At 34.4% G+C, this 72,089-nt stretch overlaps 1 protein-coding gene across 1 annotated transcript; it reads left to right on the top strand.

Annotated features, from left to right (window-relative positions):
• Positions 1 to 30,026: 30,026 nt before the first annotated feature.
• LOC133324216 (sorting nexin-27) lies at positions 30,027 to 42,736 on the top strand. Its single transcript, XM_061533063.1, has 6 exons — positions 30,027 to 30,123; positions 37,301 to 37,403; positions 39,278 to 39,360; positions 39,421 to 40,256; positions 40,579 to 40,757; positions 42,595 to 42,736. The coding sequence occupies exons 1-6, from the start codon at positions 30,041 to 30,043 to the stop codon at positions 42,661 to 42,663; spliced, it is 1,353 nt and encodes a 450-aa protein (XP_061389047.1). The 5' UTR covers positions 30,027 to 30,040; the 3' UTR covers positions 42,664 to 42,736.
• Positions 42,737 to 72,089: the final 29,353 nt, after the last annotated feature.

A 72,089-nucleotide genomic window follows, 5' to 3' on the forward strand; every position in this document is an offset into this window, starting at 1 on the left:
TCAGAGTTTGGCCGCTCTTCAGTTTTCATGATGTTTTTTTGTTTGGTTTCTTTTTCATTTTTTTTTGCAAAGCCATTGCACAGGAAGTAATTGTAAAGTGGTACCTTGTGTGGGGAGAACAATGGCAGACACAACAACAACTAACACACACAAACAAAACTACGCACAAATATTAAAAACAGAAAAAAACTTGCGAGATAAGAAATAAAGGAAAACAAACAGCTGGCTGTTTTATTTTTTTCTTATTCTCCACGAAAATGAAAGAGGCAACAAAATACTTTAATTTTATTGTTGTAAAACTTAAAACAAATAATCTGAGAGAGTAGGTGAGGAGAATATAACCACTTGCTAAATAAATAAACGGAAAAAAGCCGCTTATAAAATAAAGAACTTTTGTTGTTCTTTTTTTGGGCTTTGTTTTGTTTTGCCAGCAAATACATCACTTGTTTTTTTACAATTTCCGACAGCGTTTTATGTTTTTTTCTTCTCTTCTGTTTTGTTATTCTGCCATTGCCCCCAAACAAAAAAACCATCTTGTTGCTATTTTGTTGCCTCCACATTCACGCTCATCTCAAACGACACACCAAATGCAGAGCTGCTGCAGGGAAACGAGATGTGATGGAATTTCTTTGAATGTGGATGGTTGGTTGGATGATGGGGGCGACGAACGACAAACATTTAATACTACTGGCCGACTTATCTTTTTGTTGTTGGCTGCAGCACTCCAGTCAAAGGCGAGTGCATTCAAATGTTTGAAATTTTCGGCGAGATTTCGCCCAAAATGATACCGAGTAAAAAAATCCAATTGGATAAAATAGCACAAAAACAAACACACTTGTTTAAAGTTCTTTCTGATTGGAAAACCATTTTAATCTTATTAAAAATCACAAAACACCAAAAAATAATGTCAGCAGCCAAGTAATATCATCATCAAAATCACTGCACCGCACCTTACAAACAGTTCATCATTTTTTTGCATCAACAAATGACACTTGCACAATTTTGTTTTATTATTGCAACAAACAATAACACAACAACAGTCCATTTTAAAGGAGTTTACTCCTCCAGCTACTTTTGCACAGAAAGTGTATATAGTCCATATCTTTTTGCATATCAATTGTTTAATTTTTTTTGTATTTATTTTTTTAAATATTTTTTTTTGTTCACTTACAAATTGAATTTCATCCGACGCCATTTTGAACGTGTCTTTCTGATTCTGGTTTTTTACTACTCACTACACTACACTCTTCTTCTTTTCCATGCAAAGAATTATATTTATTTGGCTAGCTGACTGGCTGGCTGACTGCCTCGCGCTGCCGTACACCGTTGTAGTAGTAAACGTTGTATTTGTAGTAGGGACATGTAGATGGTCTTTCGACCCTATCGATTGTTTTTAGTAGCGATAACGTGAAATGTTGTGAAAATCGATTGTGCTGTCATCGATTTTTTTCATATAATCATCCTAAAAGTAGGCAATGTTTTTAACCCTTAATCATGAGATGGGGGAGTATTATTTGGCGCCAACGTTTTTTGAGAGGAATACAAACTGTAATTATTAGAAAACAACCGTTATTTCAGTGAATATCCGCACGAAAAATGATATGTAACATAATTTGAAATTATTTTCGTTGAATTGAAATATTTTTGTATTTTTTACGAGGGTAGTTTGGAAACATCTTAGCCTATCAATGAAAGGAAATAGTTAATTTTGCAAAAAAATTTTTATTTTTCAATATAATCTCCGGAAACTTCAATGCACTTAGTCCAACGCTGTTCTAGCAATTAAATAATTTTAAAATAATGTTCCTCGAGTTCTTCAAAATAGGAAAATAGCATGCCTGCAAGGAATTTTTAGACTTAGATAAAGTTCGAAGATAGAGGATAAAGATAAAGTTCGGTCGAATCCTTCTGGTACTCCCCATAAAATGGTCAACATTTTTTTTTTGTCGTCTTTACTCCTCCTCCAACTAGTCCTCTTTCTATTTAGTATAGAAGTTATAGGGCCATATATCATGCGTAGACAAAGACTAAAAATCTTTAAAAAAAAATCGAGTTCAGCTTCATTTAGTTGATATTTTGTGCAGGCCCGCTAAGACATGATAGGTTATTCATATTCGACGAATTCCGTCTAATTTGATAAACATTATGAAAGCAATTGACACATTCCTGTCTTTGGCATCACTTTCACCTACAGCATCGATATTTTTAACGAGACGAGGATGTACAGGCCCTGCAGACTCCAGTCTCTTCAAATTTCTTCACAATTTTGCCAATTGCTTGCGAAGCACGACAGAATTAATATTTTGTAGTAGGTACTGATATTTTTATGCGTTGTGAGATAATTATACGATCCATTTTCGTCAATTTCATGCCTTTAACTGAAAAAAAAAATACTTCGTTTAACAACTTAGTTTGACAGAAGTCGAATTCCTGTCCCTTAATTTTGAAATCACGAAAGGTATTAACACTTTATATACCTTCGACAGATACAATTGACAAAATCGCTAACAAATTGCTTAAGAAACTCTTCACAAAAACTGAAACACCAATGAATGCTACGATTATTTTCCATTGAAATTATTTGCACAAAGGCGGATTCAAAAAGAAGCTCGATGTTTGGGTGCCACACCAACTAACAGAAAAAAATAGGATGGATCGAATTTCCATCTTGCGAAGCCTTGGCCAAACGGAAAAAGATAGATAGATTTCTTAAACGGATGGTGACTGGAGATAAGAAATGGATCGCATACAATAACCCTGTACCAAAACGATTGTGGTCAAAGAGTGCCAAAACAATCGTGGTCAAAGAGCGGTGAAGCATCCCAAGCGGTGGCCAAACCTAACGGTCAGGAAGGTTCTGCTATGCATTAAGGGAGGACTGGAAGAGAATTATTTATTATGAGTTTCTTCCATATGGCCAAACGGTACATTATGATCTCTACTGCCAACAACTGCCAGAATAGGCCAACAGGAGAGGTGTCTTATTTCACCAGGACAACGCTAGGCCACACACATCTCGCCAGAAACATCGGGAGCTTGGTCCGGACTTGGTACTAAGCGATTATCATATTTTTTTTGCATTGCAAAATTTTTTAAATGATAAAAAATTGGTATCTAGGGACGATTCCATTTTTTTAAATAGAGAACAGGACATCTATGAGAGAGGCATTATGCAATTAGCTTTAAAATGGTAACAAATCATATAACAAATCGGACATTCCGAAGAATGTAAAATAAAGTCCTATAGTTCATATAAAAATAATGGATTTCTTTTTCCCCAACCCAATATTATATGAAATATATCAGATATATTTTGACCGATTATAGGTCAAGAGCTCAACTTTCTATTCCTGGCAATTTTCCAAATCTTGTTTTCCCGAGCTGAATATTTACGCCATAAAATAAAAATGTGGTCACTGTAGGTCTTGTTTGTTTTGACCCTCGGAATATTGACCGATCATTATCTTAACAGCCGTACTAAGTATTTGATCAGATCCCACTCACCTTGTAAAATATGTAATTAAAGAGAGGCCATTATATCCAGAAAAGCTCAATGTTTGGTGGGCTCTTTGGTCCGGAGGTATGATTGGACCTTACGTCTTCGCAAACGATAATGAAACAACTGTCGCTATAAAGTCACATTGCACACATTTTCTGGGTGCGTAATTTATTATTGTGGCAATATCAACTGTCCACCATGATCGTGTGAATTGATATCATTAGAATTTTGTTATGGGGCTATGTGAAAAACCGATTTTATACAGATAACTCTTCGTTAGGTAAGGGATGTACGGTTGTTAGTAACAACCGTCCACTCGGAGACTATTGTCCATTGTGATCATCCTTTATACCTTAAAAGAAAACGGGAAAAGAAGAGGGAGTGAAAGATGGAAGAAAATAGTGGGAGAAAAAGAGCCTTGAGATGGTTGTTTTAGCCATGCCAGGTTTTTGACAAAGCTAAGGATAAGGATCTGGTAGGGGTCTATTTTAGAGAAGAAAGCTAGATTATCAATTTCGCATCTTTCAAACTGTTTATGTTTTCTGCCACTCAAGGATGGACATCTACAGAGGATAAGTTCAATTGTTTCTAGCTCTGATTCGTCCTTACATAGCCGACAGTAATCCTCTCCGCTGCAGTGACCTGTTATGACATAATGTCAACGTTCACTGAACATTAACATTCTGCCGATTTATATTTCGTTCCCGGGGTGAACGCCATAAATTGTTATTTTACACACAAAAGTCTGAATTCTTTTGACCCACTAAATATTGACCGATTTTATTAAGATTATGATATTCGGTTTATAATTGTGGCCTTAAGAGCGACAAGAAAACCAAAAATATATATGTTTGCGGTCGATTTCATCCCCTAAATAGCATCAAATCATCACCGAAAATTATAGACGTCATCCTTGACCATAACAGGAAATAACAGGAAACGTGTGAAATTTCAAAAATTCCCACGAGACATTTCTACCAACTATTATGGTAATGATAAAACAATATCGGAATAGGTAGACCGCTGTAAATATTTACATAGTACACTCCTATCCGAGTACTTACATCAGTATAATTGGCTTCGATTTAAAGGTCAATCACTCCTCTGTCTTCTTTGGTCCGAACCGAACCTACATGGAAAATTCGTGACGATTGGTACATAACAGTGGCCTATATCGTGTTTACAAATTATAATGGACAGACGGACTCAGTTAGTCGAGATATGACAATTGGTATACTAAAAGTTGGGTCTAGAAAAAATATTTCGCGGCTTTACAAACTCTTGGGCCACACAAACCTATAATACCCTGACAACATAGTTGTGAAGGGTATAACCATTCCACAATGAATAGGTAGTCCATTTAGAGCAGCTGATGTCTTGATTAACAGTCAAAGTGCGTAATTTCTACTTAAATTCGATGTACAATGTTGTCAACCATGTGAAATATTATAAGGAAAAAATTGACAGATGGTCAAGACAAAAACAAAGTTCTTTGTTTTGATACATAACCTTATTATTGCATTATGGGTATACCAAGATATTTCATGAAAAAATATTCAAAACAAACCGACAAAATGAATTCTGATTGAGCAAAGTGAACTAGGCGAACTAAAGGAACTAAATCTAAATGTTTGACCTACAAGTCGTTCCGATCGCTCATTTCACAAAGTCGTCGTTCATTTGAACTAGTTATGCTTCACACTCATTCGTAAACTTTTGATAATTGTCTTCCATTTCCATTTCACCGTGGTCTTTATCGGCTATTCTCTTTTCTCTACCCTATTCGGGCAGCGTTCGAAACGTTTTTCGATTAGGTTGGACAGTTATTTTGCATCTAGTTTATTGTACTACGAAAAAAGCAGCGAAATAGACGTCGTCGTCTCGTTTTGCGGAAGATAAAAATTCATTGAATTCAAACAAAAAACGAACAAGAAGAAGAAAAAAAGAATAGCAAAAGTGTTAGAGCAGTTTGCTAATTAAATAAAACAAAAAGAAGAAAAAATCCAACCCATACAAAGCATTCCAAATCGAATCGGTGAAGAATAACAAGAAAATGGCAATTCCAAAGCAAAGAGCAAGTGATTTTTGAAATTGAAAGTCCAAGAAGAAGTAGAAAACGAAAAAAAGTCTGCAAATATTGGAATTCCTTTGGCAATAAAGAAGATTGGTCGGTTGTAACAGGCGGAACGGGAAAGATAACAAGAAATTCAGGAAAAAATTGCAAAAAGTGGTTGCCTGTTGGGTCGTCGTCGCCGTTGTTGCCTTGGCAAGTGTATGTGCTGTAAGAAGTTTGCGGCTGGCTGGGCTTTTGTACAGCGGCAGCAGTGGTGAATGGTGGTGTTCAAAGTGCTGGGAACAAGCAACGACAAGAAGAATCAAGTCGTGAGAAGTTACGCAAATTCTCTAAGCCAAGAAAAAAAATTGCAAGCATTGTTTGTAAAAAAGTGAAGTGAATAGTAAAGAAGAAACGAAACGTCTGAAAAAAGAGAGAGAAAAAACAAAAGTCGTTTGTGTAATCCAAAACCTGCGACACCAAACCAATTCATCTAGTGGCCATACAACTCCAAGAGTATTTTGTAATTTGCACAGACCCAAAAAGAAAAAAACGTCGCGTGCCTGCTGCCTTTTTATTCCGAAAAGCCAGTTCTAATTGTGATTGTGTGTCGCGTGTGTTTTCCGTCTGTTTGTTGGTTTAGTGGCTAGTGTGGGAATTACATACAACGCGAGCCATGAGCGATTCATCAGTGGTTAACAACAGTGCTGGACCCCGGGTCGTTACGATTTATAAAACTGAAACGGGCTTCGGTTTTAATGTACGCGGTCAAGTTTCTGAAGGCGGTCAGCTGCGTTCCATAAATGGCGAACTATACGCCCCATTACAACATGTCAGTGCTGTTCTGGAAAATGGTGCAGCCGAAAAAGCGGGCATTAAAAAAGGCGATCGCATATTAGAAGTGTAAGTACAATGAAAACAAAATAGAAAAAAAAACAATTTTTGTTTTTGCCTCTTTTTAAATTCGTTGAAATGTGGGTGGATTTCATTGTTATGATGACCATTCCTTTGAAGAAACAATAACCTACGTCATAGGAAAATTGTTCTATTGCTGTTGTTGTTTTTCTTCTTCTTCCTCCAATGTTTGTGTCACCCGGCCCTTTATTTGTATTGTGAACAGTCAGCCAAACAGCCAGCTCTATTTGCTATAGCTCCAATTACAATTGTTCCCAGCCAAACATGTCAGCCACTGCTGTTGTGTCAAGCAGTGACCTGCTTTTTTGTGTCCAACACTACGAACCACCACCACCCAACAATTGCTCCCAAATTGTCTTCTGGGGGGATGGCTGGATATCTGGGTTGGGTTGGCTGTAGAATACAACAACAATAATACCGCTCCATTTTATATGGAACAATTTCAACCCCTCTCGTCGTACAACAAACGCCGTAACAACAAACACGAATTTCAAAGTCCCAAAAATGCCTAATGGTTTTTTTTTCAATTCGAATCTAAAGATATGATCCAAATTCTGTTGTCTTTATTCCCTTTGGAGAATTTCTTTCCCCAAATTGAATAGACAATTGTCTATGTTTTGTATGAAATTGCTGGTGGCAATGACAGTAGACTGGTGCGCGTCATTACATCCTCATGCGCTTATCAATTAATTTTCTTCTCCATAATACGAATGATATAAACGTATGGGAGGAGGGGTTGCCATTTGGGCAATATTTTTGCTTTGATTGCAGATTTTTTTTCTTGCGAGATTTTTCTATACTGAGGACATTTCTGGAAAGACGTCAATATAAAGAAGATAATGAGATAGCTTGCTCGAGGGGGGCTCACAATCGTCGAATCTTCCGATTGAGAGATCGGTGAAACCACCCATTGGCTATTTCATTGGGAGAGAACCTGGTTGCAGAATCTCAAAATCCATTCTCTTTGCAGGTAAAAAAAGGATGATCACAATGGACATTATTCTCCGAGTGGACGGTTGTTACTAACACCCGTACATCCCTAACCTAACATAAAGAAGGCCCATTGCATGTCTTCAACAAACAAAACTAATCTGAACTTTAGAAATCTAAATAAAAAATCTCTGCATTTTGGTTCTCAGCCCATCGCGAAAATGTTTGATTTTTTTTTTGGAATGTTTCCACTTCTGAGATAGTGGCCTCAGAAATCACAACTTCATCTGCCAAAATCTGCCAGATACCTTCTGTCCATAGATGATCCTTTCAAGGTCTTCTCTATATGGAAAACATTTCCAATATAATAATTGTATATATCCGGGGATGACTTTATTTACACAAAAGGCCACAAGAAGGTTTTTTAGAAATACTTTTTCCAATATGACCATTTTCGGAAGGTATTTTATATAGATAATGGCTCTGGAAATGTATTCTGAAAACGGAAGAATATTGGAAAATCTTCTATAATTAAAACATCACTGAACTATATTCCCTGGATTATGGACGGAAAACTATGGAAATTCTTTTATAGACAGAAAACATCTGCAAATATGCTTATAGTTAGAAGACCTTTTTTTTGCTAGGTAAAACTCCTTGTACATTAGAACTTTTTACCGGGTTAACCTACTTTATGAGGATTTATTTGACATATATGCAAAGAAAATGGCAATTGAAACCCACTGGGTTAACGAAATCCGGTAAAATGTAAACGTACTGTAAGTCACTCTAAAGACAGAAGACCACTATAAGTAATTGTGCAGATAGAAGACCTTTGGAAGGTCATTTATAGAAAGAAGATCTTTTAAAGGTCGAATATAGGTAGAATACCTTTGGAAGGATAGGATAGTGTTGGCCAATATATGCTACTATGGTCTGAGTAAACCACTCAAAGCCACCTCCCGGCAGACCAAATTCACACTCTACAAGACGCTGATACTACCCGGGCAAGCAGATGAGGCAGTTCTTGGAGTGTTTGAGAGAAAAATTCTCCGAAAGATCGATGGGTCGATCTGCGTTGACTGTGAATATCGCCGCCGAATGAACCATGAGCTGTATCAGCTATTTTCGGTCATCGGTATTGTTAGACGTATTGAGCTGCAACGACTACGTTGGCTAGCTCATGTTGCGAGAATGGATGAAGGTGTCCCAGACCAAAAGGCATATAAAAGCTGATGGTTCACGCAGAAGGGGGAGGCCACGAAAAAGATGGATTGATCTTTCAAACTGGAAATCTTTCTTAAGCTCGGCTTATGGAACGAAAGTTCTGCTACAAACCAGCTAAGTAAGTAAGACCTTTGGAAGGTCATTTATAGATTGAAGGCAAGCCTAGAATATCTCTTGAGAGCAACCACAATATGAATTTTAAAGACTTTCGACGGTCCGCTAAAGAAAATAAATTTATTTCTAGATGTACCTATCAACCATTTTCTAACAAGAGTTGTATGTTTGACTTGATTGGAATTTCGGGAACTAACACTCTTGAAACTTTTTCTACAACATTACTAAAAATGCTGAGAAAATGATCCGTCGATTTCATCGCCAAACCATAACTAAAACCACATTATACTGATGAGGTGAAATTCCAACTCGTTGGCTACGCCAGAATTCAAATTTGCCGCTTTTGGAGTTTGATGGGATTACGCTGAACAAAATTTAGGGTTAAAACACAAGCAACAACACTTTTTCTCCTTTACTTGAAAAATTTACAAATCGTGTTATCACAATTTGCCAACGAAATGTGTTATTTAATACCTACTATGCGATCTTTTTCTTTTGGGTCTATGTGAAAGCTAAGACGATTTAAGATCTTTAATATATAATTCAAGAGGCTATCAGGGACATAAGTCAGGTCCGTCTGTCTGTTGAGGTATATCCCCCATAAACTGTTACTCTTCATTATTCGGTATTTGGAGATTTTAAAATACGCTTTCAACCGCTGTTGCTCTAATTCTCAATATAGGTCCTCGTTTTGGTATAGCCCCCATATAACTGCATAGCAAAATTCAAGATTTTAGATATGTTTTAAATCGAATTGGATATAATTCCATGACTGCAAATATGTTTTCTATTCTGATTTCGTCGAAATTTTTTCTTGCCGAAAATGTGCACCATATAATGGTTCTCCATTTTTTTCATTATTTTGATGATTTTAGATATTTTTTAAACGAAATAGACTCAATTTTGATATTTTCAGCTCCCATTTGTGGCAACTCTTTCTACAAAATATTATAAATATCGGTGAATTGTTGATTAAAGCCCCATTGAATGGTCCAATCACATTATATATATTTACAGGGTCCACATGTATTTTCCAACTGAGATAATGTTATGTGCTTATAGGTATTTCCTTCTAGGCCACATCTCAAAAAACATCCCTCTACCATAGGAAAAAATATTTATCTTTAAATACTAATATAGTATCATTTGTTATCTTTAAAATACGTCTTGAGGTCCTTAAAACACTACTTTATTGCTCATTCATCGAACATTGTTGGCAACCCTATGCTATTTTACTGTGTGTAAAACATTATCACAACCTTCTTTTTTTCGTTCTTTTGATTCACAGTCATTCTTGTTCGTGCATATTCCTTTGTCAGCAATTATTTTATGTTTTATGCTGTTGTGATTCATAATAGCAGTGGGGCTTTATTGTTGTTATAGCTACTGTTGTTTTTGTTGTTGCTTGCTATTTGCATGGTGATGGCGGTGGTATGGTGTAACTCACTCATTGTCCATTCATATGGGGACGTTGAGGCGACTACATATATAGTCGTCTCAAAATGATAAAACCTCGTTTGGGAACAGTTTTGTTGTTGTTTGTTTTTATTTTTTCCTGGCTTATCTGCAACAGCAACCAGGTTAACATGACTGGTTGTGTTTGTTTGATTTTAACAGCAGTTGTGTCTCTCGCTCTCAATGTTGTTTTTTATGGGGGTCATTTTACGGTGAGCACAAACTGTACTCACTGTTAACATAACATAACACCAAAAACAGCTGTTTATTGGGTGTGAGCAAATAGGTGGGTTGATTGCTGCTAACAGTTATCGTTGTTATTGTTGTTTTTCTTTTTTTATACCATCAACAATATAAATATGTACAAGGAGTAGAGTGGTGTCCCGTTCCTTTAGCAAGTGTCATAGACAAACAAAACGAGAGAGAGCGAGACTGGATTGTATGCATGTTGTAATTTACAACTTATTTGACTTTTATTTTCATAAATTACATTGCCATCACCTCTCTTGCTGAGTAGCAGCACTCTTTCTCCCACTGTCTCGGTGTTTTGCTTGTTACACCTCTGTTGTTATGAGAATTTGTAGTTGTTTATATATTTTTCCCCCTTGTTCCGTTGCTAATAATTTAGACATGACAGCAATGTTGTGGTGGTATGGTGTATGGCATAATAACACTTGCATTTCTTCCTTTCTTCCTACTTTCTATTCCATTTGTTATGGAATAATACCATTGTTTGCATGACAATCCTCCTGCTCGCATAACAACATTATATGGAAGCACTACTAATGCTTTTGATGACCATCGACCATTTGTACACATGAATGAATGATGTCATAAGGATCCATTAAAATGTATTTAGTTAGGGATGTTTGTCTATCGGTATTTCGTCATAATTCTCTGTGATGTAGTTATGTTTGAAAAATTTAATTTATATTTCACCCACCGTAAGGAATCGTGTCCGCTAACATATACCCTGGGAAGAAATCTCAGCCATTGTGCTGAAACAGGAAACTCATTCAGCTCAGGAAAGTGACCAGGCGACTATACAACAGGGCGCATAAATAAAAACTCGATATTGACTGGAACTCCTATAAAGCTAGTTTAAACATATACAAGAGTGAGATTAAGCCTGGCAAGAAAAAAATCTTGGATAAATTTCTTTGAGTCGATAGAAGAAGTCAAAGACGCTGCTACATTTCGAAAATTACTATCCAAAGATCCGAAATCCATCGAGAGTATCAAGAAACAAGATACAGCGTGGATGGACTCTGGTTTTGAGACTCTAAAGCTCCTAGCAGAATAATACCATTGTTTGCATGACAATCCTCCTGCTCGCATAACAACATTATATGGAAGCACTACTAATGCTTTTGATGACCATCGACCATTTGTACACATGAATGAATGATGTCATAAGGATCCATTAAAATGTATTTAGTTAGGGATGTTTGTCTATCGGTATTTCGTCATAATTCTCTGTGATGTAGTTATGTTTGAAAAATTTAATTTATATTTCACCCACCGTAAGGAATCGTGTCCGCTAACATATACCCTGGGAAGAAATCTCAGCCATTGTGCTGAAACAGGAAACTCATTCAGCTCAGGAAAGTGACCAGGCGACTATACAACAGGGCGCATAAATAAAAACTCGATATTGACTGGAACTCCTATAAAGCTAGTTTAAACATATACAAGAGTGAGATTAAGCCTGGCAAGAAAAAAATCTTGGATAAATTTCTTTGAGTCGATAGAAGAAGTCAAAGACGCTGCTACATTTCGAAAATTACTATCCAAAGATCCGAAATCCATCGAGAGTATCAAGAAACAAGATACAGCGTGGATGGACTCTGGTTTTGAGACTCTAAAGCTCCTAGCAGAGATCCATATCTCAAGATGTGGATGCCATCAACATTGCTACTATAGATTTGGATTTCATTGGCAAGGTGGTTAGCAGAAACAAGATACGCTGAGCCGTCAACACATTCAAATCATATAAATCACCAGGACTAGATGGTATCACACCGGCGATGCTTCAATTTGCCTTGCCAATTATATATCTGATCTTTGAGAAGATCTATACGGCGTGCTTGTTTCTCTCGTTCGTTCCGGATCTATTCCCAAAGCTGGTAAACTAAGCCACTCTGCACCAAAGGACTATAGACCCATTAGCCTATCATCCTTCGTCTCAAGACTCTCGAAAGACTGATCAACCTGGAGATTAAGAGTCGTGTAGACACCACCTCTCTTAACAAATTCGCAGCACGCATGTATAAAAGACAAGTCTGTGGAATCTGCACTGCATGAGGTGGTAAGTTATATTGAGAGGAATATGGATAACTCGAACATTTTACATTTGCCGCTTTCTTAGATATAGAAGGAGCCTTCAACAACGTTAAGCTTACCTACAAGCTGGATAGGAACTGTAGTGTTTTCCAAGCTGAAATCTTCGCTATTTGGAAGGCAATGGAATTGATAAAAAGTCTGAATGCAGAGATCATTGAAGCGGTGACAATCTTTGGGGATAGTCAGGCGGCTCTTAAAGACATCAAATCCTGGAATATGAAATCTGAGGTCGTCCTCGAGTGTAGAGCAGTTTTGGAAACACTTACTTACAGCTATCGGCTGTTCTTTTGTACCTGTACACCGTGACATGATGGTTGATGAAAAATCGGACGAATTAGCTAGACGAGGATCTTAATCTACATGTCTAGCAATCAATGGTTCAATCAAACCACCCATCTGTCATATTTTTCGGAACTTTGAGGCGTTCTTCGACGAACAAGCCAATGAACTCTGTCACAACGAACCTAGATGCAATGTGTCAAGATCTATCTCACCGACTTTGTCAACCACGGGAACACTGTTGAACCTGAGTAAAGCTGAAATTAGAGTGATGACCGGAGTCATTACTGGTCATTGCAATATCAGGACCTTTACAAGTAAATGGGACCATGATGTTACTGATTACTACAGACTCTTTGTTGACGAAGAGGAGACGGAGACAATTGAGAATCTCCTGACAGACTAGTGGGTGCTCACTTTTCACCGTGTCTAAGCTGCTTTTCAACTATGGAACCTACTTTAATCTACAACATCATTAGAAACCTAAAGTGGTTGGGAAAGTGGAACCATAGCACGTAATATGTTTTATGTCCAATTTCTGTAGCCATCAAAACTATTTCCCACCTATCTTCTAGAATTTTTTGTTAGCTTCTTATCTTTTCTATACCCCTTTCTCCTTACAGATCCCTCCATAGCTTTCATGGTCACAATGATCACAATGGACCAGACGGTCTCAGAGTGCTGCAGGCACATTCGTGACTGTCCATCCCTAAATCTAACCTAACCTAAGGTCCAAGCTAATTCAATATACCTTTCTACAATGGACCAGACGGTCTCACAATGCTGCAGCCACATTAGTGACTGCACATCCCCAAATCTAACCTAACCTAAAGTCCAAGCTAATTCAATATACCTTTCTACTTTCCTACGAATTCATCGATTGGTCTTTCATAACATTTGCAACTAATAAGATTCGAATGTAAGCTACTCAAAAATTGTTTTAAAAAAATGTGCGACGCATAACCACTACTACTGCGTTTATATTTTTTTGGTTATGTTTTTTGACGTTTGTCTTTTGTGTTGATATTTGTTTGCGGCCGGCTGGCCAACAAACAAAACAAAACTGAAAATGTCATTATGAGTGAATCATATACACCGACTAATGGCATTTATTTAAAATCGTTTATTATTCATTTTTGGTTGTTGTTGTTATACGCATAACGGTAAAGGTAGGTGAGTAGTAGGCACCTCTCTCACACCGCAAAACCCGAAAATCTTATGACATTCTTAAGAAATTCCAACACGTTTCCATGGTCTAGAACATCGTGAATCGTAAGTTGGAATTTAACATTTACAAAAAAAAAAAAAAAAAATTGGTTACATTTTTTGGGGGGTTATCAACCATCATCGCGCTTGGCACGTGTGCACAACCCAACAAATTTTTTTTATGGTTCGTGAGATTTAAATTCTGCACGCTCTCTAGCCTTTTTCTAAATATCAATGAAATGTCTTCTGCTCAATACCCAAATCATTCTTAATATATAGATGAATGAGCTTTCATCTATTTTTAGCATATAAAATCTATTTGTGGACTAACTGCCTGCCTCCTCAACTTTGTTGTGTGCTGCTTTTTTTAAAGAGTTATTTCATGTCTAAAATTCAATTAACATTAATTTAATAAAAAAAAATATTACGTTTGACCTTTTTGTGTGGTTTGGGTCGTAGCAAGAGTGTTCGTCACAAACCTGGTATACCTCTCACCCATCACCTCTCCACATCATAGAAAAAAATAAACAATGCAAACAAAAACAACACCATCATCGTCACATTAAACTTGTTAGTTTAGTCTTCTTCGTTCGCTGTCTTCTTCGGTTTTGTTGTGTCAGTTCTATGACAATGGGAAAAAATAACCCAGCAGCCAACCAGCCACCTTTGAAAACCGCAAATTGAACACATTTTTGTTGTTGTTGTATATTTTAAATTTTTTTCTTCATTCAGCATATTTTTGTTTTCTATGTCATAACAAAAGCCACAAACATCAGTGATAAACATATAAAAATTTGTAACCGTATTGACCCGATTACTATTTATATAGTCCAAATCGCTTATAACAACGGTCAATGGACCGGCGAAACTGCTCGCCAGAACTTTTTGCGGAACATTTTTGAAGAAGTGCACATTTCGGATAAATTCTGACATTCATTCGTTTTATATTGTATCAATATAAAATTTTCAAAATGTTGGCACTTTGTGCGGTAGGTACCCGAAGGAGATGACTGATGGGTCCCATTAATCTAGGTTTGTTAAAAATGTTACGTTTTGCAAAGTTTGTATCAAATCGGACATTCCATCCGCTTGATATTGGATTAACATATTTTATCTTTGTGGAGGAGCTGATTGATCCCATCCTCGGTTTCGATCTAGATTTGTTAAAAATATTACAATTTGCAGAGTCTGGATCAAATAGGAGACTTTCCATTGTCTTTAGATGTACACATATTTAATATTTTGGAACTTTGTTGGGAAGGTAGCAAGAAGAGCGAACGATGAGTACTGTATTTAAATTCGTGTGAAATTCAAAGCATATCTTTCGAATGCCAAATTATATGATTTAAAGATGAAAACGAGTACTTCAAATGTCAAATAGTGGCATTTGAAATTCAAATAATGACATTTAAATACATAATCTTACCATTTGAAATTCACAATGGATGGTTCGAATATTAAATAGTGTTATTTGAAATTCAAATACCAAATATATTCATTTGGAATCAAACATCATTATATGGTATATTAAATTGAACTATTTGAAAATCAAAACGAATATTTGAAACACCAAAAAGTGGAATTTGAAATTAAATATGAATACTTCGAGTACCAAATCAAAACGAATGATTCGAATACCAAAAAGTTTTATTTTAAAGTAAATATGAGTGCCAAATAGTGTCATTTGAAAATACGAAGTAGTGTAATATGAAATTCAAAACGAATGGCTTGAAATCAAATAGTGTCATTTGACATTCAAAACGTATATTTAATTACCAAATTAAACAATTTGAAATTAAATACAAATACCCCGGGTACCAAATAGTGTAATTTGACATTCAAAAGGAATGGTTCGAATATCAGAAAGTGTAATTTGAAATTCGAAACGTCATTTTGTATTCAAAGCAAATCTTTTGAATACCAAAGTAGATTGATTTGGAATCAAAACGATTACTTGGAATATCAAATTGAAAATATATGAAAATCAAAACGTGTCATTTAAAATTAAATATGAATACTGGGAGTACTAAATAGTGTCATTTGAGATTAAATATGAATACTCCGAGTACAACATAGCGTCATTTGGAATTTAAAACGAATGGTTCGAATGCCAATAGTTTCAAAACATTTATTTAGAATATCAAAATAAACTATTTGAAAATCGAAACGAATGCATCGCACAACAAAATGTGTAAATTAAAATTAAATATGAATACTCCGAGCACCAAATAGTGTCATCATTTCAAATATGATATAAATACTCCGAGTAGCAAATAGTATCATTTGAAAATCAAAACGAATGGGTCGAGTACCAAATCGTGTCATTTTAAAGCCTTAACGAATAGTGTCGTTTGAAAATCTAAACGAATGGTTCGAGTACCAAATATTATCATTTGAAACCCAAAAGGAATGATTCGAAAAACAAATTTAAACATTTGAGAATCAAATCAAATGTTTCGAATAATAAATATAAACATTTGAAAATTCGTATGACAAATATAAACATTTGAAAATCAAAACGAATGGTATGAATTTTAAATTGTGCCATTTGAAATTCAAAACCGAGTACAAAATGGTGTCATTTGAATGTAAAAACGATTATTTCGGCTAACAAAAATATCAATTTGAAACTCAGTACGAGTACATGAGTAGTGTCATTTGAAATTCAAAACGAATGGTACGAATATCAAATATTGTAATTTGAAATTCAAAGCGAATGGTACGAATATCAAATATTGTAATTTGAAATTCAAAATGAGTATATCGAGGATCATATAGTGTCCTTTGAAATTCAAATATTGCGACTATCAAATATAGTAAATTGGAATTTGAAAATCAAAACGAGTAATTTGCGTATAAAATAGAGTCATTCAAACGAGTTTTTTTCTTCGAATATTTTTCTAGATCACTTAGTTTTGTGTAAAAAAACATAGTCAAATCAGATATTTTCTAGATATTGCGGAATTTTTAAATACCCCTTTGGAGATATGTTCCCATTTCTTCGCTATAGCATTACTAACCTGCTACTGCGGTATGCAAATTATTATTGCTTTCACTACCTAATTTTATATTCTGCTATTTATTCTAAATTTATTATGATAATGTTTGCTTATCGGGAGCGGAGTGAATCATATTCTCTGTGTGTTGTTCTCTATTTTCATATTAATGCGTATACAATAAAGCTGGAAATTCTAATTGTTCTTATTGTTGTTGTTTTTGTGGTTGTTGCTGTCCAATTCTAGTTCATTAACAATAAAATAATGACAATTGTTTGGATTACAATTGGCGGAGCAACACAGACAAAAAAGAGAAATGTCGGCAAGCGGACAAACAAAACAAAATACAAAGCCATGAATGCCATTCGAAGAACATTCGATCGGCTGCCGTAGTAAATTCTTTGGTGCTGAAGAATAAATAACAACATCCGTTCTAAGTAAATATGTATGTATGTATATTTTTATATAAATAAAAGACAACAACACGAGCCACATCACACTACGACTATTATATGCTGGTGGTCAAACCCTTGGTGGCTTTGTTGACAATTCCCTCCTGCTGCTCTTCAACCATTTAATCATTATTATTGGTTTCCATGCCATTCCCCGGCATCATCGTCACCGTCGTCAAAAGTTATGTCTTTCTTTCTTTTCAAACTGCGGAACCGTTTAGGATTACATGGTATCAACATTTGAAAGCTAAAAATAAACAAAACACAACTTTTCCTTTGTAATGTGTGTACAAAAATAGACGAAATTATCGGTATTAAAATTTATAATCGCATTAAGGTTTGACGACACTATTGTTTTGTTTATTAGGAGAGGTTACGAATTTTTGGTCACACACTCTTTTGATGGATCTTTTGTGTGTGTCGCACATTTTTGAAGATTAAAAAGTTTGTATTTTGTGGATTTATTAGTCTTATCATCATCGCATTGCTATTGGGATTTTTGTTTTTTCTTCACTTAAAATGCAGTTTTCCTTTGGAATAAGAATATGCGTTTTCGACCAGGTCGATTTTTTATCTCCTTGTCAATGTCAATATATATATATGTCAATCTTATAGAGCGTTTCCACACAAATAGCTAAATCGATAGGACCTTTAATGTGGGGGTAGGAAGATTTGGCATCGAATGATGAATACATAATATAAATTGAAGCAAATTAGGTTGGAAAAACCTGTTCAAAATCCTTAAAATTCCAAATAATGGAGGTACGTTAAGTACCTAAAATCGATCGGGACTTTTATATGGACTTTTTCTATGGTAAAATACATGGTATAATAATAGAAGGTAACAGCAAGTGTTGTTGTACAAAAAACGATACAACAACCACATGGAAATTTGTTTTTGTAAGTTTACTAAAATGCCAACTATTGACAGAAAAATGTAAATAAACAAACAAATTATCATCAAATTATTTTTTCCAAATTTTGAAAATGAAATATTTTCGTGGACTTTCCTCAAAATAAAAATTGAAAAACATGAATGAAAATCTATCAAATTTATATTTCTATCTATTCCACATCTTTCCTATAATTGAGCCATTGCCATATATATGTGTAACACATATGAAAATGCTGGGAATAGCGAGTTATTCCTTGAAGAAAGATTTGCTTCCTCAAACTTTCCCAGCAGGCAGATTGAGTAAATTGAATACGGGAGCACATTAATAAAGAACAATTTCAAATTGTATGCGTTCCCAATTTTCCTGTTGGGTGATTTTTAAAAACATAATTTGTCAAATTCATATTGACACTAGTATAACGTTGGAATCAAATCAGCTGGGATTTGCTGTTACCTTTTATAATTGTACCATGGGTAAAATATATCAAATTAGAACAACCGTATACCAATGTGTTCAAAATCCCTAACATTCCCAATTTTTTGAGTGGGGCCTACACCCACTTGACGTTTACCAACATACACTCAGTAGAAAAAGTCTGCGTACAAACTTACGCATTACTCTATAATGCTCGAAAGCACACAAAATTATATTGTAGGTCTGTACACAAAATTATATTGTAGGTCTTCAAAGAAATCGATGGCGTTTAAATAGTGTCTTCGAAGTAACTATTTTAAGAAGTTCTTAAGCTGTTAAAAGCATTCTATAAAAACAAAATAAACGATGCCCTCGAAGGGAAAATAAATAACCCCCGACTAAAGAGAAATTATTGTCAAGCTCTTCAATGATGAAAAAATTGGTCAAATTGTTGGTAGAACATATTCTTCAATACAAAGAGTGGTAAAAAATTCCAATTGAAAGGGGTTTTGTTTCTCGTCCAGCTTCTAACCGACTGCCAGTACTCACATTTCGTGAAATGCGCAAAGTTTGCAACAAGATCCAACTCTTTCAGCTTCGAAAATTGTTGAATTGAATTCGAAAAATCCTGAAAAAAGCTGGATATCGTGGCGGTGTTGCGCGATGAAGGCGCTTTATATATTCAACAAATATAAAGAAACGCATTGCTTGCACCAAGGATTTCTCAGATGAGATTAAGTTTTGTGAATTTGCAATCAAAGGGCGCAGGATGGAATGGCGAAAAAAGAGTACGGCGCTTGATAAGAACAACTTGGTACCGACTGTGAAACATGGCGGCGGCGGTGCAATGATATGGAGATGTATAACTAGTACTGGCTATTAAAGACAATTAAAGTTCATCGAGTCTACTATGGAAAAATATGCGTACCTTAATATTTTAAATGCAAATTTGAAGCGGAGCGAAGAGTAATTGGTTCTGCAGAACGGCTACTACTTCCAGCAGGATAATGACCCCAAGCACACTGCTAACATAGTTATGCTTTGGATACTCTATAATGTTCCTAAACAGTTTAAAACGCCGTCACAGTTTGATTATTTAATGCTTCTGTAGGCATAAGCCCCGTTAGAAAATGGCTCTGGTTGCATCCTTCTGGCATATGTCATTAGAAGCGGCATGGAAAGAGCTTCCAGACCATAAAACATTTTCTATCCAAAATTCCCGATACTGTAATCTCTCTTTTAAAAGGTCCCTCCCCATTTTCGGTATTTTTAAGGTTTGTAATGAAGGTCCACATTTGTGCATAGCTTCGTACAAAGGTCATAATTCCCTGGGTGTTGAATGTCGTAGCCCGAATAAAAGATAAATGCCTCATAGAAGGTTGGAGGGAATAAATGGTTCGTATCGGCCGAATCTAATCACATTTTTATTTGTTTGCTAGTATATTCTCGCTACTTCGTTAGCGAATTTGGGAATTATTTAAAAACCAATACCGACTATAATTAAAATTTTAGTAACATTTAGTACCTACATATGTTCTCTTATATTACGCATTTCTAAAACTACCTCCATATTTCAACACTACACACCGCAATAGAAATCTAGCTCTATACCAAATTTGGTATCATTTAATATACTTATTTGCAAAATAATTAAAATTTCAAATATAGGTTCACTCAAACCCAAATTTAGTACCTTAACAATCGTACGTACAAAACCTCCAGCATATCACAATCTTTATTCCAGCTCTATCGGTTCACCTAAGATTTCCTAAACTTACTGCGTACCTCAATCCTACACCCCAGTAGTGACCATAACTCCAAATTTCAGGATACCAGCTTTATTGGTTCACCTAAAATTCAAATTGTACCAAATTTAGTACACATAATTACGAATTTCCCAAACTAACAACATATCTCAATTCTACAATGTAGTAGTGAACTTATACCGGTTCACCTAAATCTAAATTGTACCAATTATAGTACGGTTTAGTACTTTTCGTACACATAAGTAAAAAAAAAAATCCAAAATTACGTACATATCCCAATCCTATACTTCAACGGTAATGTTAATTTCAAATTTCAGGATTCCAGCTCCATTTGTAACTCCAAATTAAATTTGTACCAAATATAGTACCATATAGTAATTTCCGTACACATGAGTACATGCTTTCAAAACCATCTCCTTATATTGACACTATCTCTCCATCTTAATTCGCATTCCAAATATCAAGTTTTTAGCTCTATCTATTCACATGCTACGAAATTGTAGTAAATTTAGTACATTTTAGTGATTTTCGGATACTTAGGCTGACGTCAGAGTGGAAGCGAGAAGCGATGCGATACTACATGCCATAATAATTCATTACTATAATGCTATAATATGTCAGAGTGAGTGCTACAGAGACAGAGCGTGTTGTTTGTTTACAACGCCTATTTCAGTTGCAAACTGGTGTTTATTGACTCAAGAAGGATTCAGGCGAAGAATTTTTCATATCGCAAAATATTTTCGACGTAATTTTTTAAAAGAAAATTCACGAAATTCACAAATTTTTTTGCATCGATTTCCCTTATATTTTCAAAATTATTTTATTATTATTATTTGATTAAATTTGGACTTGAGTTTACAAAAATTCCGACAGATTGATCGATGCCATTAAAATGCGAAAAGATGCAAAAGAACGATGCCAATAACCGATCAAAAACGGTAAATTAAAATAATAAACAAATAAACTCAAACAGAGACAAAGCAAGTTCTTGCTATAAACCATTGCACAGCACGCTTTATCGTTTGAACGCGCTTCGTCTCGCTTGTAACATAGCATCCACTCTGACAGCTTTTGCGCTATGCCATAAGAAAACTTACGCAGAGGTTTATAGCATCGCTTCTTGCGCTGACGTCAGTCTTATAGTTCAAATGTTCTTTGCTTGTTTTTAAGAATTCTAACTCTACTGGTTCGCCAAATACGAACGGTCCCACATTTAGTACCTTTTTGTAGTTTTGGTACCGTGTTCTGTCACCTTTGGACTAAGAGTGACCCTCACCCAAAATTTCAAGATTCTAACTTCAGCCGTTTCGTCTGGGCGTTGATGAATCGTTAAATCAGCCAGTCAGTCAATTCTAACTATTACTAATTCTCTCCTAAAAGTATGCATCATACATGAACACATAAAAATTATATCAAAGTATATCACGCTTTATCGTTTGAACTTGCTTCGTCTCGCTTGTAGCATAGCATCCACTCTGACAACTTTTGCGCTATGCCATAAGAAAACACACGCAGAGGTTTATAGCATCGCTTCTTGCGCTGACGTCAGCCTTATAGTTCAAATGTCCTTTGCTTGTCCATTTAATTTATGAATTCTACTTGTTCGCCAAATACGAATGGTCCCATATTTAGTACTTTTTAGTAGTTTTGGTAACGTGCTCTGACACCTTTGGACTAAGAGTGACCCTCACCCACAATTTCCAGATTCTAGCTTCAGCCATTTCGTCTGGGCGTTGATGAATCGTTATGTCAGCCTAACTATAACTATTTCTCTCCTAAAAGTATGCATCATACATCAATTTATAGAAATTACATAAAAGTATACAATATCGATGTTTATATTTAATCATCATGGTTATACGTTTTATTGGACAATTAAGTTCTGCCTTAAATATAAATAATTTGTTCAGATGTTCCGTTTATATATAAATTGGTTCATATAACAAATTTACTCCCAAAACTATGCAACAAAAAATCAAAATTATAATTTAATGTCATTAAATTAATATTTTATGTGCTATCATGTTTAAAATATATTTAAAACATAATTTAATCCATAATATAATTATGCCAATAAATATACCATAATTCCTGCTATAGCTGTTACCGCTTCATTGAAATTATTCTATAGTAGAAAAAATGCACCTTAACCTCCTCCCCATGTCATGATTAATGTTAATTATGAAAAATTCAGTTCAGTTGAATTATTAAATTAATGTTTACCAACGAATAACTTTTCAAGTTCTTTTGCTAAGTTCTGTTTTTTTTTTGTTTATTTTTATTTCCCTTTCAAAATCTAGCATTTATATAAGAGAAGCCAATAAATCGTGAGTTGAATTTAGGGGGTGGTGTGGTGGGCGTTTGGCGTGTTAGCTTGAATGGTTGTCAAGCTACATAGCTGGGTTTGAAGGGGGGTTGTTTTGGGGGCTTCAGATGTTGGTGGTGTGTTTCAACTGAACTTGTTAAAATTACCACTCAGATATTAAATGAAACGGTAAATTATTCAAATAACATACATATTTTATTCCTTCATTCATATATTTATATACATACATTCGTACAAGTGTTTAACTCTATATGTGTGGTTAGACATAAATAAATTATTTATAAATAAAAAAACTAAGGCAATGACTGTATGGAAAGTGGGAGACTATACAACCACTTAAGGAACCCAACTAAAGTCGTTCATACATTGACACGAGCCATGCTAACGCAGAGCTTTATTAATAACTTTTGTTAGAGAAATAGTTATCCATTAAAGTTAAGGACCTGCATCATATTCTTATTAGACTTACTTTCTATAGTGTATCAGTACACTCAATAGAAAAAGTCTGCATACAACCTTACGCTTTACCCAATGATGATTGAAAACCAATTTTGTACACAAAATTTTTCATACGCTTTATTGTAGGTCTTCAAAGAAATCGATGCCGTTTAAATAGTTGTAGATCTGGCCACACTGTTTAAATTAATTAGTTTATGAAAATTGTGATTCCCCTCATTATAATTACATTAACTATTGAACAAACGCATTTTCTTCGTTCGATGTTACAGAAGTAACTATTTTAAGAGGTTCTTGAATTTTTAAAAGCTTTCTATAACAATAAAATAAACGATGCCGTCGAAGTGAAATTAAATACCCCCCACCTAAAGAAAAATTATTGTCAAGCTCTTCAATGAAATTGGTCGAATTGTTGGTAGAACACTTTCTTCAATACAAAGAGTGGTAAAAAATTTCCAATTGATCGGGTTTTTGTTTCTCGCCCATGTTCTGCCCGACCGCCAATATTCAGGAGTCGCGCAAAACTTTTTGCAACAAAATCCAACTCTTTTTCAGCTTCACAAATTGCTGTACGCGTAAAATAACAGTTTCACAAGACCATCTGCTCTGACGCAATTCGAAAATCCCGAAAAAGGTGGATATCGTGAATGTGTTGCGCGTAGAAAACCCTTTATATCTTCAATTAATAGAACGCTTTGCTTTCGCCAAGAAGCACTTAAATAAGCTTCGGAAGTTTAAAAAAATACTTTCTCAGATGAGAGGAAGTTTTAACTTTTTGGAATCAAAGGGTTCAAAATGGTATGGCGAAAGAAATAGTACGGAGCTTGATAAGAACTATGAAACATGGCGGTGCAATGATATGGGGATGTATGGCTAGTAGTGGTGTGAGACAATTGAAGTTCATAATTTAAAGGCAAATTTGAAGCAGAGCGCCGAGAAACTGGGTCTGGGGAACGACAGCTACTATCAGAAGGATAATGACTCCAAGCACAGTGCTGACATAGTTAAGATTTGGATACTTTATAATGTCCCTAAACAGATTCAAACAAACAGCGCCCAACCACATAGTGGTACAGGGTATTATGTCTTTGTGCATATATTTGTAACAGGCAAAAGGAATCGAGGTAGACCCATGTGCGATTTTATGTAAATAGAACATCAAACTATCAATATTAGACGGATTGAGACAAAATTCAGCACAGAGTATTCAATTAGGTCTAGATTGATATAAGCCAAGTTTTGATGAAATCGATTCAGATTTAGATAGCTCCCATATCGACGCCTCTGAACCATAGTATGCTAAGTCTGAAAAGTGAGTTTTTCAGTAGAAGCTTTCAAAGTTTGGAAGTTTCTTTAATCGTACGTGCCATGCTAAGTACATTTTTGATTATAACTTTGGTTTGAATTGGCCGATGATTACCAAAATTTCAGTGAATTTAAATTAAGGACCGTAGTATCTAAAAACGTAAAGAACTGTAAAACATGCTAAGTCGACTTAGCATACTATGGTTCGGAGGCGTCGATATATAGTTTTGTCCGATGTTGTGTAAATGTGGTAGTGTCAATATTGGCCCGATTGGGACATAATTTTACAAAGAGTACTGACTTAGGTCCAGATTGATGTATGCGATTTTTTTTGAAATCGGTTCTGATTTAGATATAGCTACCATATACTATATACGATTTCATACAAATGTTACATCAAAAATTCAAGTCTGCCCGATTGACATGCATTTTTTTATAGATTTCAGAATGGCATGTGTATGGGTTTTTATTGGTTCAAATATCTATGTAGATTAATTTGTTTTTTAAACGATTCCATGTCCTTAATGTTTTTTGTGTATATTGGTATCTTGTACGCAGACTTTTTCTACAGAGTGTATATATTTTAAAAGAGTTTATCATAGGGACGGATATTTTACAAGAATTTACCATAGTCGTGGATATTTTAGAGGATTTCACAAAACGCATAGATAATTTTAATGACTTTTCGGGAGACGTGGCTACCTTACAACACTTTTGGATATTTTAAAAATCGTAGATATTTTAAGGGATTTAAAAGTGGCGAGGACAATTTAAAGGACTTTACAAGATGAAGGCCTTCATCAAAATAGTCATGCTAATTCTTTGGCCAGATTCCCTTCTTGGTGTAAAATTTCGTGGTCTTCGGATCATAATTGTGGCCTCTAGAGCATTCTACATTCAAAAGTTCGTGACGATAGGTAACTGTGGCCTGTATCGTGTTTACAAATTATAATGGACAGACGGACGGGCGGACACACATGTCTAGACCGACTCAGCTAGTCGAGCTATGACCTTCGGTGTTGTTCTTAAAGGTGGGTCTAGGACCAATATTTTGCGGCGTTACAAACTCTTGGGGCTGCACAAAGCTATAATACCCCGACAGCATAGTTGTGGGTATACAAATTCACGTCTTTGTCCCCGACAGACCCTTCAAAATATTCTTAACAAATCCAAACTTATGTTTCCTATACGTCTTTAATAGTATTTTTAAAAATCCAAAATTTTGGCTCTGATACGTATATAAAATGTTTAAAAAAAACCCTTTCAAGTCTAAAGCAAGCTTTTCCGTCTGGTAGGTAGGTAGGTAAAAATATTACAAAAAATTTGTCTTATATCTTCAATAGTGTCTTTCCTGGAAAATCCAATATATATCCTTAAAATAGATTTTTTATGATCCAAGCTTATATATCCTTAAAAATTTTACAAAGTTTGTATATCCTCTTGCTTAAAAATTACAATTCAAAAAATGTTATGTGATATGTACTCTCCCAAATTTCACGATTTATATTATCCAGAAGTTTAGTGGCCCTTTTTTATTTAAATATATTTCTTCCACAAATGTTATGTTCTCCTAACCCTTAAAAATGCTTCATTCCGTTGTTTCGATTTCTATTTAGAATTTGAATTTTGTTTCATTATTTTATTTTGTAGATTTGTCTTCATGTGATATAGGAAACGGAAATCAATAGATTTATTTACGTCATTTCCACATGGTAAATATAAGGAAAGACAAGAACAACAACAACAACCACAATCCCTAAAAACGAAAAATCACAGTTGGAAACTTCTTCAATCTGTAGGCTGGAATGAAGTGGAGACACTTTTTTCGGGGTGGGGAATAAGATAAATGGTTTGTGATAACTCAAGCAGGGAGGTTCGAGAATAAACAGCCAATTTCCTTTTCACCATAAACCGAGACAAATATTTACATATAAGGTCAGAGGTCAGTTAGTAGGCCTTATCTAAGTTATTTAAATTTTTGTTGCTGTTTTGCTTTTTCGTTTGTTCTTCCTTTCTTCTTCCCTTTTCGCTGATTGCCATTTAAAGTGGCAATGTTTGTCGCTACTTTTTTTATACTTTTCCTATAGGCATGAATTTGAATGTATATCAGTATGTCTGATGATTGTTTCGTTTTCCACCATTTAATATGGATTTCTTAGAAATATACCACAAATAAATGATGATGAGTGGTGCAATATTGAAATAAATTTTCTCTCTTTTGTTTATATTTATTTTTTATTTACCGAAAAAATGTTTTATATATTTGTATGTAGGTATATAAATATATTTATAATCAGCCTAGAACTCAACAGTGAAAAGATAACCCTGACCTCAGTCGCATTTTTTTTCCTGCATTGAAATATATTTTTATTTATGTATATGTGTGAGTGTGTGTAGGTATGTGCGAATTTATAGATATTCTGCAGCCAACCCCATGGTTCATTCTCCTTTGATAGAGCGAATGATGTTCATGATGATGAATGCATTCGTCATGAATGCAACTGATAAAATAAATAATATTTATTATTGCATGGCCTGTTTATTGTATTCTTCTATTTATAATTTGGATATTTCTTTCATGAGATGAGAGAGATGATTTATTTTTCTCCTCTTTCTATTGTTGATAATTAAAAAAGTCCACGCCTTTGTAGCTGTCATATCTTGATTTTTTTTTTTTTAAAATTACATGTCTATATCCTCAGATAGTCTTTGGAAAAAAATATTCAAAAAAACCGCTCAATATCGCTGAGTTGTGGTGTGGTACTTCCGATAAATTCTACAAATATTATTTTTTCCGATATGTTCTAAAAATATTATTTAAAATGCAAGTCTATCTCCGATGTGTCCCAACAATCGCCTTTCTAAAACACACCGTTATATCTCCGTTATATTTCTGATAGGTCGTTAAAATGTACCCTAAATAGCCACGCTTATATTTCCGATAGGTCGTTAAAAATGTTCATTAAAAATCTACGCTTATATCTCCGATAAGTCCTTAAAAATTTTCATCAAAAATCTACGCTTATATCTCCGATAGGTCCTTAAAAATTTTCATTAAAAATCTACGCTTATATCTCGGGTAGGTCTTTAAAAATATTCCCTAATTATATCTCCTAAAAATCTACTTTAAAAGTCCACGATTATATCTTCTAAAAATCTACTAAATATTAAGTTAAAAATCTAAGCACAATAAATTGACATTCTTGGTCCTTGAAGGGTGAACAAGCCCTCAGGTCCACGATTTTTTTGATATTGTTTTTTTTCCAGTGGTACTGGGACTAATTGCAGTTTTCACTTCCTGAGGTATGTTATAAATATTCTTAAAACGAATGATCGGAGCAGTATATTCGGACGGTGCTGACCATATGCTATTTACCACAACTACCACGAAACTTTAACAGCAACTCTTTGTTACCCTGCCAAATTTTCCGAATTTAGTTTTCTTGAGGTGAACATTTACGCCATAACATGCAATTTTTTTAAGTTTGCACAGGAGGGTCATGGTTTATTTGAACCGCTGAATACTGATCATTATCAAAAAAAAAACCTTTCTAATTAGCTGGCCTGATTCCATTCCCCATGAAAAATTTGTAATGATCGGCTTATAATTGTGGCGTTGAGAGCGACTAGAAAACCAGACAAAAAATGTTCGGTTCATTTCGTCCACGAAATATCAATTGATCATCTTTAAAAATAGTATACATCGCCCTTGGCCATAACCGGAACCTCATGTAAAATTTCCTAGCCTTCAGCGCCACATTTCCGCACCCTAGTTTGGTAATGGTAATACTAAGAAATATAAGAATACGTAGACACCTGTAAGTATTTAAGTACAAATTTATCAATACTTTCATATATACTATCAACATCAGGGTTCTATGTCCTTCAGGAGTAAATATATACGCAATAGAATACAAATTTTGTAATGTTTCACACAAAAGGCCGAGTCCATTAGAACTTTTTATTATTGACCAATCTTCATGAAAACATTCGTTGATCAGAATCCCTTACCCGTGTAAATATTAAGTGGTGTTCGAGACATACAAATATTTAGTGGCGTCCTACATACAAATTTTCGTGGCGATTGACCCATAACTGTGGCCTGCATCGTGTTTACAAATTATAATGGACGGACCCATATGTCTAGATCGACTCAGCTAGTCGAGATATGATGATCGGTATACTAAAGTATGGTTCTAGGACCATTTTTCGTGGTGTTATAAACTCTTGGTCCCGCACATAGCTATAATGTCATTACAACACAGTTAGGTAGGATATAAAAATACAAACTTTTGCCTCCGAAAGATCCTAAGAAATACTCTTAGAATATGCATGTATATATTTCTGATTAGTTCTTATCTTCTATTCTCACCTTCTTCTATTTAGATTTTCTATTTCCATATTCTTCCATAAGCATTTCTTGTAGACCTATGTCTAATACGTTCAATTGTTTATTTCCTAAACGTCGTCGATAGGTCCCGAATTCAAACATAGTGTTGCGTTTATTCTGCTTCAGTCCCGTACTTATTCTCAGAATCATTGGATCTCACTTTTTCGAAAATGAGCTATGCCAATAAGCAAAATTTTTGGATCCGAGTTTTGTAAAACCCAAGAGTTGCTGTTGAGAAGCCTTTCCATTCCCAACGTGTGATTACTTGGTGCATTTTATTGTCCGTCGGACACATATGCCTGTTCTGTTTCGAAAATTGGTTTGAATCTCCAATGGATTACCCTATCGATCGCGATCATGTTTATCTTTTTTATGGCAGCAGTTAAATTGTATTGATCTGGACAGTATTTATTTGCAAAAAGACAAAGCTTTGTGCCACACAAGCAATAAATATCTGAACCTAATGCATTCAATAATTATTTGGAACCAGTATTGTGAATTATATTTTGATTCTCTGATATTCTGGTACTTTACGATTATCAGTATTGCTCTGATTTTATTATTATTTATTATCATTGTTTCTGTTTGTGTCTTTCGAATGAATTAATAAATATTAACAGCAAGTTCTGAGAGCAAAATAAATACTTTAAGCGACCTTTAAGCAATCGAAACAATAACAACAACAACAATATCAACAACATTATTGATCATTTTTGATTTTAAAATGTGTTGTTCCAATGGGCTTTCTCGATCATCACCTCACTTCTTCGTTTGCCAAACGTAGAGCAAAACAGTTCTTCTTTTTTATTTCGTGAAAGTGTTCTTGTTCTTTTTTTATTATTTCGAAAAAAATGTGAAAAAAAATTACAAAAATAAGTGAATTTTGCATTTGAAAATTTTATGCAATTCTTCCATTTACAATTTTCACTGAAGGCCAATAAAACTCCTTAACAAAAAAAAAAAGCATTATCTTCTCCATTTGAGCCTCCTCTCCAGCCAAAAAGAGAAACGAAGAAAAATGCTGCCCTTTAATTATGTTCAGTTCTCGGCTGTGACACAGGGCAAGCACTTTCGTGAATTCGAGCAAAGGTCATTAAGAAGGTAATTGAAGCTCTGTAACTGCTGCCAGTACACTTTGTGCTGCAGTCGGGTGAGTCGGGTGTATCCACTAATGAAGTAAATCTGACCAACTGCAATGTTTGAATGGTGTTGCAGAAGTGTCAAGTTTTTTATTTGTGTTCTTGTGTGTTGGACTGTGGGTGGATTATTGTCGTATTCTTGGAAATTCCGTTTTTACCATGCTTCGTGTTTTAATTGAAATGGAAATTGAAATTCGAGTAGTTTTAAAACAGCTTGTGGATGCAAATGTCCCCTGGTTAACCCTATTTTGTAAAGTCCTTAAAAAGGGGATTGAAAAGAAAAAAATCAGGTTTTCCATTTGAAAATTAAAAGTTTGCTATTAAGAGGGTTAATTGTACTGTGCATGCATTTACATGCTTATAATTATCTGTGTAGTGTCATGACATTAGTGCAAATTAATTTTTATTTGCTAAGGGGAGTATTCAGTTCTATGTACAGTACTTAACACAAATACAAGCTACAGTTGTGCCAACAGGATTAATAATCCTTAAGTCGATGAGTATAATTGAATTAATTAAATATATATATATATATATATAAATTATAAATTGAAAATTTGAACAGCTTAAATTCGATTTTTTAGCGAATAATGACATATCCTTTTGTGCTGCGATGGAGAGGACATTAAAAGGGCTTCAGAAAATGTATCGGGTATGGCCCTAAATATATTAAAAATATCCATATATGGTAAAATGTCGGGCCCACTGTGCGAAAACGGGTGGAAGTGAGTCACTTTTCCATATACCGTTGGAAAGGACATTCAAATGGCTTTCTAAAAATGTATCGGATATGGCACTAAATATAATTAATATACCCATATATCATCCCTTAAGAAATGTATATAGTAAAATGTGAGGGCCCACTGCGAAAACGGGTGGAAGTGAGTCACCAAGTGCTGGGTTATTGATGTCACAGTTTCGAAAGTAAATAGAGTTTTAAACTTGACATTATGCTCGAAACATTGCATCATTTAAATGACCATCACACAACAAGCAAGCATTGCAAGCATTGATTCTATTGACGTAATTTTCGATCATTTTTTGGCACACCATTTTGGGCGGTATCTCAACCAAAACATGACAAATGTTGGGTTTTAAGTGCTCAAGAATTGAAGGTTTATCGGCATAAACATATAGCCCCATAAAAAGTTTAATGGTGTCATGATCTTGGTTTGGTGACCAGTCGATATCGGAACGACGAGAACATACGCGGCTAAGAAATGTATCTTGCAATGAAATCATATTCGCTCGAGTTGTGTGGCATATTCTCCAAGTCGTAGCAGGCAAACAAAGTCGGTTATCATATGATCATAACGCTCCAAATTGACGCTGACAGTCATTCCATTGTTGTTTTCGAAGAAGTAACGCCTAATCACCCCTTCGGACAAAAGAGCGCACCAAACATTGACTTTTTCTGGATGTAACAGGCTCTCTTCAATTACATGAGGTATCTCGGAATATTTTTTTTAACACATCCACCTAGTAGGAAATGTGATTCAGGGCTGAAGAATGTTTTATTCGAGAAATTGCCGTCCAGCGTTTGTTGTGCAAGCACCCATTTCACATATCTACAACGATGTGAATGATCAACTGGTTTCAATTTTTGTGTGAGCTGGACTTTACATGGATGTGTAGGTGGAAAAATGCGTCATAATCTGCGTAAGACAGTTCAAATTCCTAAAAACATCTGGAGGGATGCACAGGACAATGGTGCACAGGCCTTATCATATTTGTAACTGCTCCAGTCTCCAGTTTCTAAAAATTCCTGTCGCTTGCTTTTGAAATCACTAAAGGGTTACTCCCTTTATATAAAATTTGACAAGTATAAAAAATACAATTAATAACCAGTGGGTTAGGCTAGGTTAGAGGATGTCCGCCAGGCGGGTAGCAGCCGCACCACTTAGATATCTATTATCCATTGAAATTAAAAACCAGTAAGCGGAGCTGTATAGTCGAACGGGTCGACCATATGATACCCTATACAACTACAACGAAAATCTAACTTTCTACGTTTTGTACCCTCTTGACCGATTATAGGTAAACAGCTCCACTATTTAACCCTGCCATATTTTCCAAATCTTGTTCTTCCCAAGGTGAATATTTATACAATATAATATAAACTTTGTCACTTTAGGTTTAGGTTGATTTGACCCTCGGAACATTGACCGATCATCAACAGTCATTCTAAGTATTTGGTCAGATCCATTTCACCGTGTAAAACATGTGATGTTCTGCATATAATAATGGCCTCTAGAGTAATTATGAAATCTGACAAAAATAAAGTTTTCACTTCATTGCATTCCCTAAATATCATTTCAACATTACCGAAAATTAAAGGCGACGCCTTCGAGAGAAGCGCGACATTTTCGCCCGCACATACAAACGTTTAAATATTTGCGAAAAGCCATCACATCCGAGTACATACAACTATGTAATTGGTATCAATTTAAAGGTCAACCACTCCTCTTGGATATACCATCAACATCTCGGGTCCTTCAGAAGTATATTTATATACTCTGGGCCCATTTGACCCGATAAATACTGACCGATCTTCATCAAAACAGTCGTGCTTATTCTTTGGTTAGATTCCCTTACTGGTCAGATTCCACCATAAGTCGCAATTGTGGCCAGAAAAACAGACAAAAATAAAGTTTTTGGCCCATTTCATGTCCCAAATATTAACTGATCATTACCAAAAGGGGACCTCTTTGGCCAGAAGCCATCCTACATGCAAAACAGAATGGACAAACGGACGGACGGACACACATGTCTAGATCTAGATCAGATAGACGAGATATCACGATCGGTACAGTTGAAGGTGGGTCTAGGGCCAATATTTCGCGGCGTTACAAACTCTTTGGGCTGCACAATCCTATAATACCCTGACAAAATAGTTGTATAGGGTATAAATATAAAGGAAGAAGGTAGGTGTTAGAGTTGCTAACTCGGCCATGACAAAATTTGGCAAAACTTTTAATCATTCTCGGAGAAAAAATTAGAGTACCCATTTCATGTCAATCAAATACTTGATGTCTTAAGTTTCGAAGCCTGGGGCATCGACAGAGTATGTGTAAAAGTGCCAGCTACCGAAATACTGGGTAACTCAAAATAAGACCTCTCATTTTGAACTATTAAGCTACGACTCACTTTGCCCACATCTGAAATTTCACCAATTAAATATTAATTTAAAAATTGTTGTTCAAATTTGTTTGTTCGGCGAGCCCCCATTGACCGCAAATTACTTTTCCAAAGAAGTGAAGAAAACTCAGCTATACAAAAATGTAAATGTAATAGAAAGGAGAAGAATCATGAAATTACAATAGCAGAGTTGTGGTTCTGCGATGCGATGCAGGCAGTCAGTTGCCATAATAGTACCATGCATACAATGCACCACTCACAGCACTCAAGGCGAGGCAGTCAACCACCCAGCTAACCAAGCAGTAAAATCAGGAAATATCCGTAATTGTTCTATACATTCCCATTCACACAGTCAAGTACCTTTGTGAAGGTTTCTCAATCCTTAAGGGTAACCAAGCAACTTAATTCATTCTAGTCGAGATTTTTTTTTTTTCAAAAACCACTGAGCAGGGGAATCAATGCCACCATGTCAACTAACCAACAAGTCAACCGGGCAAAACCAAACAAAACTTCTGCTGCGCTAGCCTAACGCACAACAATGTACCACGTCCCGCACGCACCCAGCACAATTGCGGCTAATGACGACAACCAGTGATGATGACGATGATGGCCATGATGATGAAGGTGGTATTGGCATAGGGAAACCACAATAACAACCAAACCTAACCACAAAGCCGAAGTCAAGCATATAACAGAAAAATACAAGTCAAAGGATTCAATCTCTATTAATTGCCCTTTCGATATTGATTGCCCTTTCGAAAATCTAAACTTGAACGACTTCCCAAAAGTAGGTTATGTTAGGGATGTACGGTTGTTAGTAACAACCGTCCACTCGGAGACTAGTGTCCATTGTGATCATCCTATTTTACCTGCAAAGAGAAAGAGAAGAGAGAGTGTAAGAGCAAAGAAAAAGATAGTGCAAGAAGGAGAGCGGAGAAATGGTTATTTTAGCCATGTCAGATTTTTGACAAAGCCTAGGATCTGGTTGGGGTCTATTTTAGAGAAGAAGGATCTTCGTCCTCACATAATCCTCACCGCTGGTGTCCCACTTCGAAGTGAGAGATCTGATATTGCAGTGACGATCCCCAATGAGTTTGATCTCTCTCTTAATATGTGCCAGCAGCGAAGATATTCTTTTGGGAGAGAATTCAGGCGTAGAGGTAAGGATCCACTAGTCCAGGATTCCCTACTAGGAAACTCAACTTTGATGTCACTAAAGTCTCTGTGAGAGGGAACATAGTCACTAATATGACGATTTCCCCTCAAGAGGTCACAACCTGTCGTTGTGTTTAGGATACTAGCGTGACCATAGTTCAGCGATTTCCAGGCATCCATTTCCTAGGAAACTCAACTTTGATGTCACTAAAGTCTCTGTGAGAGGGAACATAGTCACTAATATGACGACTTCCCCTCAAGAGGTCACTAACTGTCGTTGTGTTTAGGATACTAGCGTGACCATAGTTCAGCGATTTCCAGGCATCCATTTCCCGGAGCCTCAGAGCACATCTGGCCGCCTGTCTCTGTTGACAGATTTCCTCACGGAACTCTCTCCTAAGGATGAGTTGATAATTCTGCTTTCCAGTATTCTATCAATCCAGTCCGTTAGAAGTGAGGGGATAACTGAGCTTACGAGAGCAGAATGGATGGCTTCTACACAAATTTGGTTATAAAATAAGATAAATTGTTGTGGGTTAATTTTGCTATACTTTCGATTCGGTGCATATTTAGCCCCCAATACTACATTTTGAGGACTTGGTGTCAATGAAAAAAAATGTCTGCATCAAATTTTACTAGAGGTCTCCGAAGACAAGTAAATTGTAGGTGTACTGTATATAAAGGAAAATAGTCCTAACAAATTTGTTATATAACATAATGGATTTTTTGGGGTTTATTTCGTACATTTTTATTCTTTGTTTGTATTTTGAAACCTTAAACTTCATTGTAGGAAAATGATGCTAATAAAGAACATGTTCTACATCAAATTTTAGTATGGGTCTCCGAGCCAAGGAGAACTGTAGCTATAATATTTATCGAAAAATATAGGTCAACAATTTAGTTATAATTAGTAATGACTACTTTGGTGTTATTTTATATTATTTTCTACTTTGTGGCATTTTGAGCGCTTAAATTTTATTTTCGAAGCTCGAATTGAATCGGAATCTAAACTGTACTTAAATCACTTTCAAAATAAACGACTCTCATATAGAAATTGATGCTAATCTTAATCAACCTCTTAGCTATGCATTTTGTAAGATCTGCAACGATAACTAGATGCAATTCGTGTTTCAAAAGTATGGGATTGGAATTCGATATCTATCAAACTAGTTTGTTAAACCTATGTTTTCTTTTCATATCGTGTTTTAAGAGGAGATTATTGCTTAGGGTAAACAATTAATTGAACAGAGGTCATTACATCCAGAAAAAGTCACCATTTGGTGCACTCTTTGGTTCGAAACTGTGATTGGACCTTGCTTCTTTGAAAACGACTATGGAACGACTGCCGAATTCCTCCCTGTGAACTCTCTCCTAAGGTGTCTCTGTTCAGATTTTCTCACGGAACTCTCTCTAAGAATGAGTTGAAAGTTATGCTCACATGATAACCGACATTTTGCCTCATATTGTATAATACGCCTTGGAGAATAGGTGCTTTCAACAATACGACACCACATGTCACACAACTCGAGCGAATATGGCTTTTGTTGCAAGAGACATTTCCCGGCCGCGTAATTTTTCGTCGTGGCGATGTCAAGTGGCCATCAAAGTCATGCGATTTGATACCATCAGACTTATGGTACTACGCGAAAGGACATGCAAATAACATCATACTTAAGGTCAAGTTTGAATCCCTTTTTCAACTGTCTTGTCAAACTGAACATGACTTCTCGTGCTAACTGAACTTTACAAGCTTTAAAAAACAAGTTTTATACAAACACGGTCCATTTCTGGTTTATGGTGTGTGAAGAAGCAAAATGTCCGCAATTGACACGATGAACAACCTAAATAGCTTCAAGTCTCCCATTGGTAGGGTTGTGGGCACATGGATTAATCGGTCCTGTTTTTTCTTTGAAAACGTGAAATTCGTTCGGCCCGTGGTTTCATACATAGCAAATCGTGTATGGTGCCAAATATCATTGATGAAGCGATTTTCTACATACGAACTATTCTAACGCTTAAACCTCATTATTTCTGCTGAATAACCCTACAAACTTTTTCATTTTCATTTAAAATTGATTTTGAAATGTGTTCAGTACTTTTTTCTATCAAAAATTATGAATATATAAGAAAAATCTATCTCTAGCTCTAATTCTACTTTCTCCCACTTTATATGATTCCCAGTCTTTTAGCAAATATTGTGGTTTTATTATTTCTATTTTAAAATGAAATAGAAGGGCATTTCCATTACAAATCACTTGAGAGTTATTCAATTAACTTATTTATTTATTTTCTCTATTATTATTTTTTTACGTCCGTTGTTCTATGGTCGTTCGTTCGTTTGCTCGTTTGTCTTCTGTCTGGGGGGCCACCAACCCAGTATATTTTAATTGAATTGATTTGTGTTTAGCAAATAGATGAAATTTAATTGATTTCTATTAAATCGATTACTATTTTTCCGTTACAATATTTAATAAAACTCACAGGAATAAAAATTTATATTTAGTCGGAGATCTGTGAGAAAAAACATAGATTTGTGGGCGCGAAACCATAATCAAAATCCTTTAAACATATATGCCACAAATGCCTGTTCCATCAAGTGATATAAAGGCAAAGACTTGTTATCCAATCCCACATGTTCGATAGCATGAAACAAATTCAGATTCATTTTTATTAAACCATGATTTTTTTCAGTCACACTTGAAAATAATATTTTTTCATTTTTTTGTTTCAATATGGCCCTGCTCTTGTTTTTTTTGCATTTAATTAACACACTTTTCCGTTAAAAAAGGAAAATTAATTAACAAATATTAACAATATTTTCTCTCTTTCTCTCACTTTCATTACAGAAATGGTATCAGTGTAGAGGGTGCCACACACAAACAAGTTGTTGATCTCATTAAATCTGGCGGTGACTGTTTAACATTGACGGTTATATCAGTAACACAGCAAGTAAGTAGCCCCAGAACAATGTCATCATTAGCATCCAATCATCGATATAATAAACGTGAGATAAAAAGGAGACAACTATGGGTGCTAGGAACACTTCATCTGTCGTTGAATACTCATTCTGGACTAAGTTTTTATACCCTTCACCACACTGTGGTACAGGGTATTACGACTTTGTGCATATGTTTGTAACAGACAAAAATAAACGAAATAGACACATGGTTCCTTTTGAGAATAAGCATAGAATCACTTTTTAAGGCGATTTATGTATGTCCGTCCGTCTGTCTGTCTGTCCGTCCGTCTGTCCATGTTAAATTGTAAACAATGTAAAGGTCGCATTTATGATCCGAATTGGATGAAATTTGGCATAGGTCACTTATTTGGCCCAAGGATGAACCCTATTGAAGTTCGTTCGATTTTATGTAAATGGTGTACCAAAGTCCCTATATATCTTTCGATTTGTACGAAATTTGGTATAGTGTTGTGAATAAGGTCTTGAATGATGTGTGTTAAGTTTCGTGAAAAGCGGTCCATATTTAGATATAGCTCCCATATATATTTTCGACCGATTTTATGTAATTGGTGTACCAAAGTCCCATATATCTTTCGATTTCCACAAAATTTGGTATAATGTAATCAAATAGGTCTAGAATGATGTGTGTTCAGTTTTCTGAAAATCGGTCCAGATTTAGATATAGCTCCCATAAATAATTTCCGGCCGATTTAATGTAAATGGTGTACCAAAGTCCCTATATATCTTTCGATTTTACGAAATTTGGCACAGCGAACTGAATTAGGTCTAGAATGGTGTGTGTTATATTTCCTGAAAATCGGTCCACATTTAGATATAGATCCCATATATATTAATGTAAATGGTGTACCAAAGACCCAAAGTTAGGCCGATTGACACAAAATTTTGCACAACGTACTGAGCGTGTGGATAGTTTTAAAATCGGTTCAGATTTGGATAGAGCTCCTATATATAGTTTCTCCCGATTTTAAGTACATGATGCACTAAGAACACAAAATGTGCCCGATATACACAAAAAACATACTGAAATTAGTATAACTTAACCTGTGACAAGTTCCGATGAAATCGGTTTAGATTTCGATATAGCTTTTATATATTTTTTCGTCCAATTTTTATTAAATGTCGCACCAAACTACTCATGTTTATCCAGTCGGACACCCGGATTGATATTTGCTTTAAATTAATTTACATAATTTTGTCCCATTGTAAGAAGCAGCTCTATATCTGACCAAAAATATATGTAGTATAGGTTGCAGAATGGCATGTGTATGGATCCATTTTCATGTTAATGGTCCTTCAAAAATGCGACGTCTGTTGGGATTCATCTGTTGAATATACCCAAAGTGGTATATTCGGTCCGTCCGACTTTACCACTTCTCTTACTGGTTTTTCTATGCAAAAAATCCTTATTTATGACTGAAAATCCTCAGCCAAAATATTATCGGAAACAATGCCTTAGTCACAGGATTAAGATTATTGTAGAAATCCCCGAGGTGTGATCAAAAAGAACCATTAAGGTCTGACTAAACATACACTTATTCCAGCATTTATACAATCCTCGAAATACCCCTGAAACGCCCCCTGTTTGGATAGACAATAGCTCCTTTTTTCGATTTTCCTTATCTAACCTCCATAGGGGAAATTAAAAAATTTCAAATGGGTCGGCACCTTTATAATGGAACAATATCAAAACTTAGATCTACATTGACGAATACGTTAAGAACCCGGAACGTCTAATTAAAGGAATCAAATCAAATCATGAATCAAACATTTTTATTTATCGTTCATTGTTTCGAAGTCTTTATGAAAAAATAATAATCTCTAATTCTTTCTCATTTATCTCCAGGAAGCCGAAAGACTTGAACCTCAAGAAGACCAGAGTGGTTATTCATATATTGACTATTCCGATAAAAGATCATTGCCAATAAGGTAAGTCAGTGAATTTATATTCGTTATATTACAAATCAAATAACCACCATTTCTTTACAGTATTCCCGATTATAGCATTATAAATCGTAATGGTGAACGTTATATTGTTTTCAATATTCACATGGCCGGACGTCAGCTGTGCTCACGTCGCTATCGTGAATTTGCCAATTTACATTCAATTTTACGCAAAGAATTCACCGGTTTCAATTTTCCCAAATTACCCGGTAAATGGCCATTCCAATTGAGCGAACAACAGCTGGACACGCGACGTCGCGGTCTCGAACAATATCTGGAAAAAGTATGTGCCGTACGGGTGATTGCCGAAAGCGATGCTGTCCAAGATTTTCTCACCGATTCCGAAGATGATATATCTGCCTCACCTGTCGATATTAAAGTTATGCTGCCCGATCATGAAGTCACAACGGTATCGGTGAAAAAATCCGCCAACGCCCATGTGGTGTGGGAAATTTTGGTGCAGCGTGCCAATTTCACATCGTATACTCAACAATATTTCTATTTATTCGAAATTGTCGAATATAATTTCGAACGGAAATTGCAACCCCACGAAATACCCCATCAATTGTATGTTCAAAATTACAGTACAGCTTCCAGTACATGTTTGTGTGTACGACGATGGCTATTCTCGGTGTCACGCGAATTGACATTGCCGCAAGGAGAACAGGCGGCGAAATTTATTTTCTATCAAGCTGTGGATGAAGTGAATCGTGGTAATATCCGAGCCGAGGGGCGACTATATGAACTGAAAGCACTGCAGGATGCTAAAAAGGCATCGGAATATTTGGCATTGGCTCGTACACTGCCCGGTTATGGTGATGTTGTATTTCCCCATTGTGCATGTGACAGTCGAAAGGAAGGTCATGTTGTGCCGGCAGTTGGTAAGTTTGCGTATTGCTAGTTTCTTCTTCTTCTGCTGCTTTTCTTTATTGCCAAAGATAAGGCATAGAAAAAAGAAAATGTCAAGTACTAGTGGTGACATACTCATGGCATTTGCATTGGTCTTGAGAGCAAAAGAATATTGTCAAAGGCACACACACAATTTCCTTTATTATAATATTCTTAATAGATATTTTTGTGGGTTCTTGTTTCAAGTACTTACTTTTGTTCTCATTATTATTACTTGCCATTTACATTACCATGGGTGTGTTTGTTGCCATTCTGTTTTAAATAAATAATTTATTGATTTTTTCTCATTTAAAGGCATGAAGAGTTTTCGTTTACATGCTTGCCGCGAAGATGGCTCCTTGGAAGCTCAAATGGTTGAATTAACATGGGATAGCATAACCCGTTGGGAAAGCGATGAAGAATCAATGTCATTTTGTTTCCAATATAATCGACCCGATAAACCAGCTCGATGGGTTAAAGTTTATACACCTTATGTAAGTTTTGTCTATATTGTGGTGAATTATTTTTACAGAGCTATGGAGGAGGAACACATATTTCATTCTAAGGAATACCTTGTATTTTATCTTTGTAATTCTCTTTAATCGATCGAAGGCCTTGAGGAGGCATTTTTAAAGAGTTTTTTGTCTATGGAAAATTTTACTAGGGCCTTTTGTCAAATGAAGGAACAATGGACGTCATTTGATAAAGCAAACAAATGACAAGTATACCTTCACCATAGGTATACTGACAGGAACTTGAAATTAAAATATATTGAAAATAAAAAATGGGCATATACCGAGAATTCTACAAACCGATTTATGTAAACCATAAGCAGTTTTTAATAGAGAAGTTTTCTAAAAACTCCAAAAAGTGCACATACAAATTTGCAGGTACAGTTACATTGCACACTGAAGTTTTTTCAGATTTGCTGCGGAGCAAATCATATAACTATTATAATATAAAAAGGGGTGTTATATGGGGACTACCCCTAAACGGAGGTGAATATTAATAATAAAGTGCAAAATAAATTACTGCCAATCCAAAATAGAAAATAAATAAGGAGGCTACCCAAAAAAATGGATCTATATGTATAATTTCTAATGGAAAGATTTGCTACCCAATAAAAACTAAAAGTACTAAATTACAGCCAATTCGCTTGAAAAATGCGATCAAAACCTCCAAAATACTGAAATTTGGGGGGTACCGTTATGTGGGGGCTACCAGAAAATATGGACCGATGTTTATAATTTTTAGTGGAGAGATTTGCTACACAATAAGAACTCAAAGTGCTAAATTACTGCCAATTAGGTCGGTAAATGCCTCAAAATACCGAAAATTGGGGGTACCGTTATATGGGGACTACCAGAAAATGTGGATTTTTAATGGATAAATTTGGTACGCAATAAGAACCCAATGTACCAAATTACAGCGAATTTGTTGGAAAAACGCGCTCAAGAACCACAATATACCCAAAACAAGGGGCATCTCTATTACCTCCCTTATATGGAGGCTACCCGAAAAAATGGATCTAGATTTATAATTTTTAATGGAGAGATTTGCTACCCGATAAGAACTCAAAGTGCTAAATTACTGTCAATTCGGACGAGAAATGCGATAAAAACCCTGAAAATACTGAAAATTGGGGGTATCGTTATATGGTGGGTACCAGAAAAAGTGGACCTATATTTATAATTTTTATATGGGAGCTACCGGAAAAAGTGGACTATAATTATAATTTTTAATGGAGCAATTTGGTACCCAAAAAGAATTCATTGTACCCAAATTCAACGAATTCAGTTGAAAAACGCTCTCAAAAACCCCAAAATACTGAAGATTGGGGATAATTTTATATGGGAGCTATTCCTAAACCCAAAAGATTATATAAAAAATGTGTTATCAAGGTCTATAGAAGATCCACAAGAGGTCGTTATTACGTTGATGAACATGTAAATATATTATATATATAAGTCCGAATATAAGTCGTGAATATATATCCGACGTTATAAAGAACTTTAATATACTGTCAAAATCCTTTATATCGACATATCGGCTATAACGACTTATCCAAAAGTACCGACAAAATTTCTGCGAGATGTCTTATAATGGATATACAATAATCGTTTATAACGATATCTCGCTTATAACGACCAATTTCGCCGATTCCTTGGCCGTCGTTATAGGCGATTTCGACTGTATCTTATTTCCATTTGCAGAATGTCCAATAAAGTTCTTCGGTAGATCAAATCAAATCCAACTGATGTGTTCCTTCTCTACTGTTAATAACAATAATACAATATTAATTTGCCAATATTTTTTTCTCTTCCCGTTTAGCACGCATTCTTGGCCGATTGTTTTGATCGCATAATGGAGGAACGTAAATGGGATGATGCTGGCGACTAACAATTGCAACGTTATTAGATTTAAATGTTATGTGTAATTTTAAAATTAAGTAACAAAAACAAAAGAAGAAAAAGGAAAAAAGAACATTGCAAATAATGTGAACTCATAGTAGATACACACCCACTATCTCTCTCACACACAGACACACAATTTAATTATGTATGTAAATCTATTATTATTATTACTATTATTTGTAAAGAAAAAAACAAATCCATATAGAAAACTGACTATCTTTATTTCTCTATATTCTCGCTCTCGAAGATCGTTACAAAGCTGTATTGTATTTATTTCATTATCTTCTATCTATATATATGTATACATACAAAAACATACATTCGTATATATATTATATATTTAAATAAAAATATTTATTGGAATTATTATGTTTTATTTTATTTCCTTTTTTGTTAAAAAATATATACTGAACAAAAAATATATTTGAAATGAAATTATAAATTATTATTATAAAGAAAAATATTTTTGACAAAAACAAATATTAAAGAGAATGTTTTGTAATTGGATGAATGTGTAATAAGGGGATTTTTTTCGGTTTAGGACTGTACAAATCATCCATGGTCTCTCGATGATCCCATGAAATCCGCATCCGCAAGTTTCCAAATCATTTAATCTTTTTCTGTTCAAACCCCGCTTTCTGTGCTAGGCTATAAACTTTCGCACTGCCCTCGTACAATAGATATAAAAATAAAAGGAGTTCATTTACTTCACTTTATTTGAAGCCAGTTACCATTAACATTATTGTATATTTGTTTTTTGTGGTAAATTCGGCGATAATAGGGCATTACCAGAAATTTTAATTGTTCATATATCCACCAAATTTCTTTATTAATCCTTTGGATTCAATTTTTTATCGGGCATAAATAAAAGAACACAAGATTATTTTCAATAAGTCGTTATGGAGGCGAATTGAAAAACGACTTAAAACTGCATTTAAAATTAAAACCTAATGTGCTCATAGTCTCGGTCCACGTTTCATTATAGCCCCCATTGAACATTAGCCTCCACATTTTCGGCATTTTTTAGGTTATAGCCATTGTCAAACCAAAGTGGCTGTAATTTGCATTCTGTGTTTTAGGAGATAAAAACATCTTCAATGTTTTTAATGTGGGTTTATGTTTTGGCAAACCCTCTGTACAAGGGTCGGTCCACGTTTCATTATAGCCCCCATTGAACATTAGCCTCCAGATTTTCGGCATTTTTTAGGTTATAGCCATTGTCAAACCAAAGTGGCTGTAATTTGCATTCTGTGTTTTAGGATTACATTAAAGTGGACTATCTTGATAGCCCCCATTTAAGACTTCCGACATGTGAAAGGGGTTCGTACGTGCCGAACTTATCAGATGGAAAACAATTTCGTTTATGTTCTTAAAATATATCCCGGCCACAATATTTTTTTCCTTCCTGAAATTCTGTAAAAATTTAGGACGCCCACAGCTAATTCTCTCGGTTGTTAATTGATCTATGATATTGATCCTTGTGGCCTCAAGAATGAACAAAAAGCAATAACAGGGAGTCCTTTGAATATTTCACATTTTGGATAGCTCGGATACTTCCCAGCAAAGATATATAGGGGATATTTTAATGTATCTCTTCTTTTCTCGTCATTATAATTTGAACTTCGGTGTATATTAAATGATTTGATTACCAAATAGCCTTCTAATAGTAGACAGAAAGTACTTCGTAGGCAAAACATTGAATGTGTTGGGAACAGAAAGTGTAAAAAATGCCGGGAAAACAATGAAACATCCGAACATTTCCTATGCGCAGCTTTGTTACCTTACAACCCAATACTTTGGAAATTATACATTTCAGCACCTTAATGACGTGAGGAGAGATGAATGGAAACGCCTTCAACCTAAGCGAAATTATTTTCTTATGGAATACATGAATGGTCTTCTCTTAAACACCAGAATACAAAGTGTCTATTAACAGAAGGCCTAATGGACATTTGTGGAATAACAAATTGTATTTCTTTCCATTGAAATATAAATGGTGTTATTCCATAGCAATTTCCAGACCAATGGTACGGCAATTCAGAAAGTCTCCACAATTATTGTTACTTCTTGGAAATCCTTGTGTAACAATTTGTATTGGAAACGTTCAGGAAAGGAACATATTTCAAAAGATATCCTTTTACTAAAGTTCTTAAAAATATATATTACATTTGTATGAAAAAAAAATATTTAGTCCTCATTTTTTAATTATTAAATTATTATACATACAAATATTCATTCCTATTTTTAAAACTTCTTCGAACAATTTTGTTATATATTTTTCTTTAATTTTTTATAATTATTATTTATCTTTTTTATTTATTACTTTTTTGTTAGTACTTTTAAACTAAGTTTATATATGTATATTTTCATTTTGCTATTATATTTTGTACAATAAACACAACACAAAAATATATATATTTAATATATGTTAGAATCTTGTATAAAAGAATAAAACATCCAACTACAACATTATTTTTTTCCTTATACATATTAAGCCTTTAGAAAACAAAGTGAACAAATTGATACAAATAAAAAAACAACAAAAAATGATCTTTAAACATAAATTATATTTTTAATTAAATATTGAAAATGAAACAAAATTTATTGATTTGATTGTAAAACTGATGACTATTGACATGTTGAAATTGAAGAAAAAGATAATTAAAAAATTATTAAATACATGTTGAACTAAATTAAAAACAAAGTCAAGAAATAAAAATTAAAGGTGATCGATAGTAGCATAAATTGATTCATCTAATAATAATATACACATATAAAGAAACATCTAACAACAACAAGCATATTATATACACAAGCAATTACAAACAAAATGAAAAACTCTACAAATTTCTAAAAAAAGAAAAAAAATTGTTAACATTTACTTTAATAAATACAAAACTATTATGAAAAGGAAGCATAAATAAAGAAACATTATAAACAAAAATAAAATTATTAAATAAGACCATTTTTGGCTTTACACGATTCGTTTAACACTAACAATAATTTCCTCCTAAGCTCTACTATTACATATATCATATTGTCGAAAATTTAAATTTTGTAATGGAATTTAATTGTTTTACCCTGCGGAATGATATGATATATATTACAGAGATGTAAAGATATATCTCCATCTAGTTTGTTCTATTCTAGTTCTAATGTCAGCTAAAGGCTGCAAAACTTTTATTGAAATTGTCAAGTCTTTCTGGTATCCTGGAAAATAATATTACTCTAAGTCTTTGTACAAGTTCTTCCGATATCACATTTTATACATCCCAACATAATTTCATACAAAGTGGCTTTAATGCGGTTTTGCGGATTCTTGGTAGTTTAGAAATATCTTTGCAAAAAAAATTTCAATGTAGGTCCGGCCACATTTTTATCAGCATTTTACGACCAATGTGGCTGTATTTTGGCATTTCGTGTTCTCACGCTTCATTTTCGTTGTTTTAATTTTGCAACCAAAGGGACTGTAAATTGGTATTCCAGGCTCTTGATGACTACGAAACGTCCATTTTTGTTGTTTTAATTTTACAACCATAGGGACTGTAAATTGGTATTCCAGGCTCTTGATGACTACGAAACGTCTTCGCTGAAAATTTTCAATATAGGTTCCAAATTAAAAAATAGTATTCCTCGTCATTCAAAGACGCTCAAGGCACCGGTTTTCTCAATTAAATTGAAAATAAGATCTGTTTGATTCTTCAGTATAATGGGCTTGGGAGGAACAATAGAAGGGTCCATTATAAAGTTGGCAGTGGCCGATGTCATTGGAGTGTGCGGATGTCACATTGGTTTTAAAATGGAGGGTTTGTCAGTAATATCCATGGGATTATTCGGTATTTGAGGCCGACCATGGCAAGGGCTTGGTATCTACGGTCGGTGTCATGACTGCAAACCGAGAAACATTGATGATCACTCGGTCATTTGCTTCGAGTATCTCTCAAAAATCCGCTAACTGTTCGCGGCCCATAAGTTGACATCCTACGTATAAAACGGGTGATATCAGTCATTTGGATTTTCTTTGATGTTTTGATTCTTCTCTAAATTCCAGAGCTGTCTTTGTTTCCTTATTTCCATACCTTTCTTCTATAAACCTTTTAAAAAAATTGAATAACAATTAATTTAATGTCACATAAATAAAAAATTAAAACACCAATATCACAATCACGTTGTAGTTTTAAATATTGAGTTATCATTATTGTCTTGTCTCGAATGAGTAGTGTAAGTAGTAGTGTTGTAAATTATTATTATCATTCTAAAAAAATTAAAAAAATCCTCATATATATCTTTAACATAATAACATTCACAAAAACCTACATACATGCATATGTAATTGTATATTTTAGTAGTCTATTATTTTATTCAATAATTATATTACTTTGTTTATTTCCATTGAAAAATGTGATCTACAATTAAAAAAGAAAAACTTTATTATATATATAGTATGATTAAATATATTATAAAAAATGAATGAATAATAAAACATTATTATTATTAATTGTATACTGTAACACATCCATGGACGACACTCAGATTTGACTCTCAATTAGAGCATAATTCATCTTGTTAGCAATTAAAATAAAATACAAAAAATTCAACTCAAAATAAAAGACAAAACACTTCTTATAATAATAAAAAAAAAGAAAACCAATTATGTTTATGATGCATCCATCAGAATAAAAAAAGAAAACTTTAAACAATGCTATAAAATATGTGGAATTTTATTTATTAACACGGAGCAGTATAGTCGGACGGGGTCGACTTTCTGTGGTTCACCATTCTAAGCCGAGGTGAATATTTATGCCATAAAATAAAAATATATCGGAATATTGACAGATCATCATCTAAACAGCCGTTCTAAGAATTTGACGTTCTGCATATAATAACACTGTGCGAAACGAAAATTTTTCAGGGGTTCTAATGTACCAATTCTGTTTAGTTGGAGTCCCTGGACCACGAAAGTACCTTTGATTTTTCTGGGTCACTTCGAAAATTAATTTTATAACGGTAAATATAGAGAAAAACGTGGTTTCATGGATTTTCCATTTGAAACTTGAATAACTTATTTACTTTATAACGGATTTATATTATTCTTTTTTTATTTCGAAGAGTACAATTTACGGGGAAAAAATTAAATTAGCTTTCGAAAATGATAAAAATCAAAAAATCGGTTAAAAAATGGATGACTTATACGCATTTTTGTATTGATTCTATGCATATTCTCTAAAGGAAATATGGTTCTATCTCGTCTCCTTTTGCCTGTTACAATCATAACGGTTTGTAACAGGAAACGATACAGACCCATATTTCCTTTAGAGAATATGCATAGATTCAATACAAAAATGTGTATAAGTCATCCATTTTTTAACCGATTTTTTTGATTTTTATCATTTTCGAAAGCTAAATTAATTTTATTCCCCGTAATATAATAAAACTTATATGGCTTAATATCATAATTTCATCGTACAGTCCGAAGAAAAATAAATTTTGTCATTTTATGCGTATTTTTTCACATTTCAACCGCTGTAACTCAGCCAATACTCAACCGATGTACCAAATATATATCTTGTTTGAAAGGAAAAATTGTACTCTTCGAAAGAAAAAAAGAATAATATAAATCCGTTATAAAGCAAATAAGTTATTCAAGTTTCAAATGGAAAATCCATGAAACCACGTTTTTCTCTATATTTACCGTTATAAAATTAATTTTCGAAGTGACCCAGAAAAACCAAAGGTATTTTCGTGATCCAGGGACTCCAACTAAACAGAATTGGTACATTAGAACCCCTGAAAAAATTTTTTTTGTTATTTTGTAGCACAGTGTAATGGTCTCTAGAGCGAATAGAAAATCTGACAAAAATAATTTTTTAGGTCCATTTCATGCCCGAAATACCATTTGATTATCATCGAAAATTATAGGCGTCGTTCTTGACAATAACCAGAACTTGATGTATAATTTCAAATCGAGCAGCGCGAAATTCCCGTACTCTAGTGTGGCAATAATAATACTAAACAATATCATAAAATAAAAATATAGACACCTTTAAATAGGAGAAAATATATACGCCCCACAATACGAATTTTTTAATTTTTCACACAAAAGTTTGGGCCAATTTGACCCGCTAAATATTGACCGATCTTTATAAAAACAAGTAAAAAAGTGCCAGTCGGTGTTGCCGACACATATATACCCTCACCCTATTGTATGCGGAGGAGGTATTCGAAATTATATACAAGTTCTATTATTCGTTTTATATAAGGCATATGTTTAATAAAAGATTTTTCGGGTTTTATGTTGATCAAATATATAATACCAGCAAAGTGCCCGCTACTTCGTATGCGGAAAGGGAATACAAAAAATATTTCATATGGTATCGTAAATACTGTAAATTTGTTGTACTATAGTTTGTGATTTAGTACTCTTCATACACATAAGCACTATTTTCCGAAATCTCTCTTACTTCCATTAAACAGATTAAAACCAATATGGGAAGAAGTAAAGTACCCCATGCTAAATTTCGTGCAAGTATTTATTTTGGTATTTATTTATAATTTTAATTCCCAATTTCAAGACTCCAGCTCTATATGTGAACCGAAATCCAACTTGCACCAAATTTAGTACCATTAAGTACTTTTCGTACACAAAGGTACGATTTTTTAAAGCTACCTCAATCCTGTATTCTAACAGTAGTCCTAATTCCGATTTTCAGGATTCCATCTATATACACTCAACTAAATGCAAATAGTACCAAATTTAGTACCATTTAGTACTTTTTAAAAAACATAAGTACGAAAATCTTAAGCCATTTCTATACATCAACACCACTTCCCAACCTGTATTCTATATAAAATTTCAAGATTTTAGCAATATATGTTCAATATATCACGAATTCCATGTCACGCACTGTTACAGCGTGCGAAATATAATCGTTTGTTTAGTTAAGAAAAATTTGTTTCCGAAATTTCTTTCGCAATTTTTATTAAATAGTTTTACGCCTTTTACAATACCTGCTAATTTTTTATGAATATGTTTGTAAATGTCGGAGATATTAAGAAAAAATTATCGTACGCACGCGCTACAAAATTTTCCCTTTAAAAATTGGATATCAATTTCGATATGAAATTTCTGCGAATTGGCTGGAGATAAAATTGCGGATTTTTTTACAGCTATAATGGGTTATTCAAGATTATATTGACATTCAATTTTTTTGAGAAAAAAATTTCTAAGATATACTTTTTTAACTTTGAACACCGTCACGCACATGTTACACTCGTAACGCACTGTTACACACACATGTACTAAAAAAATTAAATTCAAAACAAAATGTTTTAAAAATGCTAGTTCTTATACCCCACACAACTATGTTGTCAGGATATTATAGCTTTGTGTGGCCCCAAGACCTTTGGTAAATCATTATGCAGTTATGGACGACATTTTTGCCTGTAAATTCGGTTCTAAAGCAACTTATTGAGGAAGAATGTAACATGTGCGTGACGGATACAAATTTGTTCGATGAAGATAGAAGACACACTTTGTTTTATTTGAGTTTGTCATCTCAAGATCCACACATAACAGCATTATCAAAAAAAAAATTTTCTCATATTAGAGTCTGTATAGAAACATATGTTAATTTTGTCACGCACGCGTTACATATTTTCTTACACTATTTAACTGCACTTACCACGGGATTCTCTTGGTATATGTATAGGTTTATATATATGTAATTCTTAGTAAGATATTACTTTATTTGAATTTAATATTTATTATTGATATTGTTTTAGCTAACAGCGTTCACACTTACGACAAATGACACTCTAAAACTAATAAAAATATGCCCAAGTTACTCTCCACGCGAAAATGGTACAACGAAAAGAAAAACTACGGTTATTTTTCAAAATTCAACTAAAAATATATTGTCCGGATTGCAAAGAATATTTCCTATATAATTTCATATCTCTCTTAACGAATTGATTTTTCACCTGTGTGGTTGACCTTTTTGTGGAATTCGTGATATGTAGAATTAGAATTAAATTTAGTACTTTTAGTACACTTATAGGTCGAATTTCCAAAACCCCTTTTTTACATCTTTCTAACTTTCCATCAGTGATCCACATTCCAAATTTCAGAATTCTAGCTCTTTCCGTTCGCCTAATACAAAGGGTACCATATTTGGTACATTTTAGTACTTTTCGTACCCTTCTTGTACGAATCTCCAAAAACCCAGCCTTATCTCATGCCTACACATCAACAACAACCCACACTCAAAATTTCAAGCTTCTATCTTTAGCCGTATCGTCTGGGCGATGATCTGTCAGTCAGTCAGTCAGTCACTTACTCACTTAACACTAAGCTCTTATATATATATATAGATTGATTCTTTTTGTAGGATGTCCCAGAGGCTCCCATGTTCAGATTTGATCTAGGTTTGGTAATGATAATAGGTTAGCAAAATTTGGCTCAAATCGAGCATTCCATTCGCTTAATATTGGATTTACAAATATTGAAAATGTTGACCATTTGGGTGGGAGGTACCAGAATGAGTGAATCAATGGGTCCCATCTTCGTACTTGGTAAAAATAACAGGTTGTGCAAAGTTTCATTCAAATCAGACATTTCATTCGCCTGATATTGGATTTATAAAAATTGATAATTTTGACCCTTTATGTGGGAGGTATCAGAAGAAGTGTACCAATGGGTCCCATCTTCCAACTTTATCTATTCTTGGTTATGACTAGACCTCGGATTTTTGCATATTTTTTATGCTTTATCCGATTGGACTCAAATTTTGTATTTAGGCGTTTCATACTCCAATTGATCGATATTGTTAAAATATGCAAAATATCTGCAAAAAATATGCAAAATATGCAAAAAATATGCAAAAAATATGCAAAAAATATGCAAAATATGCAAAAATATGCAAAAAATATGCACGGTATGCTAGGTCGATATGCAATAAATATTTGCATAAAATATGCAAAATATAGGCAATATATGCAAAAATATGCAAAATATTTAAAATATACAAAATAGGCAAAAATATGCAAAATATAGGCAAAAATATGCACGGTATGCTAGGTCGCAATATTAAAGATAGAAATTTTGCACATATATTATTATTACTCCTAGGCTGTTTGGTATTGGAAATGGGATATATCGGTCCATGTTTTAGTATATCCCCATATAACGGCTATATATGTTTGCATGCTTTATACATATATTTAGCAAATTTTTCATAATGCCTCAAATATCTAACAGTTGAACCTTGAAACGCATACATACAAAATTAAAATGAAGAAAGCACACAAATTAGAGGTCTATTGTATAAAAATTTAAAACATTACCATGAAAAATCATTTTTTTAGATTAAAATGATTGCATATGTGAAATATGTTGCTCATATTTGAACATATTTTGCATATTTTTGCCTATATTTTTCATATTTTTTGCATATCGACCTAGCATACCGTGCATATTTTTTGCATATCTTTGCATATTTTTGCATATTTTGCATATTTTTGCATATTTTGCATATTTTTGCCTATATTTTGCATAATTTGCATATTTGCCTATATTTTGCATAATTTGCATATTTTGCATATTTTTGCATATTTTTGCATATTTGCCTATATTTTGCATAATTTGCATATTTTTGCATATTTTGCATTCTTTTGCATATTTTGGATAATTTGCATATTTTGCCTATATTTTGCATATTTTATGCAAATATTTTGCATATATTTTGCATATTTATTGCATATCGACCTAGCATACCGTGCATATTTTTTGCATATCTCGTGCATATGCAATATATGCAAAAAATTAAAAAAATATGAACCCTTCAAATAATTCTAAATCCTTTGAAACGAATTTGTGTCCAATCAGAATTTCGATATCTTCATTATTGAAAAATATGCAAATATGCAAAATCCGAGGTCTAGTTATGACAATAGGTTGTGCAAAGTTTGGTTCAAATCGGACATTCCTTAGCCTGATATTTGTTTTTTTTTTTTGAAAATTGAAAATTTTAAAATTCTGTGGGTGAGGTACCAGAAGGAGTAGACCAATGGGTCCCATCTTCCTACTTGATCTTGGCTTGGTAAAGATAATAGGTTGTACAAAGTTTCGTTAAAATCGGATAGTCCGTTTGCATTTCCATGACTCGAACATCATGAAATTATACACAGAGAAAGGGGTCCGATCATAGAATAATCATGACTCTTTTGATGAAAATCGGTCAACATTTAGTAGATCAAATGAACCAAGACTTTTGTGTGTAAAATGCAAAACTTGCATATTATTAAGACGTAAATTTCCACTCCGAGAAAACATGATCCTAAAAGTGCATGAAAGAGGACCTTTTGACCTTTATTCTAATATAAATTCTATTAATAGCAGAGGTCGGCGAAAAAATTTTAACTCGTGTACATTTTGTCGACAACTGATAAAGCTAGCAATAGTTATTTGCTATTGAGATCATTTTTCCCCTATAAAAAAAATGGTAGCTGGTCGGAAAATTTAAACCGATTTTTAATAAGCGCCTATTGTATAGTACTGCCATTAGAACTTTTTTTGGATTTTTTATAAACTCTGCATTGAATCTCTATAATTCGTAAAGGCAAATTGCCACAGCGATTTTACAAATTATCTGGTTTAATTGTGTTAATTTATGAGAATTATGTAATTATGTATGCATTTACGAATTATCAAGATTCTACTGTACTTCCAAATTATTGAAATTTAATTGCAAATCAAATATCCAGGTTCAAACACACCATAAAAACGGCTGATACACAAATTATATCTTATCTTTGTGTTTTTTTTTTTCATTTGACTACAAATCGGAACACTATTTAAAGTATATTCTTTTTATTTTCTTTGGTTTATTTATTTTACTAATTAATTACAATCTGAAATTAATAAATTCATAATAATTATTAATTGCTAATAAAACAAATAAATTATTAAATAATGTAAATAAATTATTTGCCAATAGAGCAGACAGCAAAAACAACAAACACACACACACACAATGTTCAAATCCAACGTGGGTGCTTTCATTATTGTTGTTCGGGTCTCACACGGCAATTTCAAACGTTATTTTTTTTGTTGCTTTTTTGCGTCATATTGTTATTGCAATTGTTTTGTGTACTTTTTCTTTATGGCATTAATTGACTTTATCAGATTTCAAATATTTATAACGAACAGTTAGCTATCTGAGTTTGAAAATATCTATCGTGTATTCAATTCTTAAGTGTCAGGTACTCCATACGGAGATGTAGACAAATGCCTTGGGATCATTTCGAATGACGGGCGGACGAACGGACGGAATGCACACGAACAATGAATGACTTTAACAACGTATAGTACGGAATTTAATGTCAAGTGTAGATAAATCTTATGAATTATCTGTCAAAGAGTTGTTAATTGATATTGAAATGTTTGTTGGTTAGTTGGTTGGGGAGAATTGCATAGAATATACAGGGTGTGTTAAAAAGAAATTATTGGAAAAATTTTGAATTTGTGGAATTTATTTATGGTCTGTTCTCTGCAAGAATCTACAAGTGTTTACTATTTTCTTCGATATCATAAAGGAAAGTTCCTTATCGTAGTACAAAGTAGTAGATTCTTGCAGTACGGGGACAAGCCATTAATTTGTAAAAGATTGCTGTTATTCCAAATATTAAGCATAAAAGTAAAATTCCACAGTTTAAAAAATCTGAATGGACTTATGTTGAAGATTTACTTGAGAAGCCACCAAGTATTATTATTCGTTTTATATAAAGTGTACGATATTATAAAAGATGTTTCAGATTTAATGTTGATCAATTCGGTTATTAAAATAAAATTTACAAGATTTTATAATATTGTCCCTTTTTGGGGGTGTTACCAGAGGAGAGGACAGACTGGTCCCAACTTCGGACTTGATCTTGGCTTTTTAAAGATATTAAATTGTGCACAGTTTAGTTCAAATCGGGCATTGCATTCGCTTGATATTGGATTTATAAATTTTGAAAATGTTAACCCATTGTGGGGGATGTACCAGAAGAAGTGGGCCAATGAGTCCCATCTTCAAACCTGATCTAGGCTTACTTACTTACTTAGCTGGCTTGTTACAGAACGGTTGTTCCATAAGCCTAGCTTAAAAAAGATTTCCAAGCGCGTCGGTCTTGTGTACGTCTCTGCCAATTTGAAAGACCACGTTCCAAGCTGTTGTTTTCTACTTGGTCTTTCCATCTGATTCGTGGTCTTTCCTCCTACGGAAACCATCTGTAGACTCGCTTTTATTTGCCTTTTGAGCTGGGGCATTCTCATTTAATTTCAAAACTGATGTCATTCGTATTATTTATGGCGGTACCAAGGTATATAAAATCCTTAACTACCTCGAAGCTGTAGTTCTCAAGTTCCACAGTTGGTCCGAGTCTACTGGACGTCTTTCGCGTTGATACCATCAGTTTGGTCTTCTCGCCGTTTACTGCCAAAAAACCTTGGGTGACTAATTCTCAATTTGTTCAAATGCTGTTACCGCTCCCAATGTTCGACCCATTATATCAATGGCATCGTCGTAGGCGAGTAACATGTGTTGTTTGGTGTGCAGAGTTTCATTTCTGTTCACCTTTGCGTCTCGTTTAACTTTTTCCTGCAGGATGTTAAAAAGATCACACGACAAACTGTGACCTCGTCTGAATCCTCGTTCGGTATTGAAGGGCTCCGATAGGTCCTTTCAGACTTTAAATGCTGACCTTGTGCCACTTAAAGTTATCCTCCATAGCCGTATTAATTTTAAAGGAATGCCGAACGTAGACATGGCTTTAAGCACCTCTGAACGAATAGGGCTGTCGAATGCGGCTTTATAGTCGGCGAATAGGTGGTATGTGTCGATGTGTTTTTCGTGTGTCTTTTCCAGGATTTGGCGCAGAGTGAAAATCTGTTCAATGGTGGATTTGCCAGGTCTGAAGCCGCATTGGTATGGTCCTATAATGCAATTGACCATTGGCTTCAGTAGCACTTTATATGCGATGGAAAGGAGACTTATTCCTCTATAGTTGGCACATATCGTCTTGTCTCCCTTTTTGTGCACGGGACACAGGATGCTGAGGTTCCAATCATTGGGCATGCATTTCTCTAGCCAAATTCTACTAATCAGCTGGTGCATGCCCCTGACCAGCATCTGACCACCAGTCTTGAATAGTTCGGCTGGTAACCCATCGGTTACCCATCCCGCTGCTTTATTGTTCTTGAGCCGATTAATTGCTTTTATGACTTCATCTTGGCTAGGTGGTATACACTCTATACCATTATCTCTTATTGGTTCGTGGGTATCTTCTTCACCGCCACTATTTGATACAAGAAGCTTCTCAAAATGCTCCTTCCATATCCTCAACACGCTGTCTGTATCTGTCACCAGGTTTCCTTCTTCATCTCTACAGGAGGATGTGCTTGCACCAAAGCCTTCGATTTGGTGTTCTGTTCTGTACATCTCGATTTGCTCATGCTCACGTTTTCCTTGTTCTTTCTACTTTTTTTTCTGAAAACACGTTTCTCCTCTCTCCTTTTCTCCCGATAATTCTCCATCACATGATCTAGGCTTGCCAAAGATAAAAGGTTGTGCACAGTTTGGTTGAATTCGGACATTCCATAGTCCGTTCGCATGATGCTATAAAATTAATTTTTTGTGCAAATTTTGACCATTTTGTGCGAGGACTGGTATTCCCCATCTTCGAAATTGAACTAAGTTTGGAAGAAATAATAAGATGTACAAAGTTTGGATGAAATCGATTATACCCTTCGAGAGATATAGTGCGCGCCAGGCAGACAGACAACGGAAGGACGGCTCCAAATTTTCTGAAACTGATTTGGTCCAAATCAACATGGGGCTAAAACAAATATTTCGATGAGGCACATTTTCATCGTATAAAAGTGTATATGCCATCAAAAGCCATAAATCTGATGGTATTAAAAATTGTTTTTGTTCGGCCGTGACGAACATTTTATACCCTTTTGTTACGGTTCCAATATTTTAAATCTTCAGATGGTCTATCCACTTTTTCCACTTCTGCTGTTGACTTCCGGGGTATTTAGAGTCTAGCTCTGGCGAGATAGGCTAATAGCCAAAGAGTGTTTTAACAAATTTTACATGTGACCCTGTATTTGTTCCGCTGTTCATTTACGTATGTCATGGAAAAAATCTAATAGTTGATTGCAAGTACATTTTTGTTCTCAGCGACTAATTAGCATACTTGTTGGTTAGCCGAGGTGCTAAATGTAAAATTCTTCAAAGCCACATTGTACAAAATTATAATTTATGATCGCCAGTCCGGTACAGTGTATAATTAACAATCCCCTGTAGTTGTTGGTAGTATTTTCTAAGGAATATATTTATTGTTTAATTTAACATTTTGTATTTGAACATTAATTTAAAGTCACAATGTTTAAATCATCGAAAAATGAAAATAGTTCACAATTACCCCTAATAACTATAACAGATTCCAGTGACAGTACAATTCCCTATGTGGGTGATGAAGATTACGACGGACCAGCTGATGCAGATATTGCCGACGATTCTTCTGATGATAATGAATCTTTGCGTTTCGGTAAAAAATTGGGCTTATCATCAGTGGGTGGTTCTGGTGTTGATCTATCGGTAATTGTCCGACTAGATAAAAATCCAAAACAACAAAGTGATACGAGACTTGATGAAGATGATATACCAGAATTTATGCATCATTTACCGGGATTTGTAATACGAATGGAAAATGTTGATGAAACGCTGAGGCGTAAATCAAATTCCCTACCAGCCGGTTTGAATCGATATTGTCAAGAGGAGTCATTCCGGTATAGAAGTCAAGTACCGGAATGTTCGCGATATGCCAGACGAAAAAGGGTAAGTATCAATTCTAACATATAGAGTAACTTCGGGTAATGTGGACCAGGCGTCTAATGGGGACCACCGCCCCTTTTTCTAAGAAAATGCTTGAAATATGTCAATGCTGCCTTATTAATGTTTTCCTAATTAGTGAAAACAATCATCAAACTTTGTTTTTAATAAGTAATTGCAATGTTGAAAATTTAGTAGTAGAAAATGTAGCTCTGAAAAAAATATTCAATGTCGGGTAATGTGGACCACTATAAAAAAGTGGGCCTTTTCATGAGGACGAGTTCGAAACATGGCGAGTTCGAAGTATTTAATATGCGAGGTGGTATTCTATCCTCTGATAACTCGATATGCGAAATTACAGGTGCATCGGTTGGATAATGAAGCAAGGACCTTAAAAATACAGCAAATGAGGCGGTACCCTTAAATGGGGGCTATTCCAAAACATGAACCCATATATTTTTGTATTCATTGTTACCCAAGAGTGCAACAAATGGACATTTATCACAACCAATGCACAACCAACATTTAACATACTGATCCTCATTATCCACACATACTGGTCCACATTACCCGCCAAGTTATTTTTATTCGCAGTTTAGATTTTTTTGAAATATAATGCAATAACATTTTTTTAGACAAATATATATAATGTTGGACCTGGAATATATTTAGCCAACAAATCTATTTTGTTGTGAAAACAATTTTTATTTTTACCGTTGTTACGCCCACAATATCAAAAAAAAAAAAAAAAAAAAAAAACTGGTGGTCCACATTACCCGAAGTTACTCTAGCTACGCTCGAGAAAAAAATTTCAGATGAATAACAAATATCGTGATATACTCTTTAGGAGGGAGTAAAATTGCAGTATTTGCCATCAGTATTACAATTTGCCATCAGTATTATCATTGTCATTTGTATTGATTTTTGGACATTTTTCTTTGCTTGTTTATCGTATAAGCAATTGAACGATATGACAACATCGTTATTGTAATCTCAAAAATTGAACTTGCAAATTGATAATAAATAAAGCAAATATTGGCTAAAATCAGAACAGAATGTTCATGTGAGGGAATGTATATTAGGGTAGGATCTGTGTAGCATAAATAAAATATTTTAAGTAATTTTTGATAAAAAAACAATTTAAAGATAAAATTTTAAACTTGGTTTTTATATGCCCGACTTTTAACGAACACGTAAAAAATGCAAATCGATAGATTTTTTCCCTCAGCCTATGGTTTGCTGAGGTTTGCTCTTTATATTAGGTATATGTTTTTATGAAAGAGTTGGTCATCTGTGGGGACAGTTCGATGCAGTACAGGTTGTTCAATAGACCCTATCTATGTGCAAACAGTGGATGAAATTGGTTATCCAATTCGCTTCAAATTAAATTTACAAGCTTAGAAAATTTTTGCTCTTTGTGCCGGTGCTATCAAAAAGACCACATGTTTCTTTGGACCATATCCGTCTCAGAATATTTAGAGTCGATTTAAAAATGCCCGTCCATTGTCCATCTGTCCAAACTTTGCACATCTTAATATTTCTTCCAAACTTAGTTCAATTTCGAATATTGGGTTCATGTTCGGATCACTCCTTCTGGTAACTCCCCCACAAAATGGTAAAAATTGTGTAAAAAAATAATTTTATAATATCATAAGAACGGACTATCCTATTTGAACCAACATTTTTACAGCCTATTGTCTTAACAAAGCCTAGATCAAGTAGGAATTGATCCACTACTTATGTTCAAAATGTTATAAATCCAATATCAAGCGAATGGAATGTCCGATTTGAATCAAACTGTTCACCTCATATTATCTTTACCAAGCCTAGATCAAGTACGAAGTTGGGACCCGTCTGCCCTCTCCTCCCCCAAAAAGGGTCGATATTGTATAATCTGACGTTCGGTATGGACCTTTGAACTTTTTTATTGTATTTATTGTCTTGTACCAATATTGTCTTCGTCAATATTAAACACACGGACAATATTCAATGGTACTTACCAAACTTTGGAAATCCATATCTCAGGTAATAAGGACTTTGGAGTCATAAATTTCAAGAAGTATGGATTTTCGGAAGAAAACAATACTACTTATGGTAACATTTTCAATATTATCCTCGACTTGACTCAAACCGCAAAAAATGCAATTCAATGTAGTTCTTTTGGTCATAGACTCCATATGATGAATCTCCTATCCGAATTTTCCAGTCAAAATCCAAAACAAAAAATCGTATGCAGTGCACTTGATCTCATTGGGTTGAAAATATTCCTTCCAAAACTTATCGATATAGGTTTACGTTTTGGTATAGACCCCTTATAATGGCACCCACATTATTCGGTATATTGGGGGGTTTTGGCATGTTTTTCAACCGAATTGGCTCTTGGTTCAGAATAAAGTATTTTGGGATCTCATTATGTTGAAAATATCCTTACAAAAAAATAACCCATTTTTGGTATTTTTAAAGCTATAGCCGCATTTTTCCATCGATGTAGGTACACGTTTTGTCATAGGCCCTATGTAATGGTATAGCCTAAATAGCTCATCCGAATATTGTTTATATAGGTCCAATTTTTTTTATGTAGGGCCAACATAAAGTTTGCGCCTCATTTCGGAGTTATTAAAATGTTAACAAAAATTTTTCATTGAAGTCGCTTTCATTTGGTGTATCAGGTTTCTGATGAAGAAATTATTCCAGAAAATATTCAATATAGCTTAACGTTGCAAAAAAGCTTTCATCCTGAGTTTTTGGAATTTGAAACATCATTATTATAGATCATGAAACATATATTAAATCCGATGATGGGATCTGTATAAAAAAGTCTCCTGGTACCTCACCTCAAATGATTTTTTTTTTCTTGATTTTGGTAGCACTAATATTTATACTTATCATACGGTCTATAAAGGTCCATGTGATACCTCCCCCTCAAAGAATACACCAGCAGTCATAACCAATAATTGCATCTACATTTCAATAATCAACAAATAGCCCTTAACATCACAATTCACTGCAAAATATGTCCGATACGACCTTCTGCAGGCCACCTGTAATATATGAACTTGTGTATTAAATTACCTTACGTAGATATTTGTTTATAAATGGAATGTCATACTTTATGTGCTCATAATTAAATATTCGTAGCACGTTTTGATGTGTATTTTTAACTTAAAAAATTATAACAATAAAATAGATTTATAATTATTGCAAAATACATTTTGGCATTTTTTGGCAGGCGCAGAGGTTTTGGTTATTTTTGGCAAATTAAAAAAATCAAAAAAAAAAAAAAAAAACACCACTAACCGTTTTCCAAAAAAACATAAACAAACCGACTAACTAAAGTTCATAACAATTTTGTTTTTATGACATTGATAAGTAAAATAATTATTAAAAAAAATGTCCTACCCCGCCAAAAAAAGAAGACGTGAAAACAAACAAACGTAGCAAAGTGACATAAGTACTAGGCAATCAATCTTTTTTTCGCCTAACCCATCCATCATGATAGGGAGGAGTTCCCTCAACCACTACCACCCAGCTGTAAAATAATAAATCATAAGTGAAAATAATAAAGCATTTAATTTTTTGTTTTCTGAAATCGCTATATGGTGGAGCACTTGAACGGGCGATAAATTCTTTTGACGAGTCGTCTTGTTAAATCGAGTATTGCATTTTTTGGCGTTATCGAAAAAAAGTTATGATTTGTTTTTGGAGGTTTGTCAGATGTCTGATTAGGTGTGCTGAGTTGTATGCATTGGAAATATGTATACGAATTTTATCTGGAACAAATAGTTTCAGATATATAGTTCTATAGTATTATATAAATAGAAGGTCTGTGAAAGTCTTTCTAACGATGGATTTACGCGAGGATTCTCAGAATACATTGGTATTGTTTATTAACACACCATAGCAATACAAAACCAGTAAAGAATGTACAAAAGTCGGACGGATACAAGTAAATACAAGAGATGCTAATATACACAATATCATGTAGACTGACATATCATCTTTAGATGACCTTTGAAATCGAATCGGGCGAAATTAAATGTGTGATCTTAAAAATAATTGAAACTATTAAAAACAATGCACTTACCATTCTGAAATCTATGAAAAATTTCATGTCAATCGCGGAGACTTGGATGCTTTAATGTACCTTTTGTATGAAACCGAGCGAAATTATGTATGTATGTAAATCTGGCCCCAATTGGCATGCTGTCCACAATTTTATCTCTAATATATATAAAACAGACATAAGTTCCTCGGTGCACCATTTACATAAAATAAGACGACAATATATTAGGTTGCGATAAAAGAAATCAATTATTTGAATATGAACTATAGACATTTATTTAACATGCTTCGGAATGTCAGATTTGGGGCAAGTATGCACCGTTTTGTTATAGGATTTGTTGCCATTTTAAAGGTAACTTCATAATGCCTCTATCATAGAAGTCCTGCTCTCTATTTGCAAAAAAAAACTATAGTAGTCGAATTTCACAATCCTCCATAGATACCAATTTGTTATCATTAAAGAAATTGCAATGCAAAAAAAAAAGATGATAATCGCTTGATGCCAATTCCGGACTGTATGTCCGATATATTAAAACTTCCCAAGTTTCTGGTGACTCACAGTAGATGTGTGTGGCCTAGCGTTGTCCTGGTGGATCACGACACCACTCCTGTAGGCCAATTCTGATCGTTTGTGGTCAGTTGTTATCTTTAAACGGTCCAGTTGTTGATAGTAGAGATCAGAATTTAGCTTGTGGCCATACGGAAGCAACTCATAATAAATAATCCCCTTCCGGTCCCACCAAATGCATAGCAGAACCATCCTGGCCGTTAGTCCTGCTTTGGCCTTCATTTGCGGTGCTTAACCGCTCTTTGACCACAATCGTACAGGGTTATCGTATGTTATCCATTTCTCATCTACAGCCACCATCCGTTTAAGAAATGGGTCTTTCTAATTCTGTTTGGCCAAGGCTTCGCAGATGGAAATTCGATCCATGCTATTTTTTTGTTAATTGGTGTGGCACCCAAACCTCGAGCTTCTTTTTGAATCCAATTTTGTGTGCATGGTTTAAAACTGTTTTATGGTCGATTTTTAACTCCTGGGCGATGTTACGACTGCTTACATGCCCGCCAAACTTCGATCATTTCCCCGAGGTCGGGTCATGGCCTCCCATATATTAGGCCATCCTATTATGTGGGAGATATATCTAAATCTAAACCGATTTTTAACTTTCGTTTTTTTATTCGTTTAAATTCCGTTTAAATCGAAAAAAACATAGGCACTTCGGTGCTGGAAGCTATATCTAAATCTGAACCGATTTCCACAAAATTTCGCATAAATTAACTATACACTGCGTATCATAACTATAGACGCACCCTTAATTGAATTGGTATGTTAGTTGACAAATAAAATGGACCCATTAAGTTATTGTTCACAATAAAACGATCAAAAACACATATTATTCAACAAAAATAATTAATTTATTCTTTATGGTTTCGCCGAATTCTGCCCTTTCAAAATTGCTGGTGTTGCATAACTATAGACGCACTTTTACAAAATTAGAAAAAATTATTTTTTAAAACTTAAATAAAATAAAATAACTTTTATAAATAATGGGTAGGGCCTCCCTTATTTTGAATAAGTTCAAAAATTTTATCCATCACACTGTTGATCAAAATTATTCGCAAGTCTTCATCGATTGACCGCCATTCATCGATAATCACTTCTTGGAAATAAAATAATGTTTGGTATTGGCTGTTTTCTGCATAGGCACGACGAGTCAAGATTCCACACATGTTCTCGATCGGATTCTGGTCGGAAATTTTAATATTTTTCGATTTTAACCATACTTGAGTATGGCCACTTTTATGAACTGGTGCGTTGTCCTGCTAAAAAACGAGTCCTTGATTGTTGCTGCTTTCCCAAAATGGCAATAATTTGTCTTATAAGACTTGAACGTACTCCATTGAATTCATCCGACAACATGGAAATGTCAAATAAAGCATTCCGTGGCTATAAAATGTTCCCAAGGTGGCGGTTACCGAAATATCGTTATTTCTTAATACAATATTTCGGTGGCGGTTCCTTAATGGCCTTGGGAGCATTTTTTAGCCATTATTTGACATTTCCATGTTGTCGGATGAATTCAATGGAGTACGTTCAAGTCTTGGAAGACAAATTATTGCCATTTTGGGAAAGCAGCAACAATCAAGGACTCGTTTTTTAGCAGGACAACGCACCAGTTCATAAAAGTGGCCATACTCAAGTATGGTTAAAATCGAAAAATATTAAAATTTCCGACCAGAATCCGATCGAGAACATGTGTGGAATCTTGACTCGTCGTGTCTATGCAGAAAACAGCCAATACTAAACATTATTTTATTTCCAAGAAGTGATTATCGATGAATGGCGGTCAATCGATGAAGACTTGCGAATAATTTTGATCAACAGTGTGATGGCTAAAATTTTTGAACTTATTCAAAATAAGGGAGGCCCTACCCATTATTTATAAAAGTTATTTTATTTTATTTAAGTTTTAAAAAATAATTTTTTCTAATTTTGTAAAAGTGCGTCTATAGTTATGCAACACCAGCAATTTGAAAGGGCAGAATTCGGCGAAACCATAAAGAATAAATTAATTATTTTTGTTGAATAATATGTGTTTTTGATCGTTTTATTGTGAACAATAACTTAATGGGTCCATTTTATTTGTCCAATAACATACCAATTGAATTAAGGGTGCGTCTATAGTTATGATACGCTGTGTATATGGCAGCTATATCTAAATCTGAACCTATTTCAACAAAACTTCACAGACATTAAAATGGAATAATGAGTACTTGGTATAGCGTACTCATTATTCATTGTCTCGCTCGGACAAATATTTGCTGTTTGGCGCATCATTCGAAGATATCGAAGTATTTCTACCTATGGAAACCTCATCGAATGTATATCTATATAATATATAAGACCGATTGAAACACATGTTAAAAGCCGATTATCAATGGCAGATCTATTAAAAGATTTTATAAAAAAACATACTGCCCATCTTATGGGAATTCTATGTCGATTTAGCCAAAGTCCGTCTCACGATGTAGAGCTGTGAAATTTTGCACATTGCTACTACTACACTATGGGTCAGAAATCCCATTGTTGGTCATATATAGTGCAGTGGGTTTATGAAATAAGTAAATATCATTTATAAAGGGTTCGGGGATCGAACACGATTTCATCGAAACATTGCAAATAGTAATATTTCTTGGAAACTTAATTCAAGTTCAAAGATGGAGAATATCAGTTCACTTCTTCTGATACCTCCTCACAAAATGGTCAAAATGGTGTAGAAATTAATTTTATAATATCATGCAAACGCACTATCCGATTTGAACCAAACTTTGTACAACCTACTTTCTTTTCAAAGCTTACATTAAGTTTGAAAATGGGACCCATTGGCCCACTCCTTCTGGTATCTCCTCCACAAACGGTCAACATTTTCATTATTTAAAATCCAATATCAGCAAATGAAATGTCTGATCTGAACCAAACTTTGCACAACCTATTATCATTACAAAGCCTAGATTAAGTTTGACGATGGAACCCATTGGTCCACTCCTTCTCGTACCTCCCCCACAAAGTGTCAAAATGTTCAATATATATAAATACCAATATCATGCGAATGGGCGTACTATACGATTTGAACTAAATTTTCTACAACATATTATATTTATTAAGCCTAGATCAAGTTTTAAGATAGAATCCGTTGGTTCTCTCCTTCTGGTACCTCCCTCACAAAGAGTCAAAATTTTATATATTTATAAATCCAATGTCAGGCAAATGGAATGTCCGATCTGAACCAAACTTTGCACAACCTATTATCCGTCTGCATCTCCTTTGGTACCTCCACCAAAAAGGTCATATATAAAAACATTTACCTTATATAAAGCCTGAGTGTATCTCCGAAGGCCGCAAACCATAGTTGTTGTTTATTTTTTAATTGAATTAATCATACATACCTTAACTAAATTGAAACCAGTAAGGAAAGTAGTAAAGTCGGACTGACCCTTCACCACTTTGGGTATATTTAACAGATGTATCCTATATAGGGACTTTGGTGAACCAATTACATAAAATCGGACGAAAATATACATGGGAGCCATATCTAAATCTGAACCTATTTTCACGAAACTTTACACACATCATTCTAGACTTAATTCAGTACGTTATGCCAAAATTCGTACAAATGAAAAGATTTCCAGGAACTTTGGTGCACCAATTATCTTAAATCGAACGCAGATATATATGTGAGCTATACCTAAATCTGAACCGATTTTCACGAACCTTTGCACACATCATTCCATACTTAATTCAGTACGCTATGCTAAATTTCGTGCAAATCAAAAGATAGATAGGGACTTCGGTACACAATTTACCTTAAATCGGACGAAGCTATATATGGGAGCTATATCTAAATCTAAACCGATTTTCAGGAAACTTAACACACATCATTCTAGAATTAATTCAGTACGCTGTGGCAAATTTCGTGCAAATCGAAAGATATATAGGGACTTTAGTGCACTATTTATCTAAAATCGGGGAAACTATATATGGGAGCTATATCTAAATCTGAACCGATTTTCACGAAACTTTGCACACATCATTCTAGACTTAATTCAGTACGCTATGCCAAATTTCGTGCAAATCGAAGAATATATAGGGACTTTGGTACAACATTTACTTTAAATCGGACGAAAATATATATGGGAGCTATATCTAAATCTGAACCTATTTTCACGAAACTTAACACACATCATTCTAGAATTAATTCATTACGCTGTGCTAAATTTCGTGCAAATCGAAAGATATAAAGGGACTTTAGTGGACTATATACCTAAAATCGGGCGAAACTATATATGGGAGCTATATCTAAATATGAACCGATATTCACGAAACTTTGCACACATCATTCTATACTTAATTTAGTACGCTATGCCAAATTTCGTGCAAATCGAAGGGACTTTGGTACACCATTTACCTTAAATCGGACGAAAATATATATGGGAGCTATATCTAAATCTGAACCGATTTTTCCCAATTTCAATAGGGTTCGTCCTTGGGCCAAAATAATGAGGTGTGCCAAATTTCGTCCAATTCGGATTATAAATGCGACCTGTACTTTGTTTACAATTTAACATGGACAGACGGACGGACGGACGGACATGCATAAATCGACTCAGAAAGTGATTCTATGCATATTCTCAAAAGGAACCATGGGTCTATCTCGAGTATTTTTGCCTGTTACAAACATATGCACAAAGACTTCATACCCTGTACCACAGTGTGGTGAAGGGTATAAAAATAACCGATTTATGGGGCTACCATAAAAAGTGGATCATAATTGATCATCTTTGGTAGAAAGATTTTCTGTCAAATCATAACACGAAATACTAAATTATAGCAAATTTGGTCATTGGTCACTGTGTTGACATAGCCCTCATATAAAGTCCTTGCCCTATTTTAGGTATTTTATAGATTATTTGCTGGGTAAAAAATTAAATCGCAAAAAAAATTTATGTGTGGGTTCAATTTTGACATAGCACCCATAAAAATAAAAATATTGCGTCATTTTCGGTATTTTTAAGGCACTTTGAAAACGAAGGGGCAGCAATGAAGGACCTATCCCCCTTATAAAAATCTCGATCAATTTTAAATATTTTGTCATTCTGGATTAAAAACGGCCATCTGATAAAGGGTATAGTCTTTAATACAACATTCCCACACAATATATATACATATGTCACATTTATGAGAAATTTTCCATAAGTTATTTTCATTGGGATGTATTCCGTAGTTTTGATATTCCCGCTTCGATATGGAAATCTCTGGGATGCCACCTATATATTACTGTTTCGTAGCTGCCCCTTTACGACAGTCATTGTAAACTACATGTGATGTAGTCCATTTCTATATTTAGAATCCTTAATCCATTATTATAGGTCTATTAATGAAAATTATCTAAGATAAATATGCAAGATGACGATAGTTACTAAATTTGATAACTGTTATTATTAGTTTATATTACATCTTCCCGGCTGCTGCAACGTATGGTATTATAACTAGTAATTGTAACACTTCCACATGTCCATACTAAAACGTTTTATGATTAGTGATGTCTGAAATTACAGACAAATATAACAAAAAATAATAATAATTATAGCACACATTGTACACTTTATCTACTGAAGTAGTTGAATTCCTCTATTTGTTTTAATTATTGACACAATTTTATCAGAATTGTGTCGTAGATGACGATGTCGACAATAACGATGGTGATGATGATCGCTTGTTCTCCTCTTCATATTCTCAATTGCAATCGGCATTAATACACAGTGTATTTTTTTAGGATTTCGATTATGTTAGTCGTTGCTTTTATCAGAATTTGTATTTTTTTAAATTGAAAACAATGAAATATAATATTTGTCATTTATTTATATGTTTTGTGTGTGAATAAAAACATTTGTACAAATATTTGCATGACATTCATTATTTATCTGTTTAATAAATGCTTAAATTTGCATTATTTTCAATTGTCAAATTATTTATATTTAAACCTATATCATTTTGGTTATACACATGAGTACCAGGAGTGCCAACTTCAATGAATTCAGACACACGTCAATAATATATTTCAACTTTCATGCCTATCGGGACTTTGGTTTGCTTTTTCTATAAAATTGGACAATATTATTTGTGAGAGGTATATGCAAATCTGACCGATTTCAATCAAACAACTGACGATATATTATATAAACGTTGGGTATATGTTCCACAATTTGCATGAAATCAGACGAAAATTGGTATGGTGGCTACCTATATAACCAGTAAGGAAAGTAGTAAAGTCGGAGGGGCCGACTTTATGATACCCTTCACCACTTTGGGTATATTCAAGTGATGCATCCTAACAGACATCGCATTTTTGAAAAACAATTAACAGGATGAACTAAAATATGTGATCTTTATCTAACAATGATCCGACTTAGTACAATCCATAAACATGCTATACTGCAGCCTATAATAAGCTTTTTATTTGGACAGATGTACAGTCTTTTGCTACAATGGGTCAAATATGTACATCGATTTAATGCAAATATCAATCGGACACCCGTTTGGAGCCCAATTAACACGAAGTCGGTCGAAAATCTGGGATAATCTGCATTTCTGCAGAACGCACCATTATCTTAAAACTATATATGGGAGCTATATCAAAATCTAAACCGATTAGAACAAAACTTGGCATACGTTAGGCTATACTAATTTCAGTACGTTGTTCAAAATTTTGTGACAATCGGCTCAACTTTGGGTCTTTGCTGCATTTACTTACATTTACATTTACTTAAAATCAAACGAAGATATATATGGGAGCTATATCTAAATCTGCAAATCGAAATATATATAGGAATTTTTGTAGGGTCGACATTAGGAGGTCGGAAGTGTGTAGTCATGTATACGAAAAATACTAAACGATACTAAATTGGGTACAATTTGAATTTCGTGGAATGGATGGAACTGGAAATCTGAAATTAATATCACCATCGGAGAGTATAATTGGCATAGGTAGGTAGTTTTTTTTTAGCACGGAAAGTACGCAATAGTACTATATTTGGTAAAATATGGATTTTGGGAGAACCGAAAGAGCTGAAACATTGAAATTTGGATTACTACTGCTTTATAAAATTTAATTATGTAGTTAGTATGGAAAATTCGTACCAAAATTCGTGAACCAATAAAGCTTGAATCCAAATAGTTGGAGTTAGCATCATTTTTGGGTTGTACGATTGGGGTACGTATTTTTTGGAAATTGTTACAAATGTGTACTAAATGGTACAAAATTTTGTACAATTTGGATTTAGGTGCACCGATAGAGCTGAAACACTCAAATTTGAAATTAAGATTACAACGGCATTGTAGAATTGAGGTATGTTGGTAGTATGTACTAAATTTGCATTTTGGGTGAACCAATAGAGCTGGAATCGTGCAATTTAGAGTAAGGATCACTGTTGGGGTGTATGATTGGGGCATGTCGGATGTTTTGGGAACCTTATATTTGGAATTAAGATTGGGATATGTGGGAGGTTTTCGAATTTCGTACTTAAGATTTTTGGTAGGTAGTTATGGAAATTAATATTAATGTGTACTAACTGCTACTAAATTTGGATTTGAGTGAATCTATATTTGAAATTTGGATTTTATTTTTTGAAAATAAGTATTACAAGTGTATAATGTGTAATAAATGATACCAAGTATATAGCTATATTTTTGTTGCGGTCAGAATTTGTGTACAGTGTTGAGATATGGAGATAGTTTTGAAAATACAAATTTTAATTATTAATGGTAATGGTTTTTAAATAATTTCCACATTCGGTAACGAAGTAGCTAATCGGCTAATAAAATGGATTGTTAAATTACTGCTATGTCGATTCAAAAATATATATAAAATAAGGTGCAATCTTTATAAAACATGGACCTATATTGAACAGAAATGTAAAAAATAATCAGAAAAAACTCTGAATGTCAAAATACCAAAAATGTGCACTAAAATATTGGCTTAAGTCTAGTTTAGGGCCCCTCACGGATCGTTTTGAAATGTTTACCACATGTAGTCCTTGGGGCCCTGATTACAGCAGTATACTTTTATTCTTGTGGAAATCGGTATTTCCGGAGATATGGGCCTCCAAAGTTCGTTGGGGCCCTTGTTTTTTCTCATCATTTTTTGAAATTCACTGAGGGTATCATTTTAAAGCATTTGGAGCCTTAATTACAAAAATTTAAAATTCATATCAAATATGTCCATACTTTCTGAGATATGGGTCTCCAAATTTCGGTAAGTACGTTTCATGTTGTTATTGTGTAATATTGGTCAAGGAGAGTCTTAAATCCCCGGCCGAAGGCCGTCTACCCACAAACAATATTTTAATTAAAAGGAGATTCTGTCGCGTAGCCGGAGTCACCATCTGTCCATAGGAGAAAGTCTTACATCCTCGGCCGAAGGCCGGCTCGCGTAATCGGTGTTGCCATCTGCCCATAGGATAACGTTTTAAGTCCCCGGCAGAAGGCCGTCTACCCACAAACACTATTCTAATTAAAAGGAGATTCTGTCGCGTAGCCGTAATTTCATTTTTGCAACTTGTGTTTCAGCCGCTTTTTATTGATACCCATATTGTTTTTCAGAAGGATCTCGCGGAATTTTGAAGACCCATAGCTCAGAAGGTATGGACTTATTTGATATGAATATTATATTTTTATAAATGCTTTAAAATGATACCCATATTGCCTTAATGGAATTTAAAAATTTATGAGAAAATACAAGGTTCCCAACGGAGCTTTGGAGGCCCATATCTCCGGAAACACCGATTTCCGCAAGAACAAAAAATACACTGTTATAATCAGGGCCCCAAGGACTACATGTGGTAAAATATTCAAAACGATCCGCGAGGGGACCCTAAACTAGACTTGTTCCAAAATATTCTCCGTAAAATTCGTATAAATAAGAAAAACCTGGAATGCTAAACTATAGACGCGGTTGAAAAATTCGATGGACTATCTAAACATGGATCTATATTGAACATTTTCTGAAGAGATTTTTTCACCTTCCAAGAACCAGAGATTGACGTCTGATACCTCCAAAAACATGAGGTGCCTCATTCAACAATATTTTCTGGTGTCGAACGAAGACTGATGATCACTCATTTTTTGTGAAACCCTTAAATGGAATCGCTGGTCCATAGTGAACCGGTTTATTAAATGGGGATCTAATTCCAATATTTCACGGCGTTACAATCTCTTTGTAGTTCAACGATCTCTTTGAAATTGGGTGCGTATGAATAACAAAAAATAAAACATCCGCAACAGAGATAAATAAATTTGGCACACATAATCACCGCGTTCCCTTTAAAGTTTCCCGATTATTTTACCATTCTGATCCAGTTATAAATATTTATCTACAAAGATTTTTTTCTTCTTGAAGAAATTAATTAAATTATTATTATTATTGTCGTTGTTTAATATTTATTATTACATATGATAATTATTAAGAATAAATATTAACACAGCGCGACCACATAGCGTCAAAAAAGGGAAGGCTGTTGTTTGAGCCACCGAACAAATATTGTTATTGTAAACAAAAACGAAGATCGCAACGATCACAACGATGGAAAAACGAACTGAAGACACTACAGTGTTGAGTGTCGCCAATATTGGCAAAGCGAAACAGAAAAAAAAACAAAACAGAGCACGACATTCAAAACGAAGGTTGTAGGGTGCCGATTGGGTTGGGTGGTTGAAACGGTCGTTCGTTGACTGGCTGGTTGGTTGCTTGGCTGTTTTAATCAGGTGTCTGGCGCTCATTTGCAGTGTGGAGGAGAGTGCCATTAAACGTGCGTTGACTATCAAACATCGAACATTCGACCGGTCGGTCGGTTAAATTGCAAAGTGAAATACGAAATTTATGCGATCAGTTATTTTTTTGCAATCATTCGGTAT

The sequence above is a fragment of the Musca vetustissima genome, unplaced genomic scaffold, assembly GCF_032173495.1.
Source record: "Musca vetustissima isolate MV318-11 ecotype Yass unplaced genomic scaffold, APGP_CSIRO_Mvet_v1 utg8949, whole genome shotgun sequence".
NCBI classification, from domain to species: Eukaryota; Metazoa; Arthropoda; class Insecta; order Diptera; family Muscidae; genus Musca; species Musca vetustissima.

Bases quoted from the DNA above. Each gene is read 5' to 3' on its own strand.
- LOC133324216 (XM_061533063.1), top strand. From the start codon at position 30,041: ATGCTGCCCTTTAATTATGTTCAGTTCTCGGCTGTGACACAGGGCAAG. The intron at 39,361-39,420 runs GTAAGTCAGTGA...ATTTCTTTACAG, and splicing joins AAAAGATCATTGCCAATAAG to TATTCCCGATTATAGCATTA. The intron at 40,257-40,578 runs GTAAGTTTGCGT...TCTCATTTAAAG, and splicing joins TCATGTTGTGCCGGCAGTTG to GCATGAAGAGTTTTCGTTTA.